We start from the raw sequence: 72,089 nt of genomic DNA on the forward strand, positions 1-72,089 counted from the left end.
TGAGAAGGGCAGATACACACAAAGGAGTCGTGCAGGTTGACGCAGGTGCCACCATTAAGGCAGGGATTGCTACTGCAAACTTTTCTCTCCACATTCTGAAAAGAAAAGACAAAAACAAAACCGGCAGGGCGGTTAAGTCAGGGAGGGAATTGTGCTTGACCTCAGTACACAATGAAGGGCGCTTCAGTCAGCCTATGGGTTTCTCCTCATCCCTGAGGGCTTCCTCCAGTGACTCTCGTTCTCCTTCTAGTCAGTTCTCTTGCAAAAATGTCAATCACGCTCACTTTCCTTACCACTCTACACGCTTTAGACATGGATAAGGGAGAAGCTTCCCTGTTGCTTAGAGGCGTCAGTTCGTTCATTTGAGAAATATGTGCTACTAGATAGGAATAAAGATTTCAAGTATGACTGTTCTAGAAAAAGAAATGGAAATTTCTACTCTTTCCGCTGAGGGGTCTTATCTCAGGTGCCTCTAGATAAGCCTTTGAAAACCGATCATCTTTTATTGCCACCCCTCCGGCCACTGGCTCAGATGACTGAACTCTTTTTCTCTCCAAGCCCCTTTGTTTGAAATGTGGCCAGCTAAGATACACCTTTTGCCCTCTGTTCACCTGACCGCTTTTAGAGCAGAGCAGCAAACAGGCCTACCTTTGTCTACACAAACTGGGGATCTCACCCTTCGTCAGCTACTGACTTCTATTCTGTACACTCTGTAAAGATTTGGGGGTACGAAGGCAGCTGTTCCAAAGAGGCGAGTGATGATGCAATTAAGGCATTTTAATATATCGACCTTAGTCAGATCCTGCCTGAAACAGGGACAACGGGTTTGTTACATCCCCACATATGTGTCAACAAAGGCCCCGGGGACATATCTCAGAGCTAGAGTAGATCTCGGATGGGCCCAGTGCTGCTTATGGCCAAACCCATTCTTCCTCTGCCCTCGTCAGGAATCCCAGGACTATGCATGCACGTGTCTCCTTATGAACTCTGCTTTCTTCTCTCCTCTGATTTGTCTTTATTTCAGAACCCCAAGGAGTTGTGTCCATTAAAGGACCAAAGGACATTATTAAGAACATTTGCTACTAACTTATGAGTTCTCTGGTGAACAAAAGCAATTCAAAGCCATAGGTTGGGCATCTAGCAGAAAAAATTAGTTAGCAGTCAAGAGGAAGAGGAGGAGGAGTGGCGGAGGCTGGACTGACCCTGTCCTATCCCAAAGCAGAAGGAATTAACACTGGGAACCATTAAGACCTCGCCCCAGATGGTGGGGAAGGGGACAGCGGAAGCTCATTCTAATCGTAATCTCCAGTTCTTGACCAGCAATGAAACTGGGAAGCACTGTAGGAATTTGAAAGCCCCCGGGGTCCTTCGCTCCACAGCAGCTACTGTTCTTTGCATTTTCTCAAACGCTCAGCGATTCCCTGAACATGTGAGCGGAGGGACAATCCGTCATCCAAGCCATGAACGGACCACACGAACTTGTTCACCAAACTTCGCGCCCAAAGTAGGAGGCAATGTTTGAATCATTATGGAAATAAGTTGTGACTGTTAGAGCAGATCTCACAAATGGGAGATTGCAGAAAGGTCATTCAGAATCGTGAGCATTGATAGATTCTATACATTTCTCTGGGCAGAAGGGTTATGGTTCCAACAGAAGTCTTAGTCGTTTACCCACAAGGAAGATGAAAATCCTAATTGTCCGTAGCTGCGCCTACACACGGCAAGGTTATAGGGTGTTTGTTCTGGGAAGTGCTCCTGGCTGAATTACCAGCCAGTGCAGTTTTAAGAAACTGAGAACACTATATACACCCCCGATATTCGGAGCTCACTGTGGGTAAGGCTATGTGGCCTCTTGAGACCCAGTTCTGGAAGCGAGCGCGGGATCACTAGCCGACCAAGCATACACAAGTAGCGCCATGGCAACATGGTAAAGACCTGCAGTAAGGGGAGGGGCCTGAGGGCTGGGAACTCAGAGGTAAAAGATCTCAGATTCTTTTTTTTTTTTTTTTTTTTTGGTTCTTTTTTTCGGAGCTGGGGACCGAAAAGATCTCAGATTCTTAGTAACCTTAGGGTGGCATACTGCCTTGGGTTCGCACGTACATCCTAGGGGACATAAGCGGGAACCGGAATCAAACAATAGAAAATCAAGGCCTTGGTATTGATCATCTACCCCTTAAAATGGAACTATTGACTCAATTTACTATTACTATTACTATTCTTGTTGTTGTTGTTGTTGTTTTAGGTAAAACCGCACTATGTATCCCAAGGTGGTTCGTAACTCTTCGTGTACCCTAAACTGGATTCAAATTGTCAATCCTCCGGGCTCAGTCTCCTGAGTACTAGGTTTACAGAGGAACAGTTTCCGTATCTACCTTAGAAACGTTGCTTACGTACTTTCAGTGACTGTCTATCCGCAGGACTTACCTGCTGTAAGTTTTGAAAATCTCTCTCCAGATCCACGAGCTATAGCCATGGGGGAGAAAATGCACCAATTAGCGAGCTCAGAGACATGTCACGTGATGTTAACCTCTTCTTTGCTGCTCCTTTAACCCCCCTCCCCACCCCGCCCCCAACTCCCACACCCTGCTTTGCTTGGTTTTCAATCATTACTTTACCCCGCCATATTCCCCTCCCTTCTGGGATTCCTTTCCATCCTATCTATCCTTTTCTACCTGTAAATTTTTAAAGGTCTTTTAAAAAGAAGTACAGCCCACTGATAAGCTGACTAGCCGTTTCCTCCACGTGGTGATTTCGGCACAAAGACCATGATAACCCCCCTCTGTCAGCCAGGGAGATGCTATCAGGACTTGAACAAAGCCAAGTCTTGCTGATAAAACCCCTGTCCTAGCTTTCTGCCTTCTGCCACTCCCACTCCCTAGCCTCCATTACAGCTATGCCGTGTGACCCCGAAGTTCACAAAGTTAGGAAAAACAGCTAAGGATGAAGAGCTTTTCACCTGAAAAGCGCACGACTTAAAAAGTTGGATTGAAAGATCTCGTTTGCTCTTACCTTGAGCGCAATGCGTATGACAGCCTTACCTTCGAGTTAAGTTGGTGGACTTGACTAAGTATATTTTGAGGGAGGCCAGTTGTATTCTTTCTTAAATCTATAATATCATCTTTGTTTCTCTGGATCTAATGTTTTTTTAAAAAGAAGAAAAAGGAGAATAACAATAAGGAAAATATTTCCATATTATTATAAATTCCAGAGCAATACCATCTATAATAATAGTTAGACCAACATAGATATGGCAAAGTTCAGCTGACTTTTCTAGAGCGACATATCAATGACTTTTCTACATGTATTTTCCCATAATATAACAATATTTTAGAGGATGTATTAAGAAGTGTGGTGGGTTGGGGATATAGCTCAGTGAGAGAAAACTTACCTGCTATGTAAAAATCCCCGGGTTCAACCCCTAATACCACAAAAATGTATGGTTTTGAATAAGACCTTTTGAATTTTAAATCTTGCCCCAATTATTTATTGTCTATTTTTTAAATATTAAACAGATTTTCTCACTTTAACTCATAAGTGGAATAATAATAAACACTTTCATGGGGAAGTCCCGAGAGTCAAGCAGTATAACAGAGAAGTGCGTGACCTAGGCCCAGTTCTAAATGGCGGCTCCAACATTATGGGTGATGTGCAGCATGCGATGTTATCAACACTGAGTACTGAAAGCATCCGATAAAGCATGAGAGGAACTGACTACTCTGCTGTGGCAACATGCTGCAGAACACGTGTGTGCCTGCTCTGGTCCCCTCCTTATTCTCTCCCTGCAGAATACGTCTGTGCCTGCTCTGGTCCCTTCCTTATTCGGCGCCCCCCAGAACACATCTGTGCCTGCTCTGGTCCCCTCCTTATTTTCTCCCTGCAGAGCACATCTGTGTCTGCTCTGGTCCCTTTCTTATTCGCCGTCCCCCAGAACACATCTGTGCCTGCTCTGGTCCGGTCCCATCCTTATTCGCATCCCCCAGAACAAATCCGTGTCTGCTCTGGTCCCCTCCTTATTCGCGTCCCCCAGAACACATCTGTGCCTGTTCTGGTCCCTTTCTCACTCCTCTGCAGATCACATCTGTGGCGGCTCTGGTTCCCCTTTATTTCCTCCGTGCAGAACACATCTCTGGCTGCTCTGGTCCTCTCCTTATCTCCCCCCCCCCAACCCCTGAGAACACATCTGTGGCCGCTCTGGTTCCCCTTTATTTCTAACTCCCTGCAGAACACATCCGTGCCTGCCTAGGGTCCCCTCCTACTTCCCTCCCACACGGAGGAGCTCTGTTTGGCTTTCTGGATCTTCTCTGGACTGTGGAATCTGTCCCCAAGCAATGAGCCTCTTCTGGCATTGACCCCTCACTCCCCACCATGAAGCCTTTGTAAACCTTCTTTTTAATAACTGTCCTTCTAGTTGTGTTTTCTGTGCTCAGGATTCAAGGTGCTGACTAATATTGAGCTGGTCAATTAAGTTACTACACATTGATATGCAACATCTGTGTTTTTCCAGGGCATTACCTGGTGTAAACATTCGCCAAGGTCTTCATCATTTAATTTGATTTTCCCCAGGGATCCAGTTCTAAATTCAATGTTTTGGGTAGAGCTTGTAAGAAATACTAAGTTTCCCTCCTCCGTAGTCATCCGAGGCCTATACATTTGAGCAGAGAATTCACAAGTAATTAGCACACAGAATTTTAAATTTTAAGCCAAATTTCTTGCTGAATAATGATAGACTTGCTACACACATTCCCACCTCGCACTCAGTCCCACCAAACTTTCTCTATTCGTCTATCATTATTTCTCTGAAAATTTCCTAATACTATTCCCCAGGAACTGCAGATGTGACTCGTTCACAAGTGGACAAAGACTATTTATAAATCGGAAAACAGTGCTTTATACCAGCCCAAATCTTCTCCACAGTGGCTTTTTAACCTCGCCGCTTTCCTCCAGAAACTTTGACTTCTCCGGTCATTTGTTACAGACACCGAAATAAGCAGAAATAAGCAGAAATAAACCATGGGTCTACTTACTGGTGCAGGTCAGCGATCCTTTTCTGTCCCCTCTGCTCCGGCTTTCCAGTTTCGCCATCTAATTCAGCTATCATCAACAAAGTAACAAAACCCCAGAGAAACTGCGAGGACATGTTCCTCAGCAGCCAGCCTCCCAGCTCGCCAGGCAAGAGGGAGACCACTCCGGCCAACCGAGTCCAGAATTTGAGAGAGCAGCAAACCAGCCGGTTGCACTTTGACCAGCAGAATATTCTTTAACTTTCCAGTCTTTCCAAGAAGGCTTAAGTTATTTTTTCCCCTTCCCGAAGAATGTCAATGATCTTAGATCTCTAGTACTGTTCAACTTGCAAGGGGTCAAAATCTACCTTAAGGGATGTACGACTTAATCATTATCTGTTTAACCTTTGAAACAGTAACCAGCAGCTTTGGAAACATCCACTGAAAGAGTCCTTGCTTCCTCGGAGGCACTCAGCTTTGGTAAACGGTGCTGGAGAAATACAATTGCTGCAAAGGGAGTGATTTCTTTATCTCATGCCATGCATTAAGGCTACTGCTAAGTGTTCTTCGGAGCCCCAAATTTAAGAACTAAAACAATAAATCTACCAGAAGAAAATAGGGAAGAAATTAGGCCTGTGATTTTGCACTCAGTTTCTTGGCCCTGAACCACAAAAGTAGGAACAGTAAAAAACAAAACAAAACAAAACAAAACAAAACAAAACTGAAAACCAGAAGGATTCAGTGTCAAAATGTCTAGCCACTACATATCAGCAGAGACACTTTTCAAGGGAAGTCAAAGGCAGCTTCAGGGATCAGCTTACATCAGTGGGGAGCCACAGTAATGTGGCCCCATTCTCCAGTAAATAATCCTCACCATGGTCACATAGGCAACCCCAATTAAACTCAGTAGGTCACATACACGAAAAGGCATGAAAATAGTAAGAGAATTTAAAAAAAAATGGGGGCTCAGAGGTAGCAGGGAGAGAGTAGAAGAAGGCAACGGGCCGAGTACGATCAAAATACACGAAAGACATATATGACATTGTCAAAGAAAAAATAGTTGTATTTTTAAAGTCACCCAAAGGATTAAAGGAAGTATTTGGAAACCACATATACAAAATGAGATCAATATCCAGAACTTTAAAAAAAATAATCCCGGGGTTGGGGATTTAGCTCAGTGGTAGAGTGCTTGCCTAGCAAGCGCAAGGCCCTGGGTTCGGTCCCCAGCTCCGAAAAAAAAGAAAAAAGAAAAAAAAAATCCCATAATTCAACAACAAGGTAAGCAATACAAAGACTTATTGACATTCGTGACAATATGGTCAGCAGCTCTGGTCATCAATCAAAACCATGAGCTATAACTCCATACCCAGTAAATGGAACTGCTGCTGTAGAAAAGAACATAGAGATCCCTCAAAAGTTCAGTGAGAACTTAACATCTGATCCAGTAATTTTACTTCCCGTTCATGTCTATGATCATTGAAAACTCAAAAATCCACCTGCACGGCAATGCTCACAGCAGTAGAACTCACAATAGGCAAAGGCAGAATCAGCCCAAGTGTCATGGGTGACTCAGTTAAAACAGGTACGCACTGGCTGTGGGATTTTGATTCAATTTATTGTAGTCGTGTAGGCTATGCCGGCTTTAAGTTTATGATCCATCGCTTCTCCGCCTTTTAGCTAAGATCAAGTGTAGTTTATGTTCCCTCTGCTTCCAGTTCTCCAGGGCTGGGATTACAGGTTCACACTGCCACGCCCAATTTACAACAGAATGTTTTCAGCCATGAAAAAAAACAATCAACACACACTACAATGTGGATAAAATAAACCAAGAGAAAACCACCGTCTAAGATTCTGCTTACATGAGGTGCCGGGATGAGTTTGACTCACTGATAGAGAAAAAGAGAATGGTGATGCGATGCCCCTCCCCCAGGCTGGAGTGCAGAATGAGGGCTCCCTGTTTAATGCTTGTGGAGATCCACACGGGAAAGATAAAAGGCTCTGATGAGCGACAGCTGTCACAGCCGAAGTAGGAGTATCGTGGACTTACTGCCACTAAACTACAAAATTAAAAGGTGGTTATGTATACTTCCCAATGACTTTTACCCTGGAGCTATAGTTAATCCAAGTTTCTCCCATCTGCAGATGGTGCACACGGTAGAGAGAGGCTACCTGAGCCCAAGAGAAATCCCGAGGGGCATAACTCCAGGTTCTACAAGCCTAACGGGTAACCACCAATATCAGCACACGACTTCTTCCCCAGAAAGCTGCTTAAGGCCCATCCCAGAGCTCTGGCTCAACATAAGCTTTGTGCAAGTCCACAGGAGCTCAAGGGAGCCGCAACTACCTGGATTGACTGGAAGAGTAGCCCGTCTTCTAGAGGTTTCTGGAAAAGAGTCAGCTCTGACGGCGTGTTGATCTTTATATCCGTCCTTCTGTTTCCTCCTTCCCCTCCACTTGGGAAATACCCTAAATTGCAAAGATCTAGGGTTCTTGATCTCTCTCTCTCTCTCTCTCTCTCTCTCTCTCTCTCTCAAAGACACACACACACACACACACCGAATAAATAAATAAATAAATAAATAAATAAATAAATAAATAAATAAATAAATAAGCAAGTCATCAAAAAAAAAAGAGTGTTTTTCATCTCAATTTGTTGGCTTTTTTTATTTTTCTTTTTTCTTTTTTTCGGAGCTGGGGACCGAACCCAGGGCCTTGCGCTTGCTAGGCAAGCGCTCTACCACTGAGCTAAATCCCCAACCCCAATTTGTTGGCTTTTAAAATGACAGTATTTGAAAAAGTTTGCACTGCCAGTTAAATTTTTTTTAAAAAAATCTTAATTTCTCAAATATAGCTGCACAGCTTGATATAATGGATAAATGTGACACTGTTTTTTTCCTGTTCTCTTTGGCCCCTATAATTCAACTAACACGAACCAAAGAAGATATATTTCAATTTGATTTTCTTCTGAGCTGCTGCTGAAATGACCTAGTGACAGGCTGGGTTGTTCGTTGTAAGGGGCAGAGGTGGGGCCATGTGCTGGGGAGATGGCTCAGTGGTTAGAAGCAGGCACTGTTCTTCCAAAGGACCAGCTTTCCATTCTCAGCACCCACATCACTTAGCTCGGAACTGTCTGGAACTCCAGCTCCCCAGAGTTCTCACAGCCCTAGCCTGTGTGAATACACATACACATTCACATATCTGCATATATATACATATATATAATGTAACAAATAAGAATCTTTTCAAACAGAGAGATAAAATATATAACGAATAGTATTTGAGGCTGAACATAAATGTTTTGAAGTTTGATTAATACAAATTTGCAATTCACCATTTTGCTGGACCCAAGGTCACATAGGACTAAAGCTTTTCTTTTTTCTTTTTTTTTTTTTTCGGAGCTGGAGACCGAACCCAGGGTCTTACGCTTGCTAGGCAAGCGCTCTACCACTGAACTAAATCCCCAACCCCTGACTAAAGCTTTTCTAAAACTCCTAGAACCTGACACTTTTTTAACAGTGGAATATTTCCACATTTGGGCTTTGGTTGGTTCACCCCCAAATCCTCGGGAAGTTGTGAATAATGAAGAATAATGAGAGAAAAAGAGAAGCAGGAAGGTTGAAAAGTCAAAGCTTTGTTTTGTTTTGTTCGGTAAAAGAGAAAAATAAAATTTCTAGAGATGGGACCAGAGGAGTGGGGATGATTTATGCTGTTGCTACAATCCCCGCCTCGGAGTCCTCTTGCTCTTCTTGTAATGTTTCATGTGTGTGTAGATTTTCCCGGGCTAACTGTTTGTTATTGGACAGCCAATTTATATATATATATATATATATATATATATATATATATATATATATATATATATATATATATATGTACTTTTCAAGTAACAAGCTATAAATGAAAAAAAAGGACTATATAGTAAATGATTCCAGATGATACTATTTCAGAAGCCAAAGTTATATTTAATAGATACTAATTAAGATCTGTCCAAGGTTCACATCGTCAATATGAAAGCTCGAGGGACCATTTATGATAAAGATTTGATACCTTATTTGTATGACTTCTAGAACCGCATGCTTAAAACACACGACCTCTTATGAGTATAAGCTATATTTTTTGTCACACATTTTTAAATACCGCCGTATTGGTTTGCTTTCTACTGTCGAGATAAACCACAACAAAGGCGACTTATGGAAGGGAGGGTTTGCTTGTGGGTCCATGGGGATAAATGTTGATCACTACCATGATGAGGAAATATGGCAGCCCAGCGGGCGAGGAAGTAGGAACAACAGGTCCAGAGTTCACAACTCAAACTGCGAGCAGAGAGAGAGGACATGACAATCGTCAATCTTCAAACTCTCAATTCCTGCCTCCAGTATTCTCCCCAACAAGGCTACATGTCCTAAACCTCTCCAAACAGTGACAGCAACTGAGGAGTGAGTGTTCCAATACGGGAGCCTGTGGGAGACAGTGTCATTGAAACCTCCAGTCACCATAACAAAGAGGGATATAAAATACTGCTGTCTGCATCTACGAAAAACACCTACTCGCTCTCTCATAAAAAATAACAGATCAATGTCACACAGTGACCCAGCCTTTGACAATTTAACCACTGGCAGGGAGATAAGAGGGAAGTTTGACAATGGAAACTATTTGGTAGGTTTACACAGTGATAAGATAGGCTGGTATTTTCCTGAATGGAGGAGGGTTCAGACTCTCTAAGGGCTGAACAAACCTTTTTCTCGATTATGCTTTTCCTAAACACCCCTGACTCAGCAGATCTGTCTAGTGCAAATGTCTCCGGTGTTGTCTTAATAAACAGTTCTTTTTATAGCATCTTCCCTGTTTTTTTTTTTTTTTTTTTTTTTTGGTTCTTTTTTTTTTTTGGAGCTGGGGACCGAACCCAGGGCCTTGCGCTTCCTAGGCAAGCGCTCTACCACTGAGCTAAATCCCCAACCCCCATCTTCCCTGTTTTAATAATGTGCTTGTTATTCAACAAAGTAAAATCCTTACTCTAATTCCACCCTAGGTCTGTGATTCTTAATAATCTTTTGTGTTAGGAAAAAAAAAAAAAACTAGGCAAATCCTCCCAAGGTCTGACTGACCTCTGATATGGAGCTGGGGAATTCTACATCCGGCTCACTGGGTCAGCTTTTCCTCGGATCGATAGACAAGACAGACCGTGTGCTTCTAGTGTTTCTGGAATCAGTGTGAAAAGCAATAGCTCATTCTGGGACATCATCACTCATTCCGTCATCTTGCTGTAATGCAGAGTTTCTTCAGCACAGATGAAATCATTTTATCGTGAGGGACATTCAGAAGAGCCTCCTCTTCTCCCCAAACAATCCATCACCATGAAATCCCAGCTTTGACTAAGAGAGCTCCTGTCTACTCCCTAATCCACAGTGCACTTACTGAAAGGCTACACCTACCTTCTCAAAGCTACAAAGTATGAGGGGAAGTCTTGTTCCTCCAAAGACTAGCCTCTAGAGCAAACCACACACATGATAGGAAAAGTCCGGGTTCTTGGAGTTAGAATCCAGGTCCATGGTCCCTTCTCATTTCTCTGCTGTGTCTCTACATAGGAGAAAAAGGATCTCAGCGCTTAAGGGACCTGGAAAGCCACGGCACATTTAATTTCTGGTGTGTAGGGACTGCTCACTACGTGTGCAGTGTTGCTGTGGGGTCATGTGTCCATAAACAATGTAGCTCATCCCCCACCTCCCTCGGGTTCGCGTTCCTGCAAGTAAAACAAGGGACTCGAAAACCAACAGCAAAATACAGAGCTCGCAGCGGTCCCCATGTTACTGTAAGAAACCACTAGGTGCAAGTAGGAGTGTGTGATCTCCACACTTACAGAAGGAAGATTCCAGAACGGAGTCATTCCCGGTGGACTCTGAGGGACGAGGATAGCCGAACCCGAGATAGGAGTAGAGGGCAAAGGTCAACTGCTGTCTGAAAACAAGGCAGGGCAGATCCGGGAAGCAAATCACAAGGCCACCCGAGGAGATAGAGCACAAGATTAACTTGAATCCAAATGTCTCCGAGAGCAGTCGGACCGAACAGGAGACGGTAACCAGGACAGAGTGGAGCTTTCATGGGGCGTGGCAGCTGAGTCCCTGAATAAGGAGGGTTTGTTCTAGGAGCTGCTACTGGGGAAAGGACCCAGATGTGAAATATGTTGCCTACGCCACCCAAGAATGCCCTCAAACACGTGTTCAGTTCAGTGAAATAAACCTATTAGGCCTGACAAAGCTCCTAATGGTGTTTGTTACACTCTCTGGCCTTCGTTTGCTTTCTTTATTCTTCTGCTTCAGCCGAGTACAGGCAGATGTATTTCCTTTTGCTGCAGACACGAGCCACTTTATGGACCGATGGTGGGAGCTGCTCTCCTTCCGAATGGTCCGTGCATCACTAATAAATCAACCATGCGTTGTTTCTTCACCTCTGTTCCTCGTCCCACCTCTGGTCTCCCCTTCTCAGGGTATAAGTAGCACAGCCTTTCCTGCAGATGTCTCACTCCACTCCCTCTTCCCCGGGTATAGTGTTAATAATCTGCGTGACTCTCTTTTCTCTGCTCTCGAACTTTTCCAAGATCCTGGCACAATGATCTTTTTTCTGTGACACCAGTCCATCTCCTTTTATATTCTAAATTCTTAATACTACCTCCACTTTGTATCTTCACCTTTTATGAATGAAAATCCTACGGTCATCAAGAGTGTACATGAAAGTAAATATCGGTGCTCAAGAACTTCACAGGATGGGGATTTGGGGTTAGAAAAGGCCATTGTAACATCACCCACAGATACACACACTCACACACACACACACACACACACACACACAGATACAGAGATAGAGACACACACACACACAGAGACACAGAGACACCCAGAGACAAAGACACACAGAGACAGAGAGATACACAGAGACAGAGATGCAGAGAGACACAGAGACAGAGAGACACACAGAGACAGAGAGAGGCACATAGACAGAAACACAGAGAGACACAGAGACAGAGACACAGAGAGGCACAGAGACAGAGACACACAGAGACAAGAGACACACAGAGACAAGAGACACACAGAGACAGAGAGAGACACAGAGACAGAGAGAGGCACATAGACAGAAACACAGAGAGACACAAAGACAGACACACAGAGAAGAGAGAGAGACACAGAGACAGAGACACAGAGAGGCACAGAGACAGAGACACACAGAGAAGAGAGAGAGAGACACAGAGACAGAGACACAGAGAGGCACAGAGACAGAGACACACAGAGACAAGAGACACACAGAGACAGAGAGTCACACAGAGATAGAGAGAGACACAGAGACAGAGAGACACACAGAGACAGAGACGCAGAGAGACACAGAGACAGAGGGGGAAAGAATCCACGAACATTATTGGAACACAGTGGTGATGTGATGGAATGATACCTATGTGGGGCGATGTGACCTGAGCCAGAGCCCACACATTAAGTACTTCTTCAGGCTAAGATGCAGAGAGAGAAATGGGGGAGCAAAGCTTCCAGGAGAACTACCGGAGCTTTCAGAAAATGTGTGAGTGTCTGATGAGATTTAGAAAATGGACGGGAAGTCAGGTCAGGAAGATTCTTTTTTCTTTTTTTAATTGGATATTCTGCATTTACATTTCAAATGTTATTCCCTTTCCCGGTTTCCCGTTCATAAGCCCCCTATCCTCTCCCCCTCCCCTTCTTCTATAAGGGTGTTCTCGTCCCCAAACAACACCCTCCTCCCTGCCCTGACATTCCCCTACACTGGGGGGTCCAAGGGCTTCTCCTCCCATTGGTGCCCTACAAGGCCAAAGGAAGAATCTTTAATTGCCATTTAATGATCCTAGCTCTTTAAATGATGGATAATTATAATAGTTTTCCAGGTAAGAGATGAACACAACCATATTTAAGTTTTACAAGCATCTCTGCTTAGAGAAGTCTGAGATCCAGGGGACTGGAGCCCAGGAAAAGAGACTTGGCTCGAGGAGGCCCTGGCTATGGCAGTGCACCAGCTGATGGGAAATAGAGGGAAAGATATTTTAGCAATAATATCTGCTGGGAAAAAAGACATACTTCATAGTCCTTCAAGTATCAAGAGTGGTAACACCCATGTTTCTTACTTGAGGAATTAGGAGGATAGGGTGTCGCTTTTTAGAATCAGGGAAAGATTATGAGAGGGAAGATTCAATCAAGAAGCAGAGACCCTAGGACCATGCAGCACTCAACTGCCTTACTCCAGTTTTCCCGCCACTCGCCTAACGTGGGCATAGGAAACACCGGAAGTGGACTAGACCAGAACCTTCTTATTCCAGATGTGCCAGTCAGGCCCAACTCAGGCTCAAACATCTGTTTCTACTGTGGGTCCACTGAATCACAATTTTCCCTCTAGAGACATCCCCATTCATGATCGTGTGTGTGTGTGTGTGTGTGTGTGTGTGTGTGTGTGTGTGTGTGTGTGTGTGACTATGACGGGTGAGTAACCGTACTTATATTTCCGTTTTTCTTACTCTTCAAAGATTTTTGCAAACCCACCTCTTTGCTTTCTGTGGCTCTACTTGCTAAGAAAGCATTTTTTCTTCTCATGACCCTAAATCTTTTAATTTCATAACTTATTGTTGATAGAATTAGCATCTTCTATTAATTTAAAAAAAGCAAGAACCAATTTCTGACAATTTCTTTTGTTTCCTGTGAATACTCAGTCCTAAGTTCTTTGTCTTCTCTTTGCTGCCTTGTCTGGATCTGTCTCCTGTGGGACTTGTTCTCCAGGGTCCATTAAACCTTTTCTGAGCACATCACTTTCAGCTTAGGATACTGGAGATCAGACTATCTCTGTGTACATGGGAACTGGTATAACCACGCAGCTTATCGCAGGGCAAGGTAGTAATTTTATGGGAACCTCAAATATCAAATTTCAAGGCATCTTCCCTTGAGCTTTCACTTCCTGCAAGGAAAAAAAAAAGAATTCTTACAATTTGCTACCAGAATCAAGGCTTATTGGATATTGCACTACAAAGTGTACAGACCTTTCTGATTCCTTTCTCCCCAGTCTGAGAACTTACCTAACAAGCACATCAGCACGTTTTTGACGACTGCTATTTTATAGCCCCAGGCTCACTAGATATGAGCATTGTAGAAATTCCTTTTTCTTACAGTCATAACAGATACTTGTTGCTTATATTTAAAGCCCTCAGTTATAAGGGAAGTTATCAACAAGGTAAACTTTATGGCCTTCTTTGGCTTAAAGTGACTGGGCAAATCTGTGGTGCGATTGTGAAGGAACATTACGTAGACAGACATGACAACGTGGGCCAGACTGTGCTCCGGCAGGCTGTTAGGAAAACAATGGGCTTCTACCAGGGAAAGATGGCCAAAGCCAAGCATGTGAAGACTAAGAAAACACTGTTCAACTGGACCAGCTGTGTTGTCTTTAGAGAAAAGTGGGTAAAGAAGATATGAAAAGAGGGCATATCGGAGTGCCAGGTTGGAGACCATTGGTTAAACCTCTTGGTGTAACAAGGAGCTTCTGGAGTAGTGTGGATGCCTCAGTCCTTACGCGACATTTGTTGCAGTCGGACACGTTTACCTGAGAGCTGCGTCTATGTGGAAGCCACAAAACCAAAAAGTGGTTGAGATGGAAAGGTGTCTTGAAGCTGCTGACGAGACTCTGACAGTCCAAGGATAATTGCTATTAACTTCGATCTCTTCAGTCTGGCTTTGGTGCCTTTTAGTCCATTTGCACATCAGTTTAAATCAAATATTAGAAATAACCAAAAATGTAGTCATACAAATACAATACTTATTACTAGAATGATCCCTTTTAGGCTTTAAAAGCCATTCTCTTTTTAGGGTTATTGTATTACTTTACCACCACGTTTACGGGGCTGGAGAGATGGCTGAGCAACTAAGACCTCTTACTGCTCGTCCAAAGGACCTGGGTTCAAATCCCAGCATTCAGGTTGTAAGGCTGACAACCACCTAAAACTCCAAATTCAGGGAATCTAAAGGGTCTCTTCTGGACAGTGTGGATACTCGGATACATACAGACACACATGTAGACACATGTGTCCACACATAAATAAAAAGAAAACTTTAAGAAACTCTGCATTTACATATGCCACTGTACTTGGTTTATGCTTTGTTTTTAACAACATTTCATGGCAACACAACATTGATCTGCTGTCTTCATTTTCCATGGAAGACACTATGAAATAATTATCGAAAAGTATTTAGCTTAACATCATTCACTTGCTTACTTCCCGGGAAGCACATTATTACCTAGAAAATGAACAATTCCCTCCTGAGTTGAGATTTTTTAATACAGCGTGGTCTGTTCTCCACGCCTCTTACTATAGTTACTGCAATTGTCTCCGGGGAGAAGGAAAAGGCAGCACAGGTGAATGTTACATGTGACTAACTCAGCATCGGCAGGGGCGGTCCCTAGCAAGAAGATTGTTACACATTATTGAGGATTTGAGAAACTTCTGCTTTATCAAGGTTTTGTTTTTTTAAACAATTAAAATCCTGCCCAAACCAGTTACAAGAATAACCCAAAATTTTCTAATGTGAGAGGGAAGGGAAGAGAGTAAAGTTTGAGTATCAACTTAAAAGGACAGAATTAGCTTTTTACTTGTTGATGGCTCAGGATCTCTGGACAGGACAGTGGCGTGACATTAGGCGCTATTTGTACTATAGTTGAAGATGCCTGCACCCAGGCTCCACTGTGGATGAGTGAATGAAGGCAACACACAGTGGAGGAAACACTTACAATCAATGTGGGTTTTTTTCAGAGAGTGTAAAGCACACTTTTAGCAAACATCGTTTGATGACAGGAGGCAAGTGCGTGAGAGTCTCTCTATGGAGGGATCAATTTCTCGGGTCCCTCGCACTCCTCAGACCTCTTGTGATTTTAATTAGGAAGACACAAATAAAAGTGGCACACAGAGGCACCTTTATCTTAGAGGAAGCTTTGTGAGACCTGTGTGATTTATGACGGGGGCGACTTAACAAGGCTGATGCTTTCCAAAGGCCTGTCATTGCTAGGGGATTTGTTAATTGAAGTGCAGCACGGACCCATGGGAAGATTTAAAGTGTTGTCATTGAGGGCAGGAAGAAGGATGGAATGACCTCACCTCTAAGTCTTTTCCAGTATCATTAGTCTAAGATCTATATAAAACAAAGCCTTTGCCCCTTTGGATGTTTTCTTTATGGTGGCTTGGTCTATATTTATTACAGAAGTACTGCTAAATCAGGCTTGGTCAACAGTCCCTAGACTGTGTTTTAGAAGGGTCATAAACAATACCTTAAGAGCTATACACAATTCTGGCATTAAATACTTTCCCCAATGACATTAGCTTTTTCCTACTGTGTTGGTTGACTAATAGAATTATTAAAACACTTCCTTGAAGTCATGAAAGAATTTATAATGATGATACTCAGCCCATTCATATTCAAGTCAGGTAACCGGACGATTCTTTATTAGGCATCCACTGGCTGCAGCCAAGAGAGGTGCCATGAGTGCAGAACTGGGTAAGAAACAGCCTTTGTCCTCTAGCAAACATGTCTAGGGCCTGGGGGATTGCAGTCCATTACATCAGCCTGTAAATGAAGCTGAAACTGAATTAGCTTTGTCAGTATCTGATATGTCCTGCTATTGTCATGCCTTTCTTATTCAAACTGTGATTGTCCTTGTTCTGGTATGACAGGTGACCAGATTATTATACACAATGAGACTCTGGACCCTATGTTATTGTGGTAATTTTAAGACAAGCTCTTACTATGACCCAGGGTAGTCTAGAAATTACTTTGTAGGCCAGGCTAGCCTCAAACTTGCAATCCTCCTGACTCAGCCTCCACGGGGTTGCATTTACAGGCTTACACCCCCATCCATATGGGTCCCACTTTAATTTTTTATTTTGGCAGGGGATTGGTCTGCTTATATTCCCGTCAGAGGTCTTAGCTTACATTTTTAAGCTGTTATTCTGGTCCTGCTGGGGTCTTAATGGTCCATTGATGCTATTGTTTTAAGTGAAAACATCATGTTCCTTGGGCCAGGCTAGCCTGGTAACTCTGATAGGCCAGAGTGTATGACCACAGTGAGGGAGACTTCCTGGGTGAAGCCCCTCTGCAGGTTGATTCCCTTGACTGTAGCACTGAATGATGCCCCTGAGAAGGTGTCGGAACCTGAGGGAGGTGGAGCCTGTGCTTGGATCCTTCTCCATAGGACTTGGACACGTGGCAGGCAGATGTTGCCACTGAGTTGGTGTTATGAACAAGAGGCACTTCTATGTGGAGCAGGAATAGCCTTCCCTGTCCGTTTTCTGTTTCTGCGATGTATGATGGAGACCGCTAACACTGAATCACCTCTTTTCTGTGTGGTAGAGAGGTCAGGAGACATCTTGTAACCGTTGTTCCTCTAGCCATGGGAACCTTCGCCAGCTTCTGCTTCTCTTTCCATCTGTGGAGTTCCACCAGTTCTTGTCTTATTATAGAACCATATTTTCACAGAGTTTAAAATTGTGCTGAGGGAAAAACAAAGGAATACATTTGTGTTCTCTGGTGGAGCCTAGAAATCAAAACACAGTATTTTCAGACTTGTTCCTATCTGTACATATTTCCTAAGCCAAAAGCACATCCCGGGAGTTAGTTTATGATCATGTGTTGCGCATTTAAGTAAATGTAGCTACCTAAAGACAAAACAGAAACAGCCAAACAGCTCTTAGGAGAGTGACTTCAAGTTTGAACTTCATTTTTTGATGCCCTCTCTGTAGCTTTGATTCCAATTCCACGATGGCCACTGTATGCATCCATTCAACAAACATTTGAGTGCTTTCTATATGACAGTTGGGGGGTGAGTGTTAAAACCTCTTCACTGTAAGCTAAGATGGCTGAGTGAATAAAGTGTTTAATGCATAAGCACAGCGACCTGAGTTCACATCCTCACCACACACATAAAAACCCAGCATGTGTGCCTGTGATCTCAGTGCTGGGGAGTGGGTAGGAACAGGCAGACATCCCTGGGCTCCCTCTCCCACTCCCTCTCCCAGCTCCAGTGAAGATGGTGAGCTCCAAGTTCACTGAGAAATCTTGTCTCAAAAGTTAAGGTATAGAGTGACTAAGATACTCGATATTGATTTATGCACATACATACGCCACTCACACAAGTCTTTACTCTCAATCTAATGGTGGTTTATACTCTCTAAAGTATAAAACATCACTGTTCATCAGACGCAGTTGTCCTTGAAAGGCACATTTTTACAGAAGCTGATGGATGGGATACCTAGTGGCAAAAAAAAAAAAAAAAAAAAAAAAAAAAAAAAAAAGTGACCGGGACCTTGGTATGTAGGGTTTAAATGTGGGAGGCTTAGGAAAACTGTTGAAGTCATGAAAACAAATTTAAAGTGAAAATGTTTGTTTTTGTTTGTTGCTAAATTCGATGTGACAGCAACCCATCCCAGTTGAAAAATGCCAGCACAAAGATTCTCCAAACAGCTGATCGGGACTCATCTGAGTTGTCATGAGTAAGGAGGAGAAGTTTAAGGATGGCTAAGAATTTCTGAGAAACAAATGGCTTTGACAACCAAGGTAGCTGAAATCTTCAAGGACAGCTAAGAGTGCAGCTCCAGACCTGCCCCTCTCTCCGCCTCAACCCGTCTAGGTGATCTCATTTGATTATAGAGCCAACCCAGCTAAACAACCACATCCACTCAGTTTCAAGCCCTCCCAGTTAGAGCAGATGCCTCCAAAGGCAGAGTGAGTACACAGGAAACCATGTGTGTGCAAACAAAGGCATGGCAACTGTGTAACGCTAAAAGAGAGAGTCCTATAGGAAAGCAGCCTCTCTCCTACTTTTTGTAAAATGGTCTACACTTCTATTTATAGGGAAAATAAGATTTTTGAAGCTTTAGGAAACAGTCATGCTGTATTTGAGAATGTAGCTGAACGTAAGACTCAGGGTCAGAGATGACTCAGATACCAAGGGTCATGTCCTAAATTCAATCCTTAGGACCCACATGGCAGAGAGAGAGAGAGAGCAGACTCCTGCAAGCTGTCCTCTGATTCTTATATGCATGCCATGGCATGTATATGCACTTGAGAACACACATACACACACAATAAATACACATGATATGGAATTTTAGAAACTAAAGGAAGACTCAGAGGCTATGGTAGAAGAGAGAAGGCAAAACAGCTTTCTCACAAGCCTGTGTTTCTTGAGCAAATACATGTAAAGTTAAGAGGAACAAAAGAGAGTAATGTTCAGCAGGGGGACAGAAGTATAGTACTTTTATGTGTAAGAAAATATCACAGCGAAACCCACTCTCCTGGAGAATCCATGCACACCTTAACATAGGCTGTGCCTGAGTGGGGTGTTACCATGCAGTACTGTCGAGCCTATCTTGCTTTCTGTGGCTTCAGGACTTAACTAAGGTCCAAAAATGAGTAGAAAATCTCAGAAATGACCCATGAGTTAAGAATAAACAAAAAACAAACAACGAAACAGAGAAAAATATCCAGCATATACTCCTTAAGAATGTCTTTTCTTACCAGCAACGGGGAGGGAGAACCTTAATAGTCAAGAGACACTAAAGAATGCCTCAACAACAGAACAAAAACAGCCAAGCTAGATATAATACCCAAAGCTTATAAGCGATTTTCCAAAAGACCAAATTATTTCTGAGTAAGTTCATTTTAGTACTGGTCAACCGAATACTAGAATTCAATCTAATTTTCTAAGAATCTCATTAATCAATACTTAGTATAAATGTTATATTTTTGAATTTTACAATTGCATAGATGAAATAAACAAAATAACAAAAACTGATTATATCTAGTTAATATGCATGCATGAATTAATTTAAAATTCTAAATATCTTATTATTTGCCGAAACCCTAAAAATTATCTGATAGTCTCTAAGGAATTTCTCTGTTACAGTAGGCTGGGATGCTGAACTCTCCCTCAGGTATGGGTCAAGTCCTGCTTAGACACTACTGAGCATTGCCTCGACTCTTCTCCAGGGCCTTTGTGGAGGCTCTAAGGACAGGGATCCTCTTGCAGGTGACTATGCTCAGCTTTTTATCAGGAATCCTCTTTGAGGGTTTGTGTAGATTCCCCCTTAAGAGCAAATGTGACCTCCAACAGGATTTCTTGAAGAAAGTATCTTTACCTCCAGGTGACAGGAACACTAAGGTCTTAGAGATTCTTCAAATAGTTATTTTATAGGTCTGTGTAGTGTACTTAAAGGATATTTTAATTTTTTCCTTTGAGACAGGGTCTCTCTACCTAGCCCTGGCTGTCCTGGAACTCATTGTGTAGACCATGCTGGCAGGGGACGCACAGATCCATCTGTCTTTCTAGTGCTGGGATTAAAGGTGTGTGCCACCATGCCCAGCTGAATATTTTAATTCTTGAGGTAAATTAACTAGGGTAAACTGACAGTTTGGATCATGATTATATATTTAGAAGAGCACACATATCCTACAGTAAAATGTCCTTCAAGTAGCAAAGAAATAGAAACACTCGGGGAAAATATTTTTATTAGGAACATCGACATTTTAATGGCAAATAGAAAGACAGGAAACATGGTGGCAAGCAGTTAGCTGTTAGATGCTGAAGTTGGAAAATATCTAGATGTTTACTGTCCTCTAGTAAACCATGCGAAGTGTTCTTACAGATGACGACTTACAGGCACATGCTAGCAGAGTTGACGAATGAGGAAAAATAATCAGAGCAGGAGAAATTCTTGTTGGGCTGACATGATGATCGTCTGTGGTGCACAAAGGCAGTAAATGCTACCAGAAAGGTTCAAGTGGTCAAGGGGCCTGAAGGCTACGTCTTTAGAAATAATCCAAACTAGTGTGATTCCAGGCTTCCAGAAACTGCGACTCGCGGTCAACTCAAGCCGAGCCAAGCCGACCACAGTGGCACTTCAACAAGTTACGTGGTTAAAACAGCTCCCAGGGAAGAGCGAGTGCATGTAAACTCTTCTCTCTGTGTCCCACTGCCTTCGCTTTTTCGTGCAGATTTAGACCTCACACTCTGTCATTAAGGTACAACCACACCAGCACAAGTTAGGGTTCTGCCCAACAACTTAAGGAACCCAGGAAAGCACATTTAAAAAGTTGATGTGAGCTCAGAACTGGAGCCTTGTTGTGACTTGGCTCGTAGAAACCTCTGACTCTACAGAATGATGTTATCCAGACAAACTAGTAAGCAGAGACCCTTTGGTTTGGACGGAGAAACAACTCACCTGCGAAGGGCATCGCTTAGCGCACATGTGCTGCTGGCCCAACATGACGTCTCCTTTATCCTGTGCTAAGCTAACAAAACGAAACCAGTTTTAATTCTCCTTGGTGTCATTTCTTCCTCCTCAGAATCCCCTTAGCTAAGATGTTGATCTGAATGATGCTGGCATTTAAGCCAAAGACAGGATGTAATTTATTTTTAAGAACCCTACCCTCTAACTATGCAACCAGCGTAGTCTGCATTGGGCTTGGCACCACGCATCGTTATATGGGTGCTTAGCAGGGGTGCAGGCTGTTAGAGTAGCTGAAAAGCTTCTCCATCAAATACCTCTTTAAAAAGCCAATTGGTCCGGGGTGCACTTCTCTGGGTCATGTTCCCCTCATATTCATGCTATCAGCCAGGCGCAGCCTCCACACCACAGAAGCCAGGCATGGTTTCACTTACCTTGTAATCCCAGCATTTGGGAGCATAGCTGGAAGGATCAGAAGTTCGAGGCCACTCTCAACTACATTGCAAGCTTGGGATTAGTTTTAACTACAGGAGACATTGCTTCAAAAAGGAAGTGAGGAAGGGAGGAAACTAAGGAGGAAGGAGGAGGAAGTGGATCATTCCAAACAACAGCTTATCCTGGTAGTTTTAGCACTGGGTAACTCTCCGTCATTTATTATTTCAACTGTGAACTTCTGTCAAAGGCTCAAGCTGTCGAGGAGAGCGAGCGAGCGAGCGAGCTGGCAGCTGCAAGTATCTGCTCGCTCTGCCAGGCCAGAGCAGTTGTAGTTGTGGTTTCACAGCCAGAACTCAATGTGCTGGGTCCTCCGGAGAAGGCCAGCTGGCCCCGTAGGAGGAGGTGACTCGCTCCCTCCTTTCCATCCTCGGACTTTACCGCCGCTAACGATGGCCCAGGCTTCGCTCCGAGGTTATTTTCCGACATAAATTGTCCTGTTTGTATTAATTTTGCATCTATACATTAGCTGGGGGCCTGTAAAGCACCAAAATTGTGGCAAGGAATAAGCACCTTAGAATTATGCAGCACAGCACGTACGGGGTAGGAATCAAACGCCGGTCCCTGGAAAGAACAGTGGACGCTGTAACTGCTGGGCCACCTCTCCAGCCCCTTAAAGCTTATAAAGCCATATTGTGCTTCCCAATTTATAAGCAAATGCTCCCCAGACCCACCAAATGTGTCAGAGCTGAGAAACTCTAACCAAGCTTAGTATAATACTGTTCAATTGGACACTGTACCTTATAATTACAACACAATGGTAATACAGCCAAACCATAAACTGTTTTCTTGGTAAGAATTTTTCAGCAGTAAAGATAACCTACATGAACCGGCACCACAATGATTTCAGATTATAATTATGAGATTTTAATGAGGTTCATCTTTAAAAACACATACAAATGTAGACAGTGACTGTGGATACATACATAGCTTATAGCTTCGATATACCCATATTTACCTGAGTTCAGAAGTAATTTTTTTAATTCCAGTATAATCTACATAATATAAAATTAGCCACTTAATAGACTTTAAGTGTACAGTTTGGTGGCACTAAGCACATTCACCATGTCCAACCAGCAATGCCTCCTACCCTCAGGACTTTCTCATATTCGCAAACAGAAACTCTGTACCTGCTAAACACTGACTTCCTCATCCCCTCCTCCCAAGCCCTGTAAACACTGCCCTCCTTACTGTCTATATGAACTTGACTCCTAGTGGAAAGAAACCACTCTTGTCTTTTCATGATCGGCAAGGCTCCTCCTGGTCATGGCACGTATCATAAAACCATTCCAGGTAGTACTGCTGGTATTCTAGTATATGTCTCCAACACACTTTATTTATCCGTTCTTTACTGATGCCATGATTGCACAGAGAAAAAGGTAAGTTCAGATTCGGTACTATAAAGGATGGGGTAGCACCATACAGAAATAGCAGCACGGTTTCCTTACCCCTACTGCCACATAGGCTGTGCCATATTCCTTAGACTGTAACAACAGACACATTTAACCCCCAGGCTGACAAAGCAAAAGCACCCTGGTAATAGCAAACTAAAAGGAAGGATGTGAAATGAAGGTAGGACAATGAAGTTTTATCTTCAGATTAACAAGGAAGCCAGGTTTAGTACTGCTGGCCTTTAATTCTAGCTAGCACACCGGAGGTTGGGGCAGACACATCCCTCAGTTAGAAGCCAGACTGGATTAGATAGTCCAGGCCACCCAGGGCTACCCAGTGAAACCTGTCTCAAAAAAAGTCACCTGCATTTTTCAAAGACTTGATTAAGAATTTATGAGCATTTTTTTCTAATACATTTTCCAGACTGATGTCCATGTTGGATGATGACAATTTGGTTTAAAATATATACATTTGTCTAAAAAGGTAGATAAATTAACAAAAAGAGTATTATATTAAGAGTCATGAAACAATTTCTAATTTTTTAAATAATATTCTTTGAGAATATTATACAATTTATTTGGATTGTATTCACACTCCTTCCCCTATCCACCCAACTTTGTGTCCTCTTAAAAAAAAGTCCAGTCCAATCTGTGTTGCTCAACTCTTCTTGACTATAAGCCTACCCCGGGGGTGCTCCACATATAAGGAATCACGCCTTCAAAGGAATCTGACTCTTTCTCTCCTAGAAGCTACCAAATGCCGGTAGCCTCTCAGCTAGGGGTGTGACTTAGTACCCAGTCTACCCTGCTCCATGCCGAGATCCTGTCTGGGATTCAAGCTCATTGCATGCTGTCACCTAGCTATGAGTCCACATGACAGTTGTCCTGCTATATGGAAAGTGTCTTCCTAATGTCATCTACCACTTGTGGCTTTACAGTGCTTTTGCTCCCTCCTCTGCACTGATCCCTAAGCCTCGGTAGGGAGGAGAGTGACAGACATGTCCCACTTAGGGCTGAGCCCGCAGCAGTCTCCGTTCTCTGGGCTTCTGAATTGCCATCTACTGCAAAAGGCTTACCTGGTGAATGTTGAGGGAAACACTAATCTATGGTAGAAGAATAAACCACCAGAAATCATTTAATGCAATGCCCATTTAACAGAATACTAGTAGATTAGCCGCTAGGGCCCATGACCTATCCAGCCACAGGTCTTTGAACCAGATAGCAGGGCCAGGTATGAATTCTATCTCATTGATCTGGTCTTAAATCACAGAGCAGTTGGCCATTCCCATGACCCTCACGGGCATATCTTAGCAGGACAGTCACTACTGTAGCAGTTCATAGCAAGTTAAGAACGATGGCTACATTTGCTTGCAGCAGCATGAACAGCAGTGTGAAAGCTAGCAGAAGGGATGAAGCTTCCAGGTCTACATCCAGTTAGTTTCTCCACGTTATATAAAACAATTTTTAAATTAACATACAAAAATAATTTTCTAAGGACCATACTATTCATGTTATACTTTATAAAGTACTAATATACATACAAAAATTCAAACATTCTTAAATTTGTTTATAGCAAAATATAAAATATTTAATGTACATGTTTAAAGCTTTATAAAAAATATTTGCCCATAAAGCAAAACCAGCAATGTGAAGTCTGTCAGATACAGTAATATAAATTTAAGGAAACAATAAGATATGCACATTTAAGTTCCCTCTGAATTACCCACTAAAATGCAACTAAAATAATTTAGTTGAGTTTTATAAGAATTAATTCAAGATAGAATTTTGGGATGACTGTCTAGAATTAGAGGCATACTCTGACGCCTCGGCGGCTCTCCCACGTCTCTCACTCACACAGGACTGTAAGGAGCTTTGAGACGACATGCACGTTGAGGCTGTTGCCGAGCAGCCGGTAACGCTGCTTCACCGTTGTCTTCTCAGGAAACCCTAGAAAAGAGGTGGCATGTACAGGACAATCACTTACGGTCCCAGCTTCAGACACAGAAGACTCCTTTAGTAAAAGCACAGTGCTTATTTTACACATAAACTCATGCCCTCACGGTCGACGAAGGCCCTCTGTGTAATGGAGGCCTACACAACGTATCACCTCGGACACTGTGGTTGTGGTTATGTACACATATTCTTTGATGCTCACACTGATGAAACTGCCTAAGGACACACTTCTCAGAAGGGTATACTTATTATTAAAACACAAAAGACGGCTATTGCCAATATGACCATGAAGTTTTACTAACAAATGAGAACTGGGAGACCAAAATGCTGTCTCGTACCATTCTATAACGCTAATACAATGAGAGGCTGCATAGCGCAATCATGTCACATGATGTCGGAGTATGGTTGATGCCAACATGTACTAGTAGCTTACAGAAACACTTGTGGTGATACCCTTGGGAAAATGGTTGCTACTCTTTTTTCTTGGTAGTCTCTTTTACCTTTATAGTGCGGTAATTTACATCCCACAGAATCTACCCTTTAAAAATGTATGGCTCATGCATTTTAGGATGGAATTCACAAACACCTTCATTTTTATTACTTCAAAATAAAATAAAAAAACAAAGGTAAACAAACAAAACAACAACAAAACCCTAAAACCTCTAGTCCCAACACCAGTTGCTCCCTGTCCCTTCTCTCCGCCCACCTTGATGCAGATTTGGCCACTCTAACGTCATATACACGGGATCAGGTGACACACTTATGTCCGCCTTCTTACATCATCATGTTTTAAGGTTCACTCACATTACAGCAAGCTCTAGGGCTTACTTTTTATTACTGAATGATATTTTTAATAGATAAAACATATTTTACTTATCCATCCTAGTTGGTAAACCTTTGAGTTGTTTTCACTTTGGAATATTATACAGAATAATATATACACATTATCAAGTTTTTTACTTGGATAGTTATCTGGAGGTAAAACTGCCGAGTCATATACTACATTTAATGTTTGCAAAGATTTTTTACACTATTTTACTTTTTTTTACACGATTGTACTTCACTCTGGTGGATATGAAGCAATGTTTCACTTATATTTGTCTAATCACTAGTGATGTTAAGCATTCTCTTCATGTGTTTATTAGCTATTTGCCTGTCTTTCAAGAAATACATATTCAAATCATTTTCAATTTTTAAAAAGTATTTATTTATATGTGCAGTGATGTTTTGTTTTGTTGGCCTGTATGCTTGCCTCTGTGAGTGTGCCTCTGTGAGTGTGCCAGGTCCTCTGGATCTGGAGTTACAGGCAGTTGTGAGCTGCCAGGTAGGTCTGAGAATTGAACCCAAGTCCTCTGGAAGAGCGGCCAGGGCTCTCAACTGCTCAGCCATCCCTCCGGGCCCTCACATTTTTGAATTGGCTTATTTTCTTTTTGTTAAGTTGTAAGAGTTCTTTATATGTTCTGTACAGAGCTGGTTTTCATAGTTTGCTTCCATAAACAGATTTTCTCCTGTCTGATTTAGTCACATTTAACAAGTGAAGAAGGTTACCCAATAAGATAAAGGAAATAATGAAGGAGCATTTAGAGTACACACTTCCACACGTTTGTAATGGAGGACCATTAGGACTGCTGCTGCCCCAACACTACGCTCTGTGTGGACTGCAGTGAGATAGCAGTAGTTACTGTAAGAAAGCTGTCAGCTGCAGTTAGGCACGACTGTAAATCTTATATCCACAGATAATAACCCCCAGGCGAGCACACTACTAATATCAAAGACTATAAAGACTATTATTCCCAATAACCAGGAGTACGAATGCGTTTCTAGACAGCCCTTTACACAGTCCTAGGGAAGGGCCCTCAGTGATACTAGGATGACACTAAGGGAAAAGTGAGTTTAGAAACAGAATTTTGTTTTATTCTGATATTAAAGACTAAGTTAAGTGATGAGGCAATTATGTAGTTTTTAACTTAAATGGTGTTGTTTTAAAAAAACTTAGACGTATGAAAACCAAAGACTTAGATGTCTTCAAAACCGAAGCCACACAGGAAGCACGAGGCCAGGGTAGCAGCTTTCCCAGTAAAGCTCTGTATCTCTCCCAGAGCATCTAGTCACACACGCACAAGCAGGCAGTCACAAGACACCAGGACGAATGAACAGAAACAGCGATAGGAACCCACTGTTGCCAGGGGACAAATGGCTCAGACGACATCCATTTCGTGCCCATAGCCGACGACGCTGGAAACACGAAGGACAGTTGTGTGATGGTCCATGGTGAGAGCCGGGCAAACTGTCAGCACGAGCACAGCATTTATTCTAGAGGCGCACTCAGCAATTAAAATATGTAACAACAAAACACTGAGGCCAGGACTTTGAAAAAGAACAAGGAGGGCACCTAGGCAGGCCTGGGGGATGAGAGGAATGGAGCCAAGTCATGTGATTACATTTGATCTAGTGTTTTCAAAAATTAAATTAAAAGATTCTTCATACATGTTTGTGTGTAAGTATATGTGTGTATGTATGTGTATATTATGTATGTATATATGAAGAACCTCAAGAAATTCTATTTTACTCACTTCAAATTTTAAAACAAAAAAATTTGTGAAATTTACAAAATAAGAATTAGCTATCTCTAGGGTCTACCAAGGTGGCTCATTGCCACTAAGCCATGAATTCATGGGACCTGTGTGGTAGAAAGACAGCCAACTACTACAGCTGTCCTCTGACCTACATACACATCATGGCAGGCCACATGGGAGAGCGCACACACGTGCCCACACACAAAGTAAGTACATAGATAAACACATATTTAAAATTAGCCCTCCATATTTTAAAAATTAAAACCAACATACTCTTTCTTGTGCAGGATATATAAATACACTAACTCAGTCAACTGTCATAATACCTCGCAAAATGTCCTAACTATCTATATTTTACAATTTTAGTTTATTTTGTAAACTAAAACAGAAAATGTAAGGTAGAACAAAGACTCCTCTAGCGTGGTCTGACTGTGGTCCCACCTCTCCCACCCCTTGCCAAGTCTTCCTGTTCGCTAAGTCGCTAAGTAACTACAAGTGCAGATGTAAACGGCCAGCACCCTGGGCCGCGGGGACGCATTTCCCACAGTCAGTCAGTAGCTTCCTGTGAGTATGCGGAGGACATCAGACATCGCTGCTCAAAACACGGAGCAGAGCTGGAAAAGCCAACTGGGAGCAGTACTGAGCCGCCCTCGGCTGCTCTTCTACGGTCTCCTCGCTTCCTGACACAAACCAAGACAAGCAGAGTCTGTGCCTTTCTCCACTACAATCTCTAGGTCACTGAGGACTGAATGAGATGACCAAAAGAAACACAGTAATCTTCTCTTTTTTAAATTAAAAAGAAAACAGAACACAGTTACGTTTTCCCTCTTCTCCTCCAGTCTCCTCTACAGCTGTCTGCTCTCCTTCACACGCGGTCTGTCTTTCTCAACGGCTATCATTACACACGCACACGCACACACACATAAAGTGTCTAAATATGTAAGAAAAAACTTCAGTGATAAAATTTTAAAGCCAGGGAGTTGAAAATTAGGCTGGTCGCTGTGAGTGTGCTCGCAGAACATTCAGGAAGAGTTGCGTGAAGTGCCCGATTGTGGTCAGTGTACGAGAGGCTTGGGATCCAGGACTTTATCGTTAACTGTGTTATTTCGAATCTGAAACACGATCTCCTTCACTCATTAGTCACCTCACAAACATGCCTCGCCAGTACAACTCCACTGGATTTAATAGTTCCCCTTCTGTGATCAAACCCTCAAGCAGGGGACTGGGCAGGCCGTCTTTCTCTTTGCCTATTTAGCCAGGTACGGAAAGCGCTTTGAGACTTGGTCTTAGAGAACATGGATCTATCTCTTAGTGCTGAGTGCACTGGCATGGGAGCTGGGGAAAGGGGTCTTGGGGCCCCTGTAAGCACACAGGGCAGTGGCCATGGCTTCCTGGGGGCTAATCCCTGGATTTCCTGCACTAGTGCGGAGTTAGGACTTGGCCTTCCTCTATCTGTGCTTTTGTTTGTGAACTCCCCTGCTGAGGTCCCCTTAGCTCTGGAATGCCCTTACATTCCTTATAGAGGAGAACAAAGACAAATAATTGATAAGAATGTGTCTTTGCCAAAGTGAAAACACCACAAGTACAGCCCCTATCCACCCACCAGTCAACTCAGCCACCCTTTACCTTCTTCACCGGAAAAGGCCAGTTGAGCCCACTTGACCCCAGCCAAGCCTGGTTGTACCGCCTATAATCCCAGCTACTGAAGGGGCTGAGGCAGGAGGACCGTGAGTTTAAGGACCACGGGGGCCAGAGAGCAGGCTCATGATTAGTCTGTCTCAATATTAAAGTAAATACAAAGGGAAGAGCGGTGGAATGAAGCTTGCTTGGTGAGGCACACTGGAGGCCTGAGTGAATCACAACAAAATAAGCCTATTGCAGGGATCCCGCCCCAGTGTAGTGAGGAGTACCAAGGTCGGATCTACGGCAAGAATGTAAGCGGCAAGGAACTCTACCAACTGTCTGAGGGGGTTAGGAACACCCTGCTGCCCTCAGCCTGAGCGGCCTCTACTCATTACTGTACATAAGGGAGAGGAAAACAAGGGGGAGAAGGGAACTGACTGAGACACGACTGAGGTGAGACAAGGCGGGAAATGCCTGAAGCATTAGCAGAAGGAGTGGGAGCATTCACAACCTCCCCCCGTCACGCAGGGATTCATTCATAAAATACCCGTGTGAGTTCCTAAGGAAGGGCTGAGCGCTTTAATAAGTAAAGCTGTGCTCTACATGGATCCCACATACCAAATTCTGGAGGAAATCCCAGGAGATTTGCAATTTCTTTAGGTGTGAAATATCGCAGTTTAAGCATTGACAATTTAGCTATCTTCTCTTCTGGTGGCAAATCAGGAAGAGATTTGTAGATATTCTCAATCTGTTAAAAAAAATCAAAAGAAACTGAAAAGTTCTATATGACCAGACCTAAGATTTTCAGTTGTTAGGCAGCTCAAGAACATTGGAAAAGCAATCTGCAGTGCACACAGCAGCCGATGTATAAGCAAACTATTTCTCAACAACCATTGTATAACTGGCTGGATGATGGCCACAAACTTGAAAAGAAAAGACTCGCACAGCAGATTGGGATCAGTTTCAGTTTATCTGTCACTTTTGACCCCTTAAGACTAAGATATATCAATAAATATATAAAAAATTATAAAAACTATAAAAAGTTATAAAAAACGAGACAACTAACAAAGTCAACTTCATAATGCTAACAAGAAAACCAACAATCAAAAGAATCACATCACAGAATGTGTGTCTGTGTGCATAAGTAAAATATACTGCCACCAGCAGTTGAGCATTTAAAATTATTTAAAATTATTTTAGTATTTTTAAATTAAATGTTTAAAGTAATGTTAAATGCAAAGTTTTAGTTTAAAGACATACATCATACCTGCACATCCTCTGCAGTCTGTAACACAGAGCCTGTCCCTTCTATGTAGCTTCCATACCTGAAAAGTAACATGAATATTATGGAACACATGATAGATTTTAATGCCAAATACTTAAACTATTTCTTTGTGTATATGTGTGAGTGTGTGTTGATATGTGTGTGTTCATGAGTGAGTGTGCATGTTTATTGGTATGTAGGTGTGCGTGTACAGCATGTGTGTGGAGGTCCAAGGACAACCCGGGCTGTCGTGCCTTCAAGCACAATCCAGGGTTTTTTGGAGGCTCTCACTGGTATCAAACACCCAAGCAGGTTAAGGTGTTCGGCCATCAAGGCCCAGGGATCTGGGGATCACTTCCCCAGCTGAGAACACAAGTAAGTGCCACCATACCTAGCCATATGTACATGTGTTCTTGGGGGTCCTTGTGCTCACTGAAAACACTGTACTCAACAGGGAATCACTCAAGATCTTTTTCTAAAAAATATCTTTTAAGTAATAAAGTATTTATGGAATGACAAACATTTACCTTTTTCTGAAACATTTTGAATAGTAACATATAAATATGCTTTGTAATTCAAAATAAGACAAAACACATAATTCTATTTAAGCTTCTCAAAAACTAAATGTGGCAGTTGAGTTGTATAAACATTACTGAATGATGTCTTAATATCTTTATATTAATTGTTATATCACTGGGGATTTAGCTCAGTGGTAGAGCGCTTACCTAGGAAGCGCAAGGCCCTGGGTTCGGTCCCCAGCTCCGGAAAAAAAAGAACCCAAAAAAAAAAAAAAAAAAGAACCCAAAAAAAAAAAAAAAATTGTTATATCTGCAATGTTTCTTGCTAGAAAACACAAAGTATACTGTAAAGGTCCCTGCCACATAAAACCAAATGTATAGATTAAACAGATACCATTATTGTTATTTTTATAATGCCTGAATTCTAATTTCCTCTCAGTACCCCAAGCCTTCTATTGTCTGATACCACACGCATGGCCCTGAGCCTGAGGCTAACTCTCGTTAGACCTGTTCTCTTTCACTTCCATTTTCATCTAAGAATTAATTAGTAAAAAATTATACAGGAAGTGTAAAATATTCCAGAAAGGAAAGGCATGTTCCAAGTTGACTTTCCATCACAATAAGGACAATTTAAAATAAAAAGTACATCAGGGAAAAATAACTGTCCCACACCACCTTTCCATATGCTCCACACAGTTAAATGTGTGCTTGCACACATGCACAGTAAGGTTTACTTTACATTAACTTTACTATAAAAGAATATCAAGGTTTCTTTTTATTACAAAATTGATAAGCACTATTTTATGAGAGTCCTAAACAGAACCTATTGGACTTGTAATAGACAACAGCTGAGTGGAATCTTCTTAAAGTAATAAATCCTTTCTCCTAGAAGCAAAAGGGCGGATCATAAAACCAGAGTGAGTCTACATAGTGTACAGGCTATAGGGCAGCCCTGACTTTTCCAGAGACAGAAAACTAGCAGCAGAAAAAAAAAAAGAAAGAAAGAAAAGGTTTGACTCGACACATGACACAACTGCCTGCCCATCTGAGATCATACACAAAAGTGAGATAGGGTCTTTAACCTTTGTATCCTAAAATGCCCAGTTCACCCTATCATTCCAAGTTTTTGAAAATTGTCAAAAAATTGTCCTAAGTCAAGAAAACCAGAGCGAAACCCTAAATGTTCAATAGGAAGCCAAGAAAACACAGTATGAACCCCCTTCCCATGAACACAGAAAGGACTTTCATATTATTACGCAACAACATCCAAAGACTACGATTCTCTTCCAAGCCAGCGGTCACCATTTTGGAAATTCCTCTGTGCCCCTTACAGAAGATTATCCTGGCTTGGCCTGTTGACGTTTTTGCCCCTCAAGGAGGGGTAGGGAGGGTCACAGACTTCACCTGAGCACCTGGCTGCTCCATGCAAAATGCTCTGCGAAACTCTGCCTCATTGCACATGGCCTAGGGGAGGGTGGAGTACATCAGCTTGGGGAGACTGTGTAGATGCAGGCAACCTATCATCCCTCCTAGGTGAAGACGTCCCAGGAGCGGTCTTCTAGGAGGCAGGAGAATAACCCCTCACTCACCCAGGCTCTGGAGAGAAGCCTGATAAACTCACTGGCTCCTGAGAGTAACAGTACCTCGGCTTTGGTTGGGACCTTAGGAGAACTGGCATCGCAGCCATGATAGAAAAGGTTTTTTTATGTTCAGTCCAGGAAGCAAGATTAGCAACAACCCCTTGGCAAGGCCACACAGCACACTCATATCACAGGTTGGTGGCCATAGATAGGAGATGGCCAATAGACATATATAGTAGGGAGTTTATAATCTTTGTAACTTAAATTTTGAAATATGAGAATATGACATTGATTTAAAAACCTAAATGAGTTTTAAATTTTAAATTGTAACTGGATGATTCCATTTTATTTTTTTAGATTAAAATATAATTTTTTAAATACACTGTAGACATTACTCTTGAGGTTTAATGTGTCTCCCAGAAAGAAAGATAATAAAGTTAACAATTCCCAACTGTGGAAATCATGTTAACACGAGTATAAGCTAGACAAAGGTCCTTTGCGAACGGCCTTGCCTTTGGTGAACACTGTGGGTGCTGCACAGAATGTCCTGCACAAGGAATGTTCACTCTTGTTCTACTGCAATTAGGAAAGGCGTCAGTCGAAGAGAAACCCTTTCTAAAGCACATCTTGTTCTGAGAAGAACTAAAAGACCAGCTATGAACACGACTGTCTTAGAGACGACACAGAAGGGGTGGGTCTCTTTCAAGCTTACCCTTTAGTGAAGCACATGGACCTCCTGGAGGTGGGCTTAACGATGTCGAGGAGGAGAGCGTAGCGCAGCAGCGACTTCGCTGGCAGAAGGTACTGAGCTGTGTCACCATCTTCAAGGAAACCTTTCAGCATCTGCACAGAGAGGTCACTGTCCTGTTGGCGCTTCCTGTCCATGACTGCTGCAGTCTCGTGCTTAAAAAGAATGCTATCTTGTCCAGAGCACTGGGTGCTGCTGCTATCAAGGCAGACATCTGGCTCCCTTGTCCTCACTCTCAGCTTGCCTTCTTCAACTACTGCATATTCTTGTGGCTGAACTGTTCCACTATTAGGAAACTCCATCAGTATCTGCCATTAAATAAAAAAAATACACCAACTGTCAAAGTTTTATTTAAAATAAGAAACAAATCAATAATGTTAACTAATCACACGTAAACCTTTTAGTGTTTATAAGATTGATGTTGGCAACACTGTGGTTTGCCTGTATTGATGTAAGTTATTGTCAGGAGTTGTCAGTCATCCAGTCGTATAAAGTGAGCTGCAGAGGACCGCACACAATTCCTGTTTACTGTACTTACTAGTGGAAAAACTCACAAAATCTAAGCAGAGCAGCACTGCTGAAAAGAAATTTAAAAGCCACACTGACGGCGGAAAACGCACATGGAACTGGTTTGCCCAACTCCCTCATTAAGAAGGAGGTGCTGAAGTGTCCTCAAATCTAAAGCCTTCTCAGTGCTTTCCACTGACGAGGTCTGTCCAGGGGTGAAGGTGCGCAGGGGACTATTTTGGGAACTCGTAATCTTGTAGAGACTTCTATTTTACAAATGACAGAGTATTCCAGAAATGGTTAGTGGGTTAGTCTTCCTCCACACACTTTTTACATTGTTCCTGGAACTGTCCAGGATGGGAAAGAACATCTATGACCAGAGTCAAACAGCAGAACAGCCCTCGCTGTTTGAGGGACGGATTAGCTGTTGAGATTTATTCGTGGTGGCTACGCAGAGCAAAGTTTATTAAGCCACTGAAACTCTGTTATCTTTCCCCATTTCTTATGAAAATATATAAAATCACTCACCAAGAATCCCAGCTTGGCAGTTGAGAATTTGACGTTAGCTTCTAACTCATCATTACTGCACTTTAATCAATTAAGAGTAATAATGTTGGTGTCAGGGACAGTATAATAAATATGTTTAAACAGGCTAACCTAAAGATAGGGCAGTATATTTTATCATAAACAATCATCAATTAATGGTTTTAACTGAGAAAAGGAAAAGACAAATGCAACAGTTATGGAAGTTATGGTGGAACACAGGAAATAACACTGATGATAATTTTTACACTTACGAGAAAGCCTTTGTCAGGTTTGGCCTTGTTCAGTTTTGTAAACAGTGACATTGGGAGAAGCAGAGGTGTGAAAACAGACATGACCTGCACTATAAACTCAATAAGCACAGGAGCCCCCGTCGTTACTGAGAAGAAACTGGCAAACTAACATCAGTAGCAACAACAGTACCTGGCCAGGGGCCTGGAAACAGAGAGGCTCTGACTGAAGCTTCGCAATGAGAAAATACCGTAGCCTTGAGTTTGGAATGCCTAGCTGCAAGCAAATGGAAAGGCTGGTTACCAACTGAAACGTGGGAGAGCGTATGCATCGTCAGCGCCTAGCGTGAGAGCCAGAGAGACATGCACATAGCTCTGCCAAAGCAAGTGATATAATAATAGTAAAAAAATTAAACTCAAAGACAGCTATTCTTGGCTATCATTACTTAACTTTTAGAGGGGAGGATTTACTCTCCTCTAGAAGACACAGATACGACAACTAATGCATTAAAATTTTAACTAGATTTCCTTTTCACTTGTGGACAATGAAATATATATATATATATATATATATATATTACAGCTGACGATAATAAGAAACCAAAAAGAACAATGACAAACACGGCAACACTTACAAAAATCAGTCTTTCAAAAAACAAGTGTTTGATTTCTTACATGAAATGAAAGCAATTCTTGCAACCTAATACCCTGGAACGAAAGGACTATAAATAATAACATATAATAATATATAATAATAATATATAATAATATAATATATAATAATAATAATAACATATAATAATAATATGTCCACTGTACTTTCAGTCTTGGATTGAGCATTACTGAATACAAGATATCCAATTTTACATGTAAAAATTCCATATATTTTCAAAACCTACGATTGTCTATTTTCTAAAAATAAAAATGCATGAGATTTAACGAACCTATTCTATGTACAAGCAAATCAACAAGCACGCACCGTGCTCTTCAGAAAGTAAGATGCGTGTCTGAGCTAATTTAACACATATGGAATACTGAAAACAGATCTACTGTCTTTGTTACATCAAGTTCTCCTAAGGACACTTGCATAAAGGTTTGGACTGTGGTACCTACAGAGGACGGAGACAACAGAAACTCTTGATACTGAAAGCCGCAGGCTTCCATTGTTTGTATCAGCAGCCCTCTGGAAAGAGAAAAGGAGTCAAAGCAGAAAGCTTTGGAAAGCTTGGAAATGGCTCCTCTCTAAGGGAGAACACACAACACTTACCCATAGTAGACACCTGACTGCTCAAGCCACTGAGAGACACGGCCTCTAAGTCAGTACTTGAGAAACTGCCTTTTATAAAGGCAGAACAGAGGAAGCTCTAGTAAACAAAGCCGTCAGACAATGTGACCAACTGATGGAGCCTTAACTGTCTATTAAACAGCTCTGGAACTGAAACTACGTCTTCCCAGGGTCACGTAAGAGGGGGACAGTTACAGGTGACTGGAGGACTCGGGAGGATGTAGGTGTGGCTTGTCAGCATAGGCTACCATATGACAGAGCCATGCCTCTGGCTGTCCCCATCTAAGGAGGTGACAAGTACTCATCTCACCGTGAGGCTGCCCTTAATGAGAACATTTCTACCTAAAAGTACTTAATACTAAGAACAGCACTCTTTCTGGGAGATCAAGAGAAGGACAAAACAAGATTTTGTAATATTTAAAATTATTGGTAAAAATCATACTAATTAATAAAGCCCATATCTTATAAAATATCAGAATATGTACTTATTATTGAGATCTTTATCTTACAACAGAGCCTATCATACAATGTAGCAAGTCTAAAACACATGCAAGACACATATTTGTTACCTTGTAGAAGAAACTTCAAACCCTTTGACATTTTCTAAAAGAATATACTTGGGTAACTTCTGTAACCTGAAACCAAAACAAACAAAAATATAAACACTAAATTACAAAGAAATAAAACCACATCTTTGGGAAATGGGGTTTAAATAATTTTCTAGATTTTTTTTAAAAAAATAATTTTAACTATTTTATTCATTTTTCTCAAGACATGATGTATACTTGAAAAAGTTCACACCTGAAGAGTTAATTCCATTGGAGCACATCTCAAAATAAGAGCGTTCATAGGGCTTCTGCATTGCAAAACTCAAAGGGCTGCCATTCACCAGCACTGGCTGTCATTCAGCCATGGTGGCAGTGTTCACTAGCACTGGGAGCATCTGCAATGACTAGTACGAATTAGCAAAGGCAACAGCATTTAGCTGGTTACTGAGAGTCCTGTCACTCGCTATGGAGCCAAGCATAAAGCTGTGAAACATTTGCTGCTATTTGCTACAAGAATATAAATGTTTACCTTGGGAGAATATCTAGAATATACAAGAAGCTATTTGTCCTTCGATCACTCATGTCCCCCTGTAGGCCAATTCTAAAGAAGCAAAGAAAACACATGAGTTAATAAAAAATTGTATGTAATGATATCCAAAGACTTAGTCAAGAGAATTTAAATAAGTTGACCTTCACTGTAAGAAACACAGAAAGAAGCTGGTGGGTTGGGTAGCAGTCTGGAGCGGACGCCACTGGAGATAAGCACCATTTAAGCACACTAAACAATGAAGAATACCAAGCTAGCCTTGTCCAGTGTAAACAGACCCTTGACCTCAGGGTTTTACTTTATAAGGAGTTGTAGCTTAGACCAACTAGGGTCAGCACATGTAAACAGGAGGTACTGGGCTAGCAAACAAATCGTACAAAGGTTCACACTGTGGGCAAGGTTCAAGTAGGAAGGAACGCTCAGACTGCGTCTGATAACAGGAGCAGAGGACCAGGTTTCTAACTTCAGTGCTTAATAGCTTCATACCCTAAGTTATGTGACATCCCTGTCACTTTCCCTAGACCTGACACACAGCTAAATCTATCAGTGGGTCTGAGGCTTATTAGCTGGGGACTAAACAGATTCCTCAGAAATCATCAGTTTTTATGTTCTGTCCCTCTCCACTCAGAGTTCAGATAACAACTACAGAGTCAGTCAGCGCTGGCATCAGCAGCTAGGATTGGGCCTACAGGGAAGATACTGAGCCCACCAAACTAGGACACATACTCAGGCTGCGTTCTGTTTTGTACACTCTAGGCCACACGCTCCCGTAAGCTTAAACTCACCTTCACACGGAATGCCCTGTAACACGTGAGAAACTCCTACTCTCCTTCAGACACAGCGCTGACCGTGCCTCTGGAAGAATTCCCCTTTCTGGGCATGATACACGCCATTGTTCCTCTATGTTCTCATGGTACTTCCAGAGTTCTTACAGTACCAAAGGATACAACTTATATAATACTAATTAATGAGTCACCCCATTCAAATGTAAACTCTGAAGATCAGCAAGGACAGCATCAAGCACACTGCTGGCCTACAAGCACAATAAACCTCAAGGAGATAAGGTTCCTCAAGTTCACAGACGTTAAAAAGTAACACAAGAATATGTTCTTGAATCAGAATACTTATTACATAACATTCCAGTTAGTCATATTAGTACAATATATATAAATGATTACTAAATAATGGCGCTGACCTTGTCTACAGTCCTGGGAAAGCTAACCTATCTATGCCCCAGGTTCTCACTTACAAACAATAGCAACAATAAGATCCTATTACTATAGCAACTTAGACAGGTTGTTCTTCTAAATAGTGAACGTGAGGTAGGTTTAATTCAAGACGTAGTTCCCTGAGACTCACTGGGAAAAAATTACTATACAGTTTGATATTGGCTATTGGTTTGACGTAAATTGCTTTTATATGTTTAGGTCTAGGCCTTGAATTCCTGAGCTCTCCAATACTTACTATACAAATTTGAAATGAGAAATTATAATGTAGCTATGAAAAACTCTAAATCAATTTTGAGAAATACACAAATTATAAGTAGCTAGCTTTAATTTAATTATATTAATTATATTTAATTATAAGTAAACTAGCATTCAATTTTTTCATGTTATTTACATGTAAAATATTTAAGGAAATTCTATTTCACTGATCAGAATTAGCTATGAGTGCTCAAGCAACTCACATTATCTGAAAGAAAACTAAATGCACCTTAGATATACCTATACCATAGTATTACATATTTACCGTTCAAATTATCTTGTTATTTTGACTGTAACTGTGGATTCCTATGCTTGGTGCTGAATTATCAAGATCTAAAATGAAGGATACATTTACAAGTATTTTACAGCTTTGAAAGTGCAGCTTATGGTCATCAAGGTCCTTTGCCCTTCCCTTCTCCCTTCTTTCCTCCTCTATCTCCCTTTTTGGGGTGGGGGTGGGGTGAGATGTGTGTTATGATTCAAACCCAGGGTCGTATGCATGCTAGTCAAGCATTTACTTAGCTGTATTTTCAGCCCACATACTCTTCCTAAAGAGAAAATGCACTTATTACACATACCTTGTGAATGGCTGACATGGAGGGCTCATTAAAATCATATTGAAAGATAGCTTGTCAAACTCTTCCAGTGAAATACCCTAAGAAATAAACATTTGAAAGAAAAAAAATACATAGAATGAAGAGAAAAATACTAAACAGAACTAAAACTATCAGAAACCACAGTTTACATAGCACAGTGCTTTAGAAGGCAGCTTTAGTTATACGAAGGTCCCAAAGCAATCTTGTGAGGAAGCTGTGAGGAAGGGAGGGGGCTTCCTCCACAACACTAGTTCCTCTGTGAAGACTCAGGTGTAACTGCTGTTTTTGGATGTGACCATGTAGAGCTTTGTTTTGTAATTAACCATATCTGGCAAAGGTCTGGGGCATCTTTAGGCACCCATCTATCATTGTGCTTCTCTGCTCTGTGAGTGTGGAGTAGTGAGTATCTGTACTCTTGCCTGCTGCTCTCTGTCCGTATGACAGCAACCAAAAGGCCTCACAGTCAGGTATCAGCAATTATTTTATCCTTGGCACAAGGAACTTCAAGTGATTATAGACAAGGGAAGTTAAAATGACACCTAACTTGTTCTATTTACATATGCATAAAAACACACCTATGTCTACACATAGATCAGGAGATAAATAATAAGAACACAATGTCCGGGATTTACCAATACTCCTTAAGCACTCGGCCAGAAATGTAAAAGAACAGACCAGCATAGCAACCTCTATAATTATCATGACAAGGCTCTAGCAAGTTCACGTATTTTGCTAAAGTAGGAAATGTATGGTTGACCTGGGAACAAGCCAGTTGTCTCTGTTAGTGACATTACAAGGCCAGGAAATCACACATGGATCTTGAGGAAGTATTCATTCTCTGGAATTTTATTGCAAGAGATTAAAATGTTCAAAAAAGACACCAAATTTGATGAATGCTTACGGATGTTGTGTTCCTCTTCCCAAAATGAGCTCGTTGGATAACAGCAGTAGAAGCTTTACTTTGAACACTAGTGCATGTCTGAAGAAGGGCAACTCTGTCACACCATGAACGTCCTTCAGATGTGCTTCTGATCAATTTGCTCATGTCTTACTTATGGCTATGAAGTCTGCACTCATAAGACAATGGTTTTCCCATCTTGTAGCCCAGAACTGATAAACAATGAAAATCTACAGCTGGCTATTTCTTATCTTGCCCTGGGAGGGCATTTTATGCACGTACACGTACAGCAATTTGCTGTTTTCTGAGGACTGTACCAGTTCCCATGCTACTGGTTCATGTTGAGATGGTTTATCAGTGTCAGCTCAGTCCCTGTCATCCTTTATGTGCACGTCCCCGCACTCCTCTGCTCACTTTATCCGTACAATCTGTTCCTTCATTCAGCAACTGCACCAGGAACATGGCAGCCATTGTCATGTACAACAATGAGCCAGCTCAGTGAAGTGTCTGCTTGGGACATCCATACGCTAGTCACTTCCCATTTGACAGCTAGATAATAAATTAACTGCGTATTTGACTTTAGCTGTAGCTTTTTGACTAAGGAGTTCCACCTATGTGTGATGTCTCAGCCCAACCACACGCGATAGCTTCTCTGGCAGGTTTCCTGGGGAAAGCTGCCTTCTTCAAGGCGTGCCTGGCACACAGCCAGGACTGAAGCCCAGTGTCTTGCTGCCCTGGACAATCATGCTTTTAGTATGGCCATCTTCCCAGGCTCAGTGTCCATTCATTCTAGATGGACCCATTTCTTCATTCAAAACTTTTGCCTACAGAAGTAACCTGCTACAGCCTGCTGGAAAAGGGGGAGGAGACGGAAGGACAATCCTCCCCACGCTATCTCAGTACCAAGCACACGTCCAGACCTGGGCCTCCTACTCCCCATGTCCTTGCACCACTGCTCCCTAAGCAGGGAGACAGCCTCCACACCAGATAAATCTGTCAGGGTCTCCTGAGATCCTGCCTGATACTTTGTGACCTTACTTGTATACATTAACTGAAAACGTCAAATTCATAGAAGCAGAATAAACTGGAAAAGTAGTCGAAGAGTACTGAGCTTCAGATAAGCCCCTGGAGTGAGTCAGGGCGATCTATTACACGGCATAATGACTGACATGTACCTGAAACTGCCCAGCAGGCTCACACAAAGTAAGAATGCAGGGAGGAATATGCCAGTTTGCTCAGTTCAACCATTTTACCGCATCACATGTGAATACATAAAAATCACATGCCATACATACACATAAAAAATACTCTTCCATTTCCCTTACCAACGCACACATTAATGGGCTGACCTCCTTTAAGTGACCTGGAAGTCCCTGTCCTAACCCCTTTCTCTGTTTGCAATTATTTTATAATTTTATGGTTACCATTATCTATTAAAACTAGCAAGGAAAGTTTGAATCCCTCAAACTTCTACTGATACACATCTGGAATTGCAATAGGTCCAAATACACATAGTTTCTCACTGTTTCTCTTAAAGAACGGGGCAGGTGGATATTGAATTATTGGAACTAAAACATTCAGTGGATACTATATCGAAAATTAGTTGATTTGATTTATATTTGGTTATATGTGCTTTAAAATATTTACACTAAATTTAAATTTATGATAAAATTTTAATAAAATACCCAGGGATGCCACCTGCTATTTTACAGAAACGATGGGACCTAAATACACCTAAGTGTGGGGTTGGATGAACTCTGAATTATGTCATTTGGGTATTCTCTCTGTGAACATTCTCATGCTGCTACCTTTGTGACCAGAAGGCTATACTGATGGCCCGGGATGCTTATGGAATGCAGTGTTACTCATTATTATCGCACCTGCACTATAACCAAGGCCACGATTCTATAGACAGACAGGTCATGGGCCCTAGGTGAGAACCTCCTACCATTACTCTGCTACACTGATTTCTGGGGAGCTGTCCTTTACCCAAAGTAGAGCGTCTCTCCAGCCAGATCAGAGAAGCTTCCATTTGCAGTAGATGGACGTCTCTCAACAGAGACCCATAACCAGTGAAGGAGCAGAGAATAAGAGATTGCGCTGTGCTCAGCCTCAAATCTGTGGCTATTTCTCTGTCTCTGTCTCTCTGTCTCCCTCCCTCCATTCTTCCTTTCTTCCTTCCCCAGGGCCATGAATCACCTTAGTAGAGGTGTCATAAAGGGGCAGGCAGTAGATGACTACAATGAAACAATGTTTTCGAGACACAACAGGGTCTACAGATAGTTGCACACATCAACTCCCAGCATTGGTAATAGCATGCATGGGACCTGCAAAGGTCAGGACAGACAAAACCCCAGCATGGGTGGAGCTAGGCGCCAAGTCCAATCCAAACCAAGTAGCTACTGGTAATGAACAGCCTGGAGTGGGAGGATTGGTTTTCTTTAATGTGGCTCCTGGTGGATCTGGTAGGTTTGCCCTGATCCAGTGCAAGGCCATCTAGCCAAGAATACAAAGGAGGCACGAATTAGACCTAATGAGCTTTTCTTTTTTAAACTAGGACAGACACACAGTTGGGCCAGTGTGGAAGGAAGTCAATGTGGGAGGAATTAGAGGAGGGGATGAATATACTCATGATATATGAAATTCTCAAAGAATTAATAAAAATGTTTTTAAAAGATGATGTTAACTTCATATGACTTCTCCCTATGATGTTCATGGGGGAAGATCTGTTCTCAAAACCAGTGCTAGGTGTCCCTCCATATAAACTCCGCTCGCCACCTTCCATACACTGAATCACAGGGCAGGAAATTTTATATGGGTCAATTTTTTTCAACTAACTGCTTTAAATATTTTCTTTTTCTTTTTAATTCTGTACACATATGTTTTTGGGGGTATGTGCCCATGAGTGCAGAGGCTGGAGAGGCTATAAAGGGGTGTCAGGACCCCTGGAGCCGGAGTTACAGACAATTGTGACCCACACTGCACACGCACTGGGACCTGAACTCGCATCCTGTGGAAGTGCGGTGTGAACTCTTAACTGCCGAGCAATCTCTAACACTCACGTTTGTTTTTGTTTTCGCTTTTTGAGGGGAGAAGGGAGCATGAGTAACTGTGATATGTCCATATAATTAAATTATACTTATGGATAAAAGGAAACCAAGTCCTTGAATCATACTGTAGTGTGAATAAACCATGAAAAAATTATGCTAAATGAAGATGGTAGAACATGCTCACATTTGATCGTTTATACCAAATTTCCAACAGTCTGTTATTACGTCTTAGCATTGGAAATATTCTCAATCAGAAAGTACTGATACAGACAACTTTATAAAACACTAAACCCGCAAGGCATATGTTTTAAAGGTAGACTACATAAAGCTTTAAGGTAGCCATATAAAGCTTCAAGATAGGCTTTATAGCATATAAAGTATATCTCAATTTAAAATTCACATCTTTCTACAAGAGTACAAGTTGTAAGAACTAAACCTTCCTGTAAAAAACAAAACAAAACAACCCAGAAGCCCTAAACAGCTGTATTAAATACAAGTTAAAGAGTAACAGCTGCTTCCCTCTACTCTAGCGGACGCCAGTGCGCGCAGACCGCCATTGCTGGGAAGAGAGGAAGAAGTAAAGTGCAACGTTAGACTGCCCCAGCTTTCTGCCACCGAGTTACGATTAGATGGCAGCGAGGGGAGGCACCGCAAGTGGAGAGGACAGTTGTTCGGGAAGGAGGGCAAGGGGACTGGCGTTGTGTCACAGGAGAAGGAAGCTACCCAGTCTGCCCAGCTGTCCCACAGAGCATCTGGGAAGATGTCAGCACACAAAGCCAAGATGTCCAAAGATGGCGTGAAGAGCAGTGCCCGGGAAAGAACAATTATGGAGAGGATGTAGTTCCCAGGCTCTGCACCAGGTTAGGAATCACGGAGTACCCAGCAGTCAGACCCGGCTGCGTATGGCAACCATCCACCAGAGGATTATGTTGCCTGAATTCAGTACGTACTAAAACTGTGGCTATCACAGACATGCGCTGTTGATGTAAGAACTGACATACGTGTACCACTGAGAGAAGAGCCCAGAAACACACCCATAAACGTGGGATCTCTTTCTTGCAACATGCCAAGGACACTGATTAGGAGGACACTTTTTTCAGTGGATGGTCAACTTTATGTTCCCTTAAGGGCAAAAGCGTCAGTAGCCCATTCTGCATACTGTACACTATTAGTAACTGAATGGATCGTAGATCCAAATGAAAAAACAAACCTACAAATCTAGGAAAAACAAACAGAAAAATGTGTAGAATGAAAGGGTTTCATACAATACATTGAAAAGAGTCCCACATAGTGGAGAAAAATCCTGTAACTTCTACACTTTGATGGAAACAGCTAAAGAAATAAAAAGACAAGCTATAGAATTAGAAAAAATAGTCGTTGTGCACATTGCTGAACAAATAAGTTTAATCCAGAAACCATATATAACTATATAGTTAAGCAGTAAAAACCACACACACTGCATGAGTCTCGCTTCACTGTGTGTAACGTATGCCTTCATGAGAACTCTGGTGTGACAATTTCACAGTAAGAAAGTGAGGGCCTTATGTTCACAAAAGCAATATTGGTCTTCTATGCATTTCCTTTTCCTCCCCTATGAATAAATACCTAGGAATGGAACGACTGGGCCGTGTGACAACTGTCTTCAAAGCTGTGAGACAATGAATGTGTTCCAAAGTGCTTGACATCTTACTTGACCTCCCTCAATGTCTCTGAGAAACCTCACACTTCATCCGCCAACGTTTGCTTCTGCTCGTCTTCCTCAAGAAGAACGTGGGTAAAGGCACCTGCCCTTAAGCCTCATGTTCAATCCTCAGAAGGCACAAGGAGGAAATAAGAGGACTGACACCTGCAAGCTGTCCTCTGACCTACACACACACACACACACACACACACACACACACACACACACACACACACCACTGTATGTAGTCTCTGTCTCCGTCTCTGTCTGTCTGTCTGTCTCTCTCTCTCTCTTCCTCTCTCTCTCTCACACACACACACTACTGTATGTAGTCTCTGTCTCTGTCTCTCTCACACACACATACACACACCCCACTGTATGCACAGTCTCTCTCTCTCTCTATCTCTGTGTCTGTCTGTCTCTCTCTCTCTTTCTCTCCCTCTCTCTCTCACACACACACATTGCAAGAAACAGGATGTCTATGTTCATATTCTCTTTACTTATTTATTTTTATTGAAATAATTTTCCTACAGTTTACAGTGATCATGGTTTTCTTTTCCTCATCTCCTCCCAGACCCTTCCCACCTCCCTACCCAGTTTTTTTTAAAAAAAATGGATAAAATAGAACAGACGGAGGAAAAAGAAGGAAAGAAAAAGCACGAGAAATACAGATACATGCATACACATAAAATCCATAAAAACAAAAACTGAGATCTATAATAGGTGAGCAAAAGACAGATAAGATTTAAAAAGAAGCCCATCCAAAGCATATAAGACAAAATGTCAAACCTGTGACTGAGTTCACACTGTATTGGCCATCTTGCCCATAATCTTTTAAAAGAGAGCCATGGTAGGTGCAATGAGTCACTCTGGCTGTAAGTACTACACAACTATTAACTGAGTGTGAACCACTGAAGTTTATATCACCACAGAACCAAGCATCCAGAAGCTAAGCGTGCTCTCAACTTGTCAATCTTTCAGACCTCCCTCCTTAGGTGAAAAAGGTTAATAACTTATTCTCTCTTCTGATAGAATTTAAAAGATTAATTCCTCTTCTATACTTTCATTGGCATTATTTATTTTCCAGTTAAGCCACAAGAAACTGGTATTTAGGAATTGTTAGAAATATGCATTTTTGCCGCTCTATGTGTATTAAAATAATAATAATACTTACTTCGATTGTCTTTGCCAGTAAGTGTGTATGAGGGAAGTTATGCTTGTATACTTCGTTAGCAACAGTGCTCACGTCAATAGCAGCCACCACATGTGCAGGGACACGGCTTTCTGGAAGGACAAACAGAGGTCTTCAGAGGCCGTCAGCACCAGCCCATGGTGTAGAACAGTGGAAACAGCAGAAGGTGGCAGTGCCCTGACTCCTCCTCAGCCCAGCAGGACCTCAGCGCGCAGTGAGGAATGAGGCACAGAGCAAGGGTTCTCAGCCCCACTTCCAGGTCACCTCTCTGGCAGCATTCTGAGTGCTAAGAATATGACTTCAACTTCTTTTTCTTTCTTTCCTTATTTCTTTTCTTTTTTCTTTTGTCCCCATTAATTAGTTAATTCACTTTACATCTTAATCGTAGTCCCCTCCTTCCCCTCACGTATCCCCTGCCCTCCTCCCCTTTTCCTCTGATAAAGGGAACCCTCCCTGACAGCCCCATGCCAACCTACCCTAAGATCTCAAGTCACTGCAGGACTAGGCACATTTCCCCCAACTAAGGCCCAACAAGGCAGCCCAGTTAGGAAAACAGGATCCACAGGCAAGCAGCAGAGTCAAGGGCAGCCCTCATTCCAGGTGTTGGGGAAACTGCATGAACACCAAGCTGCACATCTGCTACTTACTTGGGGGGAGGCTTAGGTCCAGCCCATGTATGTTCTTTGGTTGATGGTTCAGTCTCTGGGAGCCCCCAAGGGTCCATGTTAGTTGACTCTGTTGGTCTTCCTGTGGGGTCCCTATCCCCTCCAGGTACCTCAATCCTTCCCTTAATTCTTCCATAAGACTGTCTAATGTTTCCCTGTGGGTCTCTGCATATGTTTCAGTCAGCTGCTAGATGAAGCCTCTCAGAATTTCAACTTTTTTAAGTTGTCTTAAGAGATAGTTTCCCTTCTCATTAAACTACATGCTTAAGCCAAAAACAGTTTTCCAAGTTAAATACAAACCAAGAACACATAAAATGCTCTAAAATTCCTATTATTCAGAACTTCATATAAATAAATTACCATGTATTCTCACCTACCAGTGTTAAAAAACTGGTTCACAATACCACAGAAAACGTGAATGTTGGTTTTGGAGGAACAGCTTTGAGATATAACTTACACACAACAGAGTCAGCTTGTTTAGAGCTCACTTTTTAAATGAAGTAAATTCTTTGGTGTCCAAATATAAAAGGTTCAAAGTCTAAAATCTTACATTTCTGACAGAGCAGAAGAAAATGGAGAGAAGAGGTACATTAGAAGGTACACCTTGCTGCTAAGAGAACATATTTCCAATGCCTTCGATTTAAAGAATAATAGCATATTATCTTTTTGGTTGTAATAAAAATTAGAACTGCGCAAATATGCTGTTTCTATACCTCACGGCTACCACCCTGTTACCTCAAAATGTACAAAATCAATTATTCATAGACCCTGTTCAATTTTTGGAAAAAGCATGGGGAATTTTAAACATAAAAACATCTGAAATGTAAGAAAATCACTGGTTAACACAAGATTACACAGTAGATCCCAACAGCTCTCCTTTTGTAGCCAACTGTTGATTAACAACCAACCTAGCTTTCCTAGGTTTGGACGTTTAAAGAGAAGGAAAATTGGGGTCTAAGGAGCTGGAACTCAGAGCAGACGCCTGCCCAGGCCACAGGACAAAGACTCACATGCTCAGAAAGCCACTACAACCTTACACCGAGTCCTAGGAAAGACAGGTTCAAGAGAAAAGAGGGGCTTAATGTCGTCAAGCAAACTTCCCCTGTCTGCTAGGCCCAAGTCCCTGAGCTCCCCCGCCCCCCCGTACTTCCTGTGTGTGGGAAAGAACAGTCCTCTGTGCATCACACGGCACTGCACTACCTAACACCATGGGCCGCTGTCTCTGGCTGAACTGAAACTTAATAACCAGCTTCTTGATTTAGAATATTTGAGGTTATAAATTATATCTTTGTTTAAAATCATGAAAGACCTCAAAAACCTAAAGCAAAAGGACCGTTAAGTCAAAGGTCTACAAAGATTAATTTTAAAAATCACAAAACTTATTAATTCAAGTTGCTAATGACTCTGAAAACTCAGAGTTTGGCTTTGCTAAATATGGTAAATTACAGTCTTTCTGGTACAGTCGCTTGCTGCTTTCCACAGAGACAGACAGGAAGCCTGGGGTGCTTATATGACTTTCATCTTTTTTCAGGTTGACTGAAAATCTAATCATGTACTCAATCTAGATCATAATCAATAATTAATTTTACGTTCTTGTGTTACATGCCTGGAGGTCATAAAACCTGACAAAAAGCAATGTCCAAATGAGGGCTTCATCTGGGGATCCAAACCCTGATGCACCGGTTCTCAGGGAGGAATGGAGTTTAGAGTCAATAAGCAAGCGCCCTGTCAGGGGCCGATGCAGACTTTAAACTGTTATAAAATTAGAACCTACTGCACTCCCAAACAAAGTCAGTTCCATTAGGAGAAACAAAGAAACACACTGGCAGAGTATCTGAAACCCAGACATGTTTCAGATGTGGAATATCTGCAAATATACAGTCAGATAATATGAGGCCAGGGTCCAAGTATAAACACAAAGTTCATTTGTTTTCTATATGCATGGTACATAGTCTGGAGATCCTTCTAATTTTTAAATTGTATTCATTTGTTTGTTTATTATGTGCATAAGCCTTTACTCATTAGGCCACTGCTGAAACATGTTGCTGGCCCTCCTTTCTATATAAAATGTTTTATTTCTGTGCATCTTTTATATCACCCAAGTCTGTGAGACCAGATTGGAATTTTCCACTTGCAGTGTCAAGCTGATGGCCAAGCATCTTTGACTTTGGAGCGTTTCAGTTTGCTATTTGCATTAGGAAGCTCCAATCCTAGACATTACTGAGACTCACTTCAACTCATTCTTCAAACCACGTTTGGGTACAGGTACACTTGTAAGGGGAAATCAATTCACAGTTCACAGTGGGAGAGCCTCTGAATGGCAGAGACAACTCTGAAAAGAGCGAAGCTGAAGATGTCAAGGTGGACAGAACGCTCTGTGCTCTACAATTCTGTCCATGTGTGCTCTTTCTCTTGAGACCCAAGTGATTCTCAGAGCAGCAGGAACCGGGAGGAACCTAGCACAATGTTGGAAGGGGTAGGAGGGATGCGCTTTTGGCCTGAGATCCAGTGCTGTGCCTGGGTTATCTGCAGTTACTTCAGTTAATATTCTGAACCTCATATTGATTACCGGAAGCACTTTTGTTGCTTTTGAAGAAGACAGTGTGGTCAGAGATACAATGTCCACTGCTGCAGAGGCTGTCAGGCTGGGTCCACATGGAATGAAGGAGGACTCCATGCTACCTACCATGCCCGAGGACTGATGTCCATAAGGCAAGCTTACCTTTGAGCAGCACTCATTTCCCTTCACCCTCTGCCCTCTGCTTCTGAAGACACCACAGGGAAGAACTCAGCGGGCAGTAAACGTTACAATTTCATTCTCTACCCAGCCTAATAAGTAAGCTTTTCATGCATAGTTACCAAGTGGGAGAAATACCAATAATGTTCACATAAGATGGAGAATTAAGCAGTTCACGCTGAAATAAACAGCTCTTAAAAACTTCTGTTTTTATCATCTACTTTCTGATCTGGCCCTCAGGCTGGGTAAATATTTGAATGACATCATACTCACACCTGAGACCTTTTGCCAGGTAAGTATGTTAACACTGACCTCTAGTTGTGAAATAGTAGATCGGTGAGTATATGCAAGGTCTATGTTTTCATTCAGAGTAACAGACTAACTGGGAATAAAAACACTAACCATAAGTGACCTGTAAAGATTTTTAATGCTAAATATTTGACAACTGTGGCCATTGAGACAAGTAACGGCCTCTCTGCCAACTGATCTGACAATATGCACTTGACCTCAGGGAGCACACAGTGGGGAGAACTGACCCCCACGGGAACGAACATGAAGGATGTGGCAATGCCACCCCCAAATACATACATACATACATACATACATACATACATACATACGCACATACACACATATGTGTATAAAATCATTTTAAAATGTTTTTATTCCTATTAGCAAGTACGTTTCCTGGCTTTTCTTAAAAGTTGTTTGCATCTAGAGACTGCTAAGAAATGATTTTGACACATAAAATGAAAACTTGTCCCCAACCCCTCAATGATCCACTCAGTGTCCTTTCAAAGTCTTACAAGTTTAGCTAATGATCAGCCATGTTTACTTTGGGGCAAGACGTTACCCAGATACTGTTACCAATACCCACTTAGTTCAATAGGCTATGCAGCAGTGTGCTGGGATCTGTGGACTGAGCTCTAATTATGCCTCTGACTCTTCATCTTACAACTAAAATGTTTTTCAACAAAATATATAAAGACAGAGCCGATCCGGAGAAGTGACACAGGAGAGAGAATTATGGCAAGTTACTATATAAAAAAGAATGCATGAGGGGATTCACAAGCATAAAAAGCATCAGGAAATACAGTTCAAAAAGCATGGATGGATTTTGAAGGGGACTTCATAAAGGAAATTGAGGCACAAAATATGCTTTTCTAGGAAGTGTTTGCCAGGAAGCAGCCACTAGAGCGCCCCCTTGCAGACATGGCCTCCTGTCTGCTACAGCAGCCCCTTCCACACATGGCTTCCTGTCTGCTCCTCGCGCTATCCTGAAGCTTTCCTCAGGTCAGCAGAGAACGGCCATTTGAGAGCCACTTTTGCCAGGGTCACAGAATGAGGCAGACATTACCCTGAGGCCTTAGACATAACCCTTAGGGTTCAGGATTATTGGTTTCCCAGGGCAAACACTACCCTAAAATATGTGTTTCTCAATATGGGTGACTGAAATTAATAACTAAGCAAAACCAGCTCCACCAGCAATGGGATGCCGTCTATGACGGACAACAGGGACGTCATATTTGCATGGTCTGACGTGATACACACGTATGGCTGGGTATTAAGCACTTACTTAGCCTGTGGCCAGCACAACTGAGGAAGTGAATTTGTCTCTAACTTCATCTTAAATTAGAGGTAAACAGCTGCACGTGGGTGGTGACATCCATTCTGAGCTTACAGTCACCCGTCTCATCAATACAAGTCCCGGCCACAGTCAGCACTGTACAGTGGGGAAACAGTGGAAGAGAAACTCATGTTGAAACTTCTCACAAGCCACACAGCATTGGGAAATGTACATCCCTTCTAGACTTCAATTTCCACATTAATGAAATGGATATTTAAAACAGTTCCCATAAAGGGCTCCTATAAAAAATAAAGTCAATAAAATATTTAGCAACAGGAGATAGTAATTACTAAAAATTCCACTTACCATTTATCTGAAATACTGTAAGTTAAAGACAAAATGGTGATGGTAATTTTATCAATATTAAAGCTAGGAAATTAGACCAATGAGAAATTTCACATTGTAACTATTCAGAGACAAATTTTAGAAGTATTTTTTAAAGATTTCAGAGTAGTATAAGCAGAAAGAGTGTGTAGAAGGCTTTAACCTCCACTATCAACAGTGAGTAAAAACTGACAAAATGTGATCTCAGAACAGCACCATGAATGCAGGACTCTCCTGGCTGTGCTATAAGCCCATGGGGGTGACAAGAGAGAACAGGGATGGGCAGGGCAACCCTGTGCCTCCCTCCCCAATATGCACTGCTTGTCTGTCTAACTTGCAGGAAGACAGACCAAACAGAAAACTTCTCAAGATACTACTCCCTGTCCCCAATACTCAGTGAGTAGGAAAAGAGGGTGAATCCTCAGATCGGCTTTTGTGATCTATCATTCCTTGACCCAGACCTCAGTGCTGACCTCCCAGTTAGAAGCAGAAAACTAATGCAAGAGGAAGACGCTTTTACTGCTCTTCTCCATTTGCTTTTTCTACATGGTGAGGGTGGGAGGGTTCAGGATATGACCACTTGCTAACAGTGTTTGCTCTGAAGCCATGAGGTCTTGAGTTCGAATCCCCAGTTTTCACATAAAAATCCAGTATGGCTGTGCATGCACCCAATCCATAAGGAGTAAAACTGAGACCTACAAAAAGGAACACTAATTCCTGGTGGCATGATGAATCAGTATTTTAAGTTCTACACAAAATTTACAGGTAGCCTTTCAATGAGTTTATATTTACACCTTTTATGTCAATTAGTTTGGGATGAGTTTTGTCATTTGCAGAAAACACTTCTACTAGCCATTCAGGTGAATGCACCCTAACACATCTTTGCTTCTATGAAGAAACACATTTCAAAAGTCAGCTTCTGAAGTAGACAATATCAATGTAACAGCCTGAGTAATCAAGTAGCTGCAAACAAACATAGCTCTTTAAGTCAACATTCCCCACCTGTCCTGAGGTGAGAGTGAAGGAGGCTTCAACTCTGCAGACAGGAGCAACTTCTTAGAGCTTATTCTTAGAGCAACTCACTTAACTACTCCTCTCTGTGGATACTAAATACAGTGAGTGACTAGAGAGAAGGCTGTTTGGAAATGGTATCTCCAGTATTTTTTTTTTTAAAAAATAGGTAATATTTTCAGTTCTATAGTCTACAAATTTTTCTGCTTACTAGACCTAGTTATCTGGAAATTTGCACTAAAGAAAAATGTGAACAAGTATGTATATACATGTAAACTACACGCATGTATGGAAACAGATGTATTTAAAAGACAATCCACATCTATTAGTACAAAGTAAAAACCATACGGTTCTCTGACAAAGCTAATTACAGAATATCCTGTTGAGTCATGACCCAACTGTTGAAAGTGTCTGTGTTTGTGGTTTACACAGACACCAGGGAAGACAGGACTTTATCAAAAGCTATCTTCATGATGAAATTTGCAGGAGATGCGATCTTTGCTTCTTTGCACTATTCACAAGTTTTTAAAGACAATAAGGATGAACTGCTTCTTGGGCTGTTTGTTTGTTTGTTTATTAGGTCTAACTGGTTTTGAAGGCAGAGCACCACCATCAAGTCACACTGCCTTACACTTCAGATCCTCCCGACTCAGATTCTAAGCTCTGGGATAACAGGCATGCCTCACCCGGACCCCAGAGTTACTATTTTTAAAATCAGTGCAAATCAAACATCATATTAACTTTTCATATAGGTGAATAAAAGGATTCAATATTCTTTTTGTTATGAGTCTGAGCAATAAGAGAAGAATATCAAAGACAAATAACCAAGGGTAGTCCATCAAACACAACGGTTAGGCTATGAACACGCAAACAACGCTAAGGCGACGGATGAGTCTGTCCCATAACTCCATGAAAAGGAAAGCGAAAGGAGAGTTAAAGTTCTTTATGGAAAGAAAAGCAATTAGCACATGCCCCAAATGCAATGCTTGCTTGCGGAATTCAAAGAAATGAACTATTTAAATATGAATAAGTAATACAAATACATGTCTACAGCTGATTCTGTGTGTGTCTCTGGTAAATCTGCCTTGAGGAAACAGAACTGTTTGGTAAATGTCCCACCACTATAAAATACTTACAATGTTCTTTGCTGGTATTTTCTCAACAATAATTTCACAATGTTTGACATATTCTGGTAAAAGTCAATGAAAACAATAGGAGAGGACAATAACAGTATTCTACCTCTAGTTAATTATCAAAAACTGTCATAAAACATAAGTATAGTTTGGAGAGATGGCTCATTGGTTAAGACCACTTACTGCTCTTCCAGAAAACCCCAGTTCAGTTCCCAGCACCTATCTTGGCTCACAACCACCTGTAACCCCAGCTCCAGAGAATCTAACAACCTCTTATGGCCTTGTCCAGTACTCACAGACAAACATACATACATACAGACAGACATACACACATACAGACATACAGACATACACAAATACACACACATAGTGTATAGTATATATACACACATATACAGCATGTAATATATAACATATATAATGTGTATACATATATCTTATATGGCATATACAATACATGGTATCATTCATAAAGATCTCCCAAACTGACATGAAAATCCTGTTTCGATGTGTCATTCTGAGTCCAGTATGCTCAGCAGTTCATTCTTTTTGGAGTCATATACCTTTCATTGATATTAACTTAGAATTTCGAACACTACACTATAAAATTTATAAAGTTAGCATAATTATTATCTGACATTTATCAGTGAGAAACATTAAAGTGAAACCAGTTAACTAGGAAAAACAGAATATTACTTAGTAGCATTATACTTCCTACATCTTTTTCTTAACTCTCACAATACAGGTCCACTTCACAGATCAGGCACCTACACTTAGAAATGCTAAGTAACTTTCAAATTTTCACACACGCATTATGAGTCAATCATCATTCACCTGACTTCAAAATAAAGGCATGATTTTATCTTTCAAGGAAACTGATAGCACTTGAAAGCTAGGCAGCTTCAAGTATTTATCAATTTCTTCCAAAGGTTATATTAAACAATATACAATAACTTTCTATAACTGTAGGATTTATAATAAGTGTGTGCATGTGCATGTGTCCACGCACACAGAGACCACAACAGGATGTTGGGTGTCCTCCTTCATTGCTCTCTGTGTTAATGCTTTGAGACAAGAGCTCCCAAAGAAGCAGACCCCATTTTCATCTGCGCTCTCAGGATCTCCTGGTGTCCCCTTTGGAATGCTGTGGCTGCAGTACCTGTCACTATGCCTAGCTTTTTACATGGGTGCTTGGGTTTAAACCCAGCTCCTCCACCTCTGGCTTGGAGAACAACAAGTGCTCTGGCCCACGGAGCCAACTCCAGGACCTATAAATATTTTTTAATTAATTTATACTCTTACAACTCCCTTTTGATATATTATTGTGCTCTCATTTTATAGACAATAATGTTTGGGGTTTGTCCATTCTTAAGCATATACCCAAGAGAATACAAAGTAAGAATCCAAACAGATACTTATACGCCAATATTCACAGGGATTTATTCACGATAGCAAAAGCCAAAAATCTTTAAGTATCTACTAGTGAGGAGTAAATAGACAATGCTGTTCTATATACGGCAATATAAATCCAGCCATAAGAAGGAATGAGGCACTGACACACACGACAACACACATGACCTTTGTAAACACAGTAAATTGTTAAGCTACACATCACGGAACAGTTAGTTCATTCTACTTACGAGGTACCTAGAAGAGATAATTCTCAAGGACAAACAAAGTTGGATGGAGACCTCAATGTCTTCACGAAGAGAGGTACAGAAATATTTTTAAGTGGGTGTAATGCCTCTGTCTGTGATATTGAAAATGTTCTGAAAACTAATATTGTCTACAGTTGTCTACTTTGTAAGCACACTTGCAGTTGCTGATCTGTACACTGAAACATAAAATGATACATTTTACAGTGTGCATATATGTGTAAACACACACATTCACAACGATAAAATATTCCATTACAACATTATCTAGAAATGGACAAACTAGCATTCAATATTCTTACTACTGCTCTTCAAGTAAGTCAGTGAACAGAATCAAAGATAGCAGCAGGGCAGTGTGGTTAAAAGATCTGCTGGGCAGACCTCAGTTAGGACACTGGCTCTAACTAACACTAAGCTTATTACAGACTCAAAACAGGCCCTTACATGTAGATGCCCTTAGTAAAAGTTAAGACAGCTGTCACTGTTATTAATCTTTATTAGCTACGTAAATACAAGAAAAACGCCAGAATGTACTTCTTTACATAAATTAAAACCAACATTCATCAAACATATAAACACTAAAAAAGCTCAATAATGGGGTTGGGGATTTAGCTCAGTGGTAGAGCGCTTGCCTAGGAAGCGCAAGGCCCTGGGTTCGGTCCCCAGCTCCGAAAAAAAGAACCAAAAAAAAAAAAAAAAAGCTCAATAATTAAATATTAACTAATGGTTATTAGTTAATATGATTAAGACCTCTTTTATAAGCAATCCTCAAACCAAAGATACAGGGAGCTTTGGTAACAGGAAAAGTTATTTTGGATAACAGGGAAAGTATCTCTTAACAGGTCATACACTAACTAACATAAGATGGGTGAACAAGTCTTGTAGAAAAGTTTGGGTTTGCAATCTCTGAGAGGCAACAGCAGCAAAAGTAAAAGCTAGAACTAAGAAGGGACTTACAAGAGTGAAGGAATACAAAAATCCCACTGAGCTCCCACTGAGGCTAGACCAGAGGGCTCTGGGTAGACAGAAAACAGAACCCACAGTCCAGCCAAGACAGGGCTATAGACAGGTGATTCTAATGTTCACTGTAGGATGAATTAATCTAAAATTCATAAGCACATTTCAAGGAAAAAAAATCAAGATTTACACTTAAGGATTTTTTTGCAGCATACTGTGTTTGGGGTGGGGGTGGGGATTAGAAGAAATCTACAAGTTCAAAGAGTAAATAGTTGTTATTCATGACTTCTAATAAAGCACTAAGTGGCTTTTAAAACCCTGTTAATTAAAAGGTTTCAAGTTATGGGGGGAAAGCTAAAATTATACAACCTTAGAAAGTTAATAGCGCAGATAGTACAAGCTTCCCTAATTTGCTTAATTTTAATATGATAAATTAATGTAAAGATCAGAAAAGTGGTAAAACATGAAATATTTCTAGCCTAGTATTGGATTAAAAGTCAATATTTGCTGAAAATAGATCCACCTAGCCTCTTGTTACTAAAAACAAAGCAAAGAAGTTTCCGTTTTGCATTCGTCTTAGTCTTAGCAACTTCAGAACAGACATGCTGTCAATGGAGTTCACTAAGTAAATATGAGTTATCACAAAAGTGGATAGATAGCAAAGAAATTAAGAAGCCTCAAAACCAAAGTGACAGCAAACTAATTTCTAAGTAGCTACAACGTGTCAGGCACATTGCTGTTTTTAATTCTCGAGAGGTCCCTTTCTGAAAGTTCTGCTTCACGTGTTTAAAAACCAAATAAGAGAGTCAAAACTGTAAAGCCAGTCACACTGTATAGCAAAATTGACTTCAGTTCTCTGGCATCCGCGTAGGCCTGCAGAAAGCATACTTATTTCCACAGACGTAACCCCTTTTGTTCCCCTTTCACCCTAATACTTGTAAATTCCTATCTTGAAATGTAGTTATCCTCCTGTTCCAACCCACCCCTGCCCACTTTCGTGACCTCTTCCAAGCTCAGTGACAGCCAACCTAGAATTTGGGTCTTAGCATTGGGCAAAGGGCTCGCCCCTTGCCTTAACTTTGAAGCAACTTGGGTTCATTTGGCTGCAGGGGCCCAAGAATGCCATCTCACAAACAGTACCCTGGGGCGCCGGCCTGTTTAGGCTACAAAGCTTGGGGCCAGAGTAGGGGAGTCACAGCCTGGAGGGGCGGACCCGGGAAGCGCACTAAGGTGGTTTCCAGGGCAACCGAGGTCGGCCGCAGCAGGTCCCGCCCCGCCGCTCCGCCCTCGGTGGCGCGAGAGCCGGAACTTGTGGGCCCAAGTGAATCTAAGAAAAGCTGTCTGTCCGCTCACCTCGCAGCGCGTGGTGCATGCCCCCAATGCCACTGTACAGCTCCAGGACACGCAGAGGTTCCATCCTCTCGCAACCGCGACCGCGGCCTGGAAACTAGGCCTACCGGTCCAACGCTTCTTTTACTCCCCCCACGTCCTCTCCGCTCCCTTCACTTCTGGTTCCGCAGCTTTTCAGTTCCCCGCAACTGGCTGCAGATTGAGAGCAGATTTGGAGCCTGGGAGCTAGCAGGGCGAGTGAGAGGCTCCCGCTTCCTGCCGCTCCTTAGCCTGATTTGTGCTTTTTCTTCCTTGTTTTGTGTTTTCTGCGGACTTGAGTGAGAAAGAGACCCCTCAGTAGAAAGCTGAAACTGCCATTGGCTTCGAAGTAAATTACTGATTAGAATAGTCTTAAAAACAAACAAACAAACAAACAAAAAACCCCTCGGGCTCCTTTTGTTCTTTTCAAGTCTGACCTGATCGAGCATTTCTTTGAGGAATTTTAGGCACACATCTATATGCTCCCTGGTGTTCCTGTGCTAAGAGTATGAAGTTAAATCCTACCAGGCTCTTTCCTAAAGAAAGCTCCAGAATTACAAGTGCTTAAGGCCGAGCCTTATTGGCCCATTAATAATAAAGAGGATGTTTGCTATAAATGAAAATAGGATTTATCCTATTTACCCCAGCATACGCTGGTTTTTTTTTTCTTTTGTTGAAAATAGATTTTCTTCATCACATAATGTATCCTGATTACAGCTCCTCCTCCTCTACTAAAGTACCCCTAGCTCTTCCCCACCCCCATCAAGATCCACCCCCTTTCTGTCTCTCATTAGAAAACAAATGAGCTTCTATGAGATAATAAAGTAAGATAAAACAAAAACTCACACATCAGTATTGAGCAAAGCAAACAGAAGGAAAAAAAGCACAAGAAAAGGCACAAGAAAGAGAAAAACTCATTTGCGCACTCATAAAACCACTAAATTGGAAACCATAATAGGACATGCAAAGAAAAAGTAGGGGAAAAGGGAGAAGAAAATATATAGATAAAATAAAACATAAGCTAAAAATTAAAGGAGGAGGGGCCCTGACACAACATTATATGGCAAAGACTCTCCAAAGATGCTACTGACTTCATTTTCTGTCGCCCACCTACTGTTGGGCATACAGCCTACTCTTAAGAGCGGTTTGTTTTCCCAGTGATGCTCCTTTGGAGGAAACTAAATTTTCATTCGCAGGAGGTGATCAATCGGGTATCAGTTCTGAGTTAGGGATAGGACGGGTGCCCATTTCTCCTTTCAGCTCTAGGGCCCCATCTGGTGCAGGCTGCGTCAATCTCTTTGAGTTCAATATGTGCTGATCGTGTTGATTTAAAGGGCCTTGGTTGCTTGGTGTCCTCTGTCCCCCCTGGCTCTTACACTCGTCCCATCTCTTCTTCCACGGGGTTTCCTGAGCCCTTAGGGAGGGGATTGATGGAGACATCCCATTTACCACTGAGCATTCCAAGGCCTTGCACTCTCTACATGGTGTCTGGTTGTGGGTCTCTGCATTTGTTCTGCTCTGCTACAGTTGAAAGCTTCTCTGGTGAGAGCCGAGCAAGGCACTGATCTATGAGGATAGGGGAACGTCATTAGAAGTCATTTTGGCCAAAGGGAGCCCATGGAAACTCTCAAACAACAAAGCTGTTGCCGAAACTATAAGTTGTTCTCCACAAACTGACAGCAAGTCCCCATGGCTGAAGACAACATTTATACAACTCATGGAGCATGAAGAAGTCAAGTTGGTGCCTATGTAGAGCCTCCGCCTCAGCATGCTAACCTCTTTGATCTAGGAAGTAACTGCATCCTAGCTACCAAAGGAGAAACATAACCGCCAACCCAGCCGCAAACCCTTTGATATACACTGCTGTCCTGTCTGAAAGTTGTGTTAGTGCAATGGTGGCATAAACTCTGTGAAAATAGACAAACACTGTCTAATCAGACTTAAGACTCAACTTTTTAAATGGCCAATAAGCATTGTCCTTTATGTTTTCTGTACTTGTTAGTCATGTATTTTGATAGGAAAGGGTGTTACATGATAGAAGGGTAACTTGAAACTAGGATTTGGCCTTGACATTGACAGTAACTGGTTGTGTGACTTCGAGATAACCTGATTTCTTCATCATGAAGAGGGAGAGAGAAGAGATGGTTACTGAGTGCTTTGCAGTTCCAACAAATCATTGCTGAGTTAGTATTTGATAGAGTAGGCTCTGATTTTGCCCCATGTTCAAACTGGAATGTCTAGACAGAAAGCTTTTTAAATATCTTTAAAAAATAGAATATTTAATCCACTCAGCTTATAGAAACTACATACACACATATAATTAATGAAAAGCTTTTCTAACACTGGTTATGTCATATTAGCATTATCAATAAATATCCACATGTAAAATGTATAACTATAAATAGGGAGCTACATAATCTCAGATATTTGTATATATATTCAACAATCAATATATTAAGTCAATCTAGAGTAGTGGTTCTCTACCTTTCTACCCCCAGCCATAAAATTATTTTGTTGCCACTTCATAACTGTGATTTTACTACTGATATGAATTGTGATATAAATATCTGCTATACAACCCCCAAAGGAGCCTCTGGCCCATAAGTTGAGAATTGCTGATCTTGAATTTCTTCAGCTGTAAATTAAAGTAATTATGACCAAAGATCTTACTCTGTAGGGGAAGTCAATATATACACAAACGGCAGAGCTAATGAAGATAATAGCTTCTTGGGGAAGCGGGGGAGACCAGACCTCACACAGGCTAGTGACATTCTGATGACAATATCATTCAAGTGTCTCTTCTTCATTTTATTTTTCTCTCCTTCGTCTCTGATCTAAAACCTGCTTGGCATTCCCCATAAATCCCTCCTCTTTTCTGCTTATATTGTTTGCTGTGTTCTTTGCCTTGCCTAGAAATCCTGTGGAACCCTTTTAATGGATTCCTTAGTTCAGTTCAACCACTCAGGTTGAAATGGAAACGTTCTTGTTTCTAGAACTAAACCCTATCTGTTTCCTGTGGCCCAGTTTTCACCTCACAAAAAATGTCTTTTCTTTAATGTAATATTTCCTGTCTAAAGTTAACCACACATGATAGTTACTTCAAGAATGGAAACTAGGACTAGAGACATGGTTCAGGGGGTAAAGGTTTTTGACACCAAGGCTGACAATCTGAGTTCAGTACCAAGGCCCCACATGGTAGAAAAAGAAAATGGGATCCCATAAGCTGTACCCTTTACTCCTGTACTATGATACGTGTGCCCATGCACTAATGCATGGACACACATCCACTTTCATACATTTCAGGGAAGAGTGGAAAATTTACAATAATAATTCACAATGGTCTCCATAGAAACACTTGTAAATGTTAAGGCCCTCTAGAGTCCAGTTGATGGTACTGATCCTGTTCTTTGAGAGGCAATGGGAGGCTTAGACAGTGGTAGCACAGTGGGCAATCACTGAATCAGACTGTCATATTAGCAGAGAAAGGGACAAAACAGGAAATAGAAACAAACACCAAAACTTAAGACCTTTTAGTGAATTTTCTCTCAAAAGGGAAAATTTATTTCTAGATCAATGTACACCATGAAAATAAAGGTTCATGTGTAAAATATATCAGAAATAGTTAAGGACACATTATAATACCAAGGAATAAATTAAAATGATAACAGCACACTCTTGATCATTGAGTGGCTTCATTGCATGTCTTGGAATCAAATTACATGTCCTTTTTTTCTCACCCATCATCAATAACTTCCAAAACTCACCAAAGCCTGCCAAATGCTTAAAATACGTTTGGCAGTCATCTTTGAGTTTCTGTTATCCAAGTGAGTCTTTAGTCACAAGGGAAATGTGAGTTGGATTCCTACATAGGCTCGCATCTAAAGAGACAATACCCTTCTTATGCCAACTTCAGTCATGAGCAAAGTAGAATTCTGGCTTACACAGAAAAAGAATGGTTCTTATAAATTGCAGAGGAAATGAAAAAGTCATCATTTGGAATAAATTAACAATAAATGTCCCCAGGTGAGGAATTCTATTCAGAAGAAATGTTCAGAGTTACTTTTAGAGTATGTCTCTGACTGGCTTGGAAGAAATGACTCTATGATGAATTGTGTCATGGAGAAATATGCAATCTCAAGTGCCAGAATATAGATGGAATTACAGACCTGAATTTCCTGCCAATTTGGTTTGGGGAAAATCATTTAACCTCTGAGACTAAATGAACGTAAGAAAAAAATGTAGCAATAATGGAATGCATGGCTCTAAAGATGAAGTGAGGATTAAAAATGCTTAGCCTAAAGTTGTAGTTTAGACATAAAACACCCCAAAGTGTTGTGTGCAGGAGACTTGCTAGTTGAGATTATTGAGACGTGATGAGAACACTTTGTCAACAGACTGCTCATCGGTGAATGCTCATAGGTTGTGAGGACTGCATGGGAGGAAATAGGTTACTGGGTTTCTGCTTTTGATGTGCGCATCTTGTTCCTGGTCCTTCCTATCTTTCCTCTGGTTCCTCGACACCATAAAATAAACAGTTTCCTCCTATCCCTACCTTCCACGATGTTCTGTTTCACCTCAGAGGCAAAGCCATGGATCTAGCCAACCTTGGTCTGAAATTGTGAAACTCAATCCCATTTCATAGTCAAACCATTAATTAGCAGTTGAGCACTGATTGTCAACTGAACATTTAGTTGTGAACTGGAACATATAGAATCACTTGAGAAGGAGTCTCAAAACTTGTCTGTGGGTCTTTCTGTGGCAAATGGTTTTGATTATTCATTGATGTAAGAGGGTCCAGAGCACTGTGGGCAGCTCCTTGCCCTGGGCATGTAGCTCTAAACTGTATTTAAAAATCCAGCTAAGCATAAGTCTGAGAGCAAGCCAGCAAGCAGCCTTCCTGCATGGTTAACACTTTCGGCTTCTGCCCAACTTTCTGCCCCGATTTACCCAGATGATGGTCTGCGAGCTGGAACTGTAAACACACTAACTAGGCCCTCTCTTCCCCCAAGATACTCTTAGCCGGTGTTTACACACAGCAACAGAAAAGGAGCTAAACATCGATCTCAAAAAATTCCTTTTAGGGAGGAAAAGGAATTCAAAAGCAAAAGTTTTAGACAAACGTTCTCTTTCCTTTCCAGTGTTCAGTCACCTTGGTGATAGATTGTCACCCAGGAAAAGAAACAGGAAAGAAAATGTATTCTATCAGGGACAGGATAAACTCTGAGGAGAAAAAGACCAGATGGAAACTGAACTTCCTGGTGGTTCTAAAGAGAAGTAATTTCCTCTTGAAAAGTATATTCTGCAACATACAGTCCTGCGCATTACTATCTTCTGCTTAGGGGCAAGAGAAAAGCGATGCATTTGTAAAAGACAGAATCCAAAGGAACCTTACAGCTTCTCTAAAAATGTAGATGCCATGAGCCTACTTGATTACCTCAGTTAGAAGTAATAATCCTGATTTTTGTTCTTTGGAAATTTCTGACATTCCTAGTTAAAAAAATGTTTGGGGGAAGTTTTCAAGATCGTGTTTTAGTTAAAGATCACGGGATTATGTCATTAAGATCTCTTTCATGGTCTCATAGACAGTTTGAGCTAGAAAGAACCTTAACAATGATTGGACCCAGTGCTTTGCACACTACTTTTTATAGATAGAGCATTTTTTTTCCAAAATAACTTTTAGTTAGAATCCATGTAGAGAAATACGATGAAACAGAGCAGGTGCACACAAGGAGACACACAGACACACACTCACACATACATACACATATGCACACAGAGATGCCCACACAGAAGCATATATGTGCACCACGCACAGATACACATGCATATAGACATACAAATACACATAGACACATGCACACAGATACATACACAAGGACACACACATGCACACATATGTACGTAGACACACAGAGAAACAATGTGCACACACACACACACACCTCTACCCTGCTGTCAAAGCACAAATACTAGCAGATCGACAAAATCATCACTTCTACCCCATCCATCCCGTGGCCATCTCTAAATGACCTCATGGGACCTGGATTGTAAAACACTGGTTTAATCCAACCTGAGCTGTAGAGATAAAGATGTGGAGACTTAGGAATCTTGTGAATCTGTGCCTGATGCCTCAGCTTTGTACAGAACCTGGAAGTCCAGCTCGTGATGCACCAGAATCTTCTATAGTTGTTTTTTCAATTTAGACCTATTACAGATTTGTGTGCGAATGTTGTATGTGTGGGTGCATGTGTGTGGGTATCCACACTGGTGACAGTAAGATGACAATTAGTAAACATTGATTCTCTCCTATTATGCATGGGCTTCTGGGATTGAACCCAGGTTAGGCGGCTTGGGAGAGAGTTCCTTTACCTGCTGAACCGTCCTGCAGGTCCTCTTTGCACTTTACAAAATCTTTGTCATGACATGGGATTTAGCATATCCTTTCCTAATAAAACTATATCAGATTTCCAAAAGGAGGATATTATGTTCTGAGGGCATAGTTCAGTGATAGAGTAAGAGCTTGTCCAGCATGCACAAGGCCCTGAGTTCGATTCCCAGCACGTACTTGTGCACGCAATAGCACTTCTTTAGACCCGGCTTCAGTACATCTATTTATTCTATATAAGAGAAGCTGCACATTTTAATTTGTTAAAAATAATCTGTTCATCTTTCAAGTAACTATGTGAGTCTAAAATATACCTCTTTCTCAAAACTGTCTTTCACAGTTGCTACAGAAGCTACAATGATTGGACCCAGTGGATAAGGCTACATCAACCCTTATTGCACAGAATCGACTTTACCCTGCAGATAGACTCCTAGTGTCTCCCTGCCATCTAAGGTAGTCAGAACTCAGTTAAAATACCTAAATTCCCCAAAGGGACTTGTACTGTGTTTGCTTAGCCAAAAATACCTAGTGGCTAAAAGCAGCTACATTTTTATAGATGGCAAAAGAATGTTCTACTAAGATGATATTAACTCGGGCAATATTGACTAATCTATTTCAAGAAGGGTAGAGATGTTTAAAATGTTTAAAAACCAGCATTTATCTCTATAACTTTTAAAAATGTGTGGGTTTTTTTAGAAAGAAGCAAGGCTGCACATTAGTGTGATGTTGCAAGCCTGCACTCTGAGCACTCTGCCAGCTCAGGCAGGGGGATGGCCATGAGGCATAGGCAATCCAGCAAGGCCCAAGGCTATAAGACTCTGTCTCAAAAGTAATAATAACTTGAGACCCATCCCACAGGCAAGCACCAATCCCTGACACTATTAATGATGCTCTGTTATTCACACAGACAGGAGTCTACCATAGCTGTCCTCTGAGAGGCTCCACCCAGCAGCTGACTCAGACAGAGGTCACCCACAGCCAAACAATGGATGGAGCTTGGGGACTCTTATGGAAGAATAGGAGGAAGAACTGAGGTCCCTAAGGGGATAGGAACTCCACAGGAAGACCAATAGAATCAACTGACCTGGACCCTTGGGGCTCTAAGAGACTGAATCACCAACCAAGAGCACACACAGGCTGGACCTAGGCCTCCCCAACATAGCAGATGTGCAGCTTGGTCTTCATTTGGGTCCTGAACAGCTGGAGGCAGTGGAGGGGAGGTGGTGCAAGAGGAGGTGCATGGTGGGGTGGGAGAGGTGCGGGGGTGGTGGGGGGATGCACAAAGGGGGGAGTGCAGGAGAGGTGGTGGGGGGCTATCCCAAAAGTTGTTGCCTGTACATTGGATACATTCTTCTAGCTGGGCTGCCTTGTCTGGCCTCAGTGGGAGAGAATGTGCCTAGCCTTGCAGAGACTGGATGTGCCAGGATGGGGGGGATACCAAAGGGGATCCTCATCCACTCAGAGGAGAAGGGGAGGGAAGGGTTGTGGGAGGGAATGATGGGGAAGTGGGCAGTATGTGGGATGTAATGTGAATAAGTCAAAAATTAATTGAGGGCTGGAGAGATGGCTCAGTGGTTAAGAGCACTGACTGCTCTTCCAAAGTTCCTGAGTTCAAATCCCAGCAACCACATGGTGGCTCACAACCATCTGTAATGAGATCTGATGCCCTCTTCTGGTGTGTCTAAAGACAGCTACAGTGTACTTATATATAATAAATTACAAAAAAAATTAATTGAAAAAAAGGTAAAAAATTAAATACAAAAACTTAAATTTAAATAAATTTGTTACAGTAATAGTAATAGTAGTAACAATAGTAAAAACACATAAAAATGTAAAAGGATGGCATCTGGTGTGCTGGGGTGATAGATACAGTACTTGTGTAGCCTGTGCCAGGCCATGGGTTTGACCCATAGCACTGCAAGAGAGCAAAAAGGAGGAAGAGAAGAGGCGTATGATTGGCTCAGGGTCACATTGGTTGATATTCCCCAGGTGGTCAGATTTTTAAAGAAGGGAGTGATGAAGAAGCACTGGCTTTGAGAAACTGTGAAACTCCTTACAGGGAAGGAGGAGGTCGCTGTATTTTGAGGAAGAATTTCACAGGCAGTTAAAAATGATTCTGGTTAGGAAGGAATGTCAGGAATCTGCAGGGCACAGCTCTCCTCTCCCCTTTCATTTGAGAACTGAATGCTAGAACTGGGTGGGGAAAGAAGAACGGGGTGGGGAAAGAAGAAGACCAGGAACATTGCCCGTATGTCCTTGCAAAGTTGAGGGTTTTGAAAACGCAAACAGGTAATATCCTCTTAACCTGTTCCATGCTTTTTAAATCTTTCCTAAAGGAAAGGGACTGATAAACACACACCAAAATGCCCAGAATGTGGGAAGCTTCATCTGAAGTCTCCCTTCTTTCTCCCCTTACTCAATGATAAAGCACTCACACTACTATGCATAGTTTAGAATACAGAGACATGTGTACAAAAACAAAAGAAGATGGGAGAAGCTCGTGATTGATGCATTTGATGTTGCTTCTTAACTTTTCACTGATTGTCTTTTACCCAAATCAGAATCTTGGGCATAATTACACACACACACTCACACACACACACACACACTCACACACACACTCACACACAAACTCACACACACTCACACACACATACACACCACACATACACTCACACACACCACACACACACACTCACACACAAACTCACACACACTCACACACAAACTCACACACTCTCACACACACTCACACACACACACTCACACACACACATACACACCACACACGTGTACACACACTCACACACACTCACACACAAACCCACACTCACACACATTCACACACACATACACACCACACACACACACACACTCACACACACACTCACACACACACAGTAGTCAGTTTCTTCACATTTTATCGTTATCGTTAATACTTCATTAGACACACTGACTTTTAAATGTCATCTTTCCTGCCTGTTGTGAGGTAAAATAACGCACTGAACCCCGACTGTGTCCGGCCTTCTCATGTATTGATTTCACACACTCTGGATGTGTTTTTCATCTTCTTTCTATGGCTTATAAGAAAACCAAACCTGTATTTTCCTATTTTCTTTGTATTGAATATTTAGAAAGTTCCTCTGTACGGAATTCAGTATAAATGAAAGGCCTGCCTATTAACATTCAAAGCTTTCTGATAGTTTCATCAGAGAATCTAAGCTTGGGGTGACTGTGTGAAAGATGGATAATTATTTAAACCTGTGATCAGAACTGACTTCCAGAAAGAGAAGAACCCCAAACCCTACCAGCAACGCCTGAGACCTGTTATCTTCTGCAACCCTCACTTTAAACAAACGCTCTCTTTTACAGCCGAAGGAAGAAGAGTCTTGGTTTCCTCGCATTGTTTGGTATCAAGGACGTTTATTCTTTGACTGGCCATATGAAATTCTTTTATTTTGTCAATTGCTTGTGATATTTGTAATTTCTTTGTGGAAATAATATACACTTTTTGTTCAATTATCATATTTTATTTTCATTTAATGTTCACTGTTCTTTTATTATATTATAAACAATCCCCATTCTATCATTCTTCCACTTAGGTTTGCTGGGTTTTACGAAGCACAAAATATTTCGTTTCTGAATCAAGTATATGTATTTACTTTTCCTTCACTTTCTACTTCTTTCCTGACAGCATAGGAGGTCCTTTGGAAGAGGAGCAAAGTTCATGTCTATGTTCTTTTTCCTCTTGTTTTCCACACTGATTTTCATACGCAATGTAAAGTGAAACGAAACAAACTTTTTAAATAAATATCAACTTCTCTCTTCCATGTTGGTTTACGATAGGTTTTTTTTTTTTGAGAGCCTCACATTCTCAGTCATCTCGAGACCTCTTCTTGTCTCCTGGTGTGTCTGGAATAGTTGTATCTGTGCTTCCCTTTGGGCTCCACTCCTTTGTCTCCTGTTTTGGTTTGAAATCCGTCTCAAGTTCCTCAGTTCTCCCGGAGAGAATAGATGATGTATTTCCCAATCCAAACAATACAAGTTCCGGACCCGCTGCGTTTAATGAAACAAATGTGGATCTCCCCCATTTCGTGAGAAAATCGAAACATCCCATGGAAGCTGAATTAGTATACAAATAAACACAGATAATCTTAGTAATCATAAAATGTGCTGATCCTGGGTGATGTCATTATGTCAACATTCATGAACCCTCCTCAACCCACACATCAAATAACCAAGATCCTAAGGATCACATCTAAAAAAAAAAAAAAAAAAACGGTAATGGCTGTGTTTTAAAAACTGGGGGAGGGGCAGAGGGGAGGGGGAAGGAGGGTCAGGGAGAAGAGGAGGAAGGGAAAACTGCAGTCAGGATGTATGAATAACTAAACTAAATTAAAATACGAAACGTCTTCTCAACTTGCCTACTTTTATTTTTACAATAATTCTGTGCATATCTTTCACTAGTGTAATTTTGATAGAAAAATGAAAATTAGAAGTTCATAAAATTAGGTTAAAAATTTTAAATAACACATAAGCAAATAAGACCCAGCGATCATATAGATGACAGGGAAATTAGAATAAGCAGGTAACTTTTGTGTCAAATTCTAACTACTCCCTCAGCAATGGTGTCTGTGTGAATCATTCTCACAGACCATCTTTGTGGTTTTCGTTTCTTGGTATTCACAATACTCCACAGTGTCTCTCACGCACTGGATCCCTTGTCTCATTTCAATTGGATAAGTCATGCAGAACGGCAATGCATATGGTCTTCAGATGTAGAAACCGGGGTCTCAGGAGACACATGCAGCTGGCTAAGTCAGCAGAATGTAAGAATAGCATATGATTTTATAAAGCTGAGTTAAATTTCTGTCCTAATATGGAAAGGAATGTATTCCCTTAATAGAAAAATTACTCTAGAATTTCTGAACCATGTTGCAGTGTATGTTATAATGACCTCATATCTTGATTGTCCCTCTTGGAGGTTGGTGCAAGCAATCAGTCTACAAATTAAAGGCCAGACTTTTAGTACATTTTCTATGTTTAAGTCAAGTATTAATGCTTTTTAAAGTACATGTTATATCTTTGAGATAGGGATTTGGAGCTGAGGGAATAGCACTGACAGTTAAGTGTTTGCCTTGCAAGCCTGAAGACCTGACTTTAGATGCCTAGAATCAGGTAAAGCTGTGCTCACCTAGAGTCCCAATGCTGGTGGTGAGAAACCTCTGACAGGAAGATGCTTGGTGCTTACTGACCAGCCTGTCTAGCTGATTCGACAGGTTTCAGATTCAATAAAAGAATCTTTCTTAAAAAAAAAAAAACCTAAGGTGGAATGTGAAAGAGGAAGATACCTGATAGACATCTCTGGCCCTTACACACACACAGACACACACACACACAGACACACACACAGACACACACACACAGACACACACACACAGAGAGAAAGAGAGAGAGACAGACACACACACACACAAACAGAGAAAGAGAGAGAGAGACACACACACACAGACACACACACACACAGAGAAAGAGAGAGAGACAGACACACACACAGAGAAAGAGAGAGAGACAGACACACACACACAAACAGAGAGAGAGAGAGACAGACACACACACACAGACACACACAGAGAGAAAGAGAGAGAGACAGACACACACAGAGAAAGAGAGAGAGACAGACACACACACACAGGCACACACACACACAGAGAAAGAGAGAGAGACAGACACACATACACAAACACATACACAGACACAGAGAGAGAGAGAGAGAGAGAGAGACAGACAGACACACACACAGAGAGAAAGAGAGAGAGACAGACACACACACAAACAGAGAAAGAGAGACAGACACACACACAGAGAAAGAGAGAGAGACAGACACACATACACAAACACATACACAGACACAGAGAGAGAGAGAGACAGACAGACACACACACAAACACACACACACACAGACACACACACACAGACACATACATAGACAGACACATACAGACACACACACACACAGACACACACACAGACACATACACAGACAGACACATACAGAAACACACACACAGACACACACACAGACACACACAAACACATACACAGACAGACACATACAGACACACACAAACACATACACAGACACACAGACAGACACACACACAGACACACATACACAGATACGCACACACAGACACACAGACACACATAAACACACAAACACATACACAGATACGCACACACAGACACACACACACACACACATACAGGCACAGTCACACCAGAGGCAGGGAGCTGTCTAATATAGCCCAAGCTGACCTTTCATTCACTATTTTGTGAAGACTGGCTTCGAATTCCTGATTCTCTTGCCTGTATCTCCCAAGTGCTGGGATTACAGACCAGCACTATGACACTCACCTAAAGTCTGCCCTTAAAAAAATCCTTTCCTCTTTTCTTAATAAGCAAAGACTGACCAGTTCCCCTCAATCTCCAACCGCTATATGATTCATACTCTACGTGCCCACAAGCACGACTGATTCACTAGAATCAAAGTTCTAGAAATCACTCTTCTTAAAACACAGACTACCACCCCACCCAGTTTGTCTCGGGTGAGACCTATTCCTAACAAATCCCCACGTGGTGCTGATGCTGACTGACAAGGTACCACTCTCTCTCTCTCTCTCTCTCTCTCTCTCTCTCTCTCTCTCTCTCTTTTTAATAGTGTAGAATAAAGTTTATTTAGGGCATGGGGAGGGAAGTTAAGAGGGTAGTAGGGGCAAAGAAAGGCAGAGAGAGAGAGAGAGAGAGAGAGAGAGAGAGAGAGAGAGAGAGAGAGAGAGAGAGAATCCAGCCATGAGAATGTGGGGGGGGGGAATGGGGAGAGAAGGGACAAAAGGTGGAAGAGAGTAAGAGCAAGAGAGCAAAAGCCAGGGTACCGCTCTTTGAGAACCACTGTGCTAGCATCCCCCACCCCCAAGTGTGCTTTCATGGCTCCCTCCAGAAAGTGTTTCAGATGGCAAGACTCAGGCATGTATCAACCACATGGTTTGGCTTCACACTGGAAGCTTCTATCTGGAAGAAATAGAGAAATATTTATCGTGACTCATTGCCTCTTTCAAACCTTTCCAGCCACCAAATTAGAAACAGATAAAAGTTACAGGGAGAGTACAGCGATGCTAAAAGGATACTGCCAAGATCTCAGGATCTTATTGGGTGGGTCCTCAAATCAACTGAGGTTTCAGCAGTCCAAGCCACACTAGAGGGTGGTACCACGATCCTCCTAGCACATCCAGAGCTCCAGCCAGAGGATTCTTAGTGGGAAGCTCAGAAGCCAGCTTATATCTTTGGTTTGGTTTGTTGTAGCTGTTAATGGTAAGATTCGTTCCCTTGTAATTATACAGATATATTGTTGGAGATCCATTCTTCTTCTTCTTCTTCTTCTTCTTCTTCTTCTTCTTCTTCTTCTTCTTCTTCTTCTTCTTCTTCTTCTTCTTCTTGTTCTTCTTCTTCTTCTTGTTCTTCTTGTTCTTCTTCTTGTTCTTCTTCTTGTTCTTCTTGTTCTTGTTCTTGTTCTTCTTGTTCTTGTTCTTGTTCTTGTTCTTGTTCTTGTTCTTCTTCCTCTTCTTCTTCTTCTTCTTCTTCTTCTTCTTCTTCTTCTTCTTCTTCTTCTCCTCCTCCTCCTCCTCCTCCTCCTCCTCCTCCTCCTCCTCCTCCTCCTCCTCCTCTTCCTCCTCCTCCTCCTCCTCCTTCTTATTCTTCTCTAGTTATTTTATTTATTTACATTTCAGATGCTGTTCCCCTTCCTGGTTTCCCCTCCACAACTCCCCCACACCATTCCCCTCTCCCCTGCCTCTATAAGGGTGCTTCCCCACCCTCCCATTCTTTTAAGCAATGCCTTTCCTATAGCTTCTTTTTTCCCCACAGGAAAGTATCAATTGTCGATTAGTGACATCTGGGAAATCGAATAGGTAAATTCTGAAGAGACTGGCAAAGTAGTTTCCTTAGTTTCTTTATGTAATTATCTCCTCTCGACACTGTCCAGGAGAGTTTTTTTTTTTAATTCTGTTTTTTACCTTTATGGAGGATAACGAGGCATTTTATGATGTGCTCTAAAACAATAAAAACGGATGACAAGCGTTTATCTCCTTTTATTTCTTGTTAGGAAATGAACTGCTAGCAACACCATTAATGCAATCACACACTGTGGGAGCCACTGACCATTTATTCTGATCACCATGTGGCTATTGCATTA

The 72,089-nt window shown here is 41.7% G+C and overlaps 2 protein-coding genes across 5 annotated transcripts in view; both read right to left on the minus strand.

Moving 5' to 3' along the window:
- Positions 1-5,203, minus strand: part of Cubn (cubilin) — a 208,006-nt gene extending 202,803 nt beyond the window's left edge. Inside the window, 5 exon segments of the mRNA NM_053332.4 lie at positions 1-95; positions 2,425-2,463; positions 3,039-3,134; positions 4,513-4,642; positions 5,025-5,203. The exon segment at positions 1-95 is cut by the window's left edge and continues 7 nt beyond it. Of these exon segments, the coding sequence (NP_445784.3) occupies positions 1-95; positions 2,425-2,463; positions 3,039-3,134; positions 4,513-4,642; positions 5,025-5,137 (473 nt within the window). The 5' untranslated portion in view covers positions 5,138-5,203.
- A 17,403-nt stretch (positions 5,204-22,606) lies between these two features.
- On the minus strand, positions 22,607-57,536 carry Trdmt1 (tRNA aspartic acid methyltransferase 1). Of its 4 annotated transcripts, none has more exons than XR_015640737.1 (11): positions 57,439-57,534; positions 45,959-46,068; positions 39,138-39,214; positions 37,058-37,129; positions 36,550-36,615; positions 35,809-35,878; positions 34,451-34,972; positions 33,380-33,723; positions 30,573-30,630; positions 29,924-30,053; positions 22,607-25,100 (listed from the first exon to the last, which is right to left on the minus strand). XR_015640737.1 is itself a non-coding variant. In NM_001031643.1 (11 exon segments), coding segments are annotated over 11 exon segments (1,176 nt in total). In that variant the 5' UTR covers positions 57,503-57,536; the 3' UTR covers positions 24,704-24,999.
- Positions 57,537-72,089: the final 14,553 nt, after the last annotated feature.

Source organism: Rattus norvegicus, chromosome 17 (assembly GCF_021556685.1).
Source record: "Rattus norvegicus strain SHRSP/BbbUtx chromosome 17, alternate assembly SHRSP_T2T, whole genome shotgun sequence".
NCBI lineage: Eukaryota > Metazoa > Chordata > Mammalia > Rodentia > Muridae > Rattus > Rattus norvegicus.

Bases quoted from the DNA above. Each gene is read 5' to 3' on its own strand.
- Trdmt1 (XM_087590269.1), bottom strand. From the start codon at position 33,717: ATGGAGTTTCCTAATAGTGGAACAGTTCAGCCACAAGAATATGCAGTA. The intron at 30,631-33,379 runs GTAAGCTTGAAA...GTTACTTTTCAG, and splicing joins TCCATGTGCTTCACTAAAGG to GTATGGAAGCTACATAGAAG. The intron at 30,054-30,572 runs GTATGATGTATG...TTTTTTTAACAG, and splicing joins AGACTGCAGAGGATGTGCAG to ATTGAGAATATCTACAAATC.